Raw genomic sequence first — 61,019 nt, 5'->3', positions numbered from 1 at the left:
AAATATATATTTTAGACAGATATATATATATATTTTAGACAGATATATATGTATATTTTAGACAAAATTTCACTCTTGTTGCCCAGGCTGGAGTGTAATGGTACGATCTCGGCTCACTGCAGTCTCCACCTACCGGGTTCAAGCAATTCTCCTGCCTCAGCCTCCTAAGTAGCTGGGATTTCAGGCATACGCCACCACACCCGGCTAATGTGTTGTATTTAGTAGAGATGGGGTTTCATCGTGTTGGTCGGCTGATCTCGAACTCCTGACCTCAGATGATCCACTCACCTCAACCTCCCAAAGTACTGGGATTACAGGTGTGTGCCACTGCACCTAGCCAAGAAAATATTTTTTAAAACCTTTGCTCTGAAAGATAGGGTATAATAACTTAGAAGCATCCTAACTTAAAACCACTGCATTTAAAGTCAAATGTGGCCAGGAATGGTGGCTCACACCTATAAATCCAGCTCTTTGGGAGGCTGAGATGAGCAGATCACTTGAGTCCAGGAGCTCAAGAGCAGGCTGGGCAATATGGTAAAACCCCATCTCCATTAAAAATACAAAAATTAGCCAGGTGTGGTGATACATGCCTATAGTCCCAGCTACTCAGGAGGCTGAGGCAGGAGGATCGCTTGAGTCCAAAAGGCTGAGGCTGCAGTGCACCGAGATCAAGCCACTGCATTCCAGCCTGGGCAACAGAGTGAAACCCTGTCTCAAAAAAAAAAAAAAAATGTTAGGCAGAAAAATACTGTAGATGAAATGAGAGCAATATAAATTAGGAATTGGTGGTTTATCAAGTAAAATGCCAAACAAATGAAATTAAAGGGTGGTGTTTAATGAGTCATACATCTTAATCTTTATTTCTGAAAAAGAAGAAAGACAATCAAGGGACTCCACTTACAACTTAATTTGCCTACATCAAAATTGTTTGAATGAATTTAAGATTATGAAAGCATAAAATTGTCACCTCATCAAATTTATTTGTACTTTCCAGGATTGTACCCTTGTGCACATGTAAACCCACCACAATAAGCTCAGTTCAGTTTTCTAAGTATTGTCTCCATCAAGCATTGTGTTACATTTTTCAGGCTCACTCTGATTGGATGTTGCCACAGTACCAGTCCACTTAGGAGAAGGCCCTTGTCAAAGGCAGATACACAGATTAACTTGAAAACACTGAAACCTTTCATTCTAAGCATTGTACAGAAATTGAATTCAGCAGAAGAACTTTGAAACAATCTAATTTTTACCCAAAATATTTGTGATATTTAATAAAAATAACTAATAGAGCATTACAGCTCCAAAGGGCTCTATCATTAGCCATTAGCTCATTTGATCCTCCCATCAGTCCCACAGATGGACAGACACCATTATATTACAAACTGAAACTAGGAGAATCAGGAGGTTAATTTGACAGAAACTCAGATTTTCTGACCCCAAATCCCCCAAAGGGAACAAGCTTACCTCTGATTTAAAGTTCCACATACTTTGATTCAAGAACAGTATTATAATTTTGATATCTTACTAACTCTATGGGCAAAACTTCCCCTCTCTCAATGTATTTATTTGACTTGCTTTCTGTGGAGTGAAAGGTGGAAGGTAGAGGGAGACAAAAGAGAACATTTTGCTGGGAAGGTAGATAAATATGACAAGTGTGATCCTAAGTCCATGAAAATTTTCACCAGTCCTCCCATTATTTATTAGAAATGGAGTCAGGTGGGTATGTATGTACAAGAATAAGGCAAGCTGAAAGCATCAAAATGCTTTCAAAATTCAATATAAGGATTTGGAGGCCTTGTATGGTTTGGCTTCATGTCTCCAACCAAATTTCATGTTGAATTGTAATCCCCAATGTTGGGGGAAGAATCTGGTGGGAGGTGATTGGATCATGGGGGTGGATTTCCCCTTTTCTGTTCTCATAATAATGAGTTCTCACAAGATCTGGTTGTTTGAAAGTGTGTAGCACTTCCTCTTCACTCTCTCTCTCTATCCTGCCAGTCATGTGAAGATGTGCCTGCTTCCCCTTCACTTTCCACCATGATTGTAAGTTTTCTGAGGCCTCCCCAGAAGCAGAAGCCTGTACAGCCCACAGAACCATGAGCTAATTAAAACCTCTTTTCTTACAAATTACCCAGTCTCAGGTATGTATGTATAGCACTGTGAGAATGGACTAATACAGCGTCCAAATGCTATTGCAGAATTATGGCAATTAAGTCCTTAAAAGCCATCTTATTTCATTGACAGTGAGCAACAACGTATTTGAGCTGATTTATGTGACTAAGGAAAAAAAAATCATCTCAATTTATACTCAGAATGGATCTTTTGACTACAGTGGCTCATATTTTCTAATCAGTCACCAACCAGGCAAATTCAATGAATCAAGTTACTAATATGTAGTAATAGCCAATGGTGTGTGATATCATACACAACTAGTTTAAAAACAAAAGAACTTAGAAATTAAAAATTCTAATATTCAATTTAGAGCTTAGGAATAAATTTTATTAGTTTACTTTTTAAAATTATTTTGAAAATGTGACACATTACATGGTAATAGAAAAAATTCAAACAGTACAAAAACATAAACAGTAAAATCTTAGTCTCCCACCTCCCATCACTGGGCTCGCATTCCCAGAGGTAACTGCCTGTTAGGTGCTTCTTGTTCATTCTTCCAGAATGAGTCAATGTGGATATGCATAGATGTATATTTTCTTTTTATTTACATAAATATGATAGCATGCTGCACACATTATTCTACACCTTACATTTTGCCCTTAATATGTCTTGGAGGTTAGCCCATGTCTATACATATGAAACCAACTCACTCTTTTTAACCAGTTGCATAGTAGTGTTTGTATGGCTGCACTATCAATAAAAAAATATGCTCTATGCCCCGTCTCTACTAAAAAATACAAAAAACTAGCCAGGCAAGGTGGCAGGCACCTGTAGTCCCAGCTACTCAGGAGGCTGAGGCAGGAGAATGGCGTAAACCCAGGAGGCGGAGCTTGCAGTGAGCTGAGATCCGGCCACTGCACTCCAGCCTGGGCAACAGAGCGAGACTCCATCTCAAAAAAAAAAAAAAAAAAAAAAAAAAATGCTCTATGGATGGGCCATAGGTTATTCTTTAGACTTTTGCGGTAGTGAACTTGAAAAAAAATACTGTAGTGAATATTCTTCAACATGTGTCTTTATATACATATATGTGTATTTGTAAGGTAAATTCCTAAAATAAATATTTTACTCAAAGCATGTTGTTTATCTGACAATTTCTAACATTACTTAATTATTTCAACTAAAAGCTACTCCAAAAATATTTACATTGAGAAAGAAAGGAATGAGGAGTAAGTGTTGATTATCTTCTTTCACAAGGACAACATAGAAATGAAAGCCGTTTCCAAGAAATGTAATTGTTTGGTTTTGGGGTTTTTTCATGGGCAAGGTTGGAAGGTCACAAAGAAGAATGGGATAATTTCTATCATTTGAGGCCTAATCACTCATTAAGACCTCTGGGAGAAAGGCTATCAGAATAGTAATCCACAAAGCTTCTCTCTTCCTTAAGGCTTTATCTCTCTCGCCACCTCTAATGCATGCTGGCATGAAGTGGCTGAAATGATATATGCTATAATATATATAGAGAGAGATTTCTTTTCCAAATCACAAACAGTGGTCTGTGCAAAGAAAAACTTCCTCATCCAGATATGAGACTTCTTATTCCTCCAGGGTCTCCCTGGAGCCCTGAAAAAAGATAAGAAGAAATTAGACATATCTGACACTTCTCCATCTTAGGAAACAATTTTGCAGGCAGAACCAAACTTTCCCAGTAACATTCCACTGCCATTGTAAAACTCTCCCAGCTTAGCTGAGAATTCCCCAGATTTTAAGGTGTTCAAATAAAGGAAGGGTCTGGGTGAGAATAATGTTTGCATGAGATAAAATGTAAAACCCCATCTATTCTTTCTTTTCACATACACAAAAAAATTAAAATTACCTAGCATATTTTTCTAGCCAACTGCCAAAAACCTGAGATGGAGCTTTTTGTCTTGCTCTCAACTACTGATGCTGGCTTCCTTCGAGGCAATTCAGGACAGCATCTGCCTAACCTCATGTTTCACTGAAATACAGGTTCTGAAAAGCAGCCTGAAGATGACATTCTGGGAAGAAGAACGATGTTGCATGCAGCGGGGGAGGGATGGGAGGCAGGAGCGAGGGAGGTGGCTGAGCAGTGTTAATGCAAATGTATTCCCTGGGCTTATTCACTGGCAAACTCAGTGGACACCCAGCCATTTGAATCTGGGCCAGCAAGTTTGGCTCCTCTTCTGCTGGCAGAGCACGAGCCCAGCACAGCATCCTGCTGCTGTTGGCATGTAGACAGCTGTCTTTCTTCATCTCACCCTCCCCACCACCGCGGCACACTCAACAGGTGTTGCCAGGGACACAGTGTGTTTGGCAGCTGTCAACTTTCAATAATCATCTCTGTATCATATCCCTTTCTGTTCTCTCACCCCAGTTCTTCCCTTGCTCCCCATTCTCTTAAAAACCCCAGAACCATTTGGGCCTTTGCAAAGGGCAGAGTTAGGCAAAGATGCTGATCAAGGCTCAACATGATCTGGAGAGAGAAGCCCTGTCTGGGCCCTAGCCTAAGTGTGGCTGGGATTGCTACAAGATGCAGGCCTTTGGGGTTGATCCAATTATTCTTTTTTATTCCCCCTTTTGAGGTAAACTTGTACCATTGTTTGGTTTTGCTTTTTATTTTTTTTTTTTAGTTAAGCCAATATTCCTTGAAGTTTATTTTGCAGCCAAACACAATCTGTTTGTGATGCAGATTTTCACCTTGTGGAAATTGTATTAACCATCATCGTCATCATCATCCTCATCATCTGTATTTATGACATGCACCCAGGATATTTATATGTGTGTTCTACTCTTTTTTTCTTGCAGAGGGGTTAAATTTTTACTATTATTTTGTTTGACAAAGATAAATTGTATATGTTTATGGTGTACATGATGTTTCCAAATATGTCTACATTGTGGGATGGCTAAATGAAGCTAATTAATGTATGTATTACCTCTGAGGTAGACTGTGAACCCATTTTTTTCCTGACCTTAAATCCTTCAACTTTTCATTAGTAATTTTGAATTCCAGCTCCTCCCCTTATAATCCATGTGTTCTTAATCACATTCTTTAACTTTTCACCCCCCTTTTTGTGGAGGACAAGGTCTCGCTACATTAGGGAGGTCTCAAACGCCTAGGCTCAAGCCATCCTCCTACCTCTGCCTCCCTAAGTGCTGGGAGGCGTGAGCCACCACACCCGGCTCATTCTTTAACTTATCAAGCCTCAATTTTCTCATCTGAGAAATGAAGACAATATGTGCCATCTATAGCAATGAGATAAAGTAGACAAAATACTTAAGACTAAGTGTCCAGTATATGTTGATGATCCCCTTCCTCCCCCATGTCCTTTTTTTTTTTTTTAATTATACTTTAAGTTCTAGAGTACATGTGCACAACGTGCAGGTTTATTACACACGTATACATGTGCCATGTTGGTGTGCTGCACCCATTAACTCGTCATTTATATTAGGTATATCTCTTAATGCTATCCCTCCCCACTCCCCCCACCCCATGACAGGCCCCGGTGTGTGATGTTCCCCTTCCTGTGTCCAAGTGTTCTCATTGTTCAATTCCCATCTATGAGTGAGAACATGCGGTGTTTGGTTTTCTGTCCTTGCGATAGTTTGCATGTCCTCTTGAGCTTCATCCTTAAAAGCCCCAGGCTTTAACTACTGCCCTTGAGCTCTCAAAGACATGAGGCCCTGCTCACATTCAGCATGTGATGGACACTTGAAATGGTCCTTGTCTGGGGCTCCTTCCGGTTCTGATTCTTATCAAAGTCAGAGCCAAAAAATATGTCTGCCCCTGTAGGTCTGCAGGAGATGCCAAACAAATGTTTTCAAAAGGAAGGAATATACAGCTATTAATTACAGCCTTGTTTATAATTCTAAATATTGGAAACCCCTGAATGTTCATCAGTGGAGAAATGGATGAGGAAATATTCATTTGATGGCACCCTATGCAGCAGGTGAAGTTAGTCAGCTAGACCATTTACTTAGGCACATATATCCCTTACTATGTACAAGAAACTTCATAAATATTAACGCATTTCAACCTCTCAACAGCTCAGTGTGGTAGAGACCATTATTTTCATCACATTTGTTGATGAAGAAACTGAGACACAGAGAAGCCGAGCCCTTTGATGTGTGCAACATGGGTAGGTCTCACAAACATGTTGCCAGAATAATACATGTGTCACAGAGAATTAATGTAAATTTCAAAAATCCACAAGAAAATAAGTTATTCATGTATATCCATGTATAGTAAAATTATAAAAACAAGGACAGGAAGATTACACACCAAGTTCATGCTGTAGTGGCTTCAAATGAGGGGGAAGGAGGATGGGTCAAGCGAATGCATGGAGAAGAACTCGTTGCATCTGTAGAATCCCATTTATTTTACTTTATATTTTGTTTGGTTTTTGTTTGTTTGTTTGTTTGTTTGAGATGGAGTCTCACTCTGTCACCCAGACTGGAGTGCAGTGGCACAATCTCAGCTCACTGCAACCTCCACCTCCTAGGTTCAAGTGATTCTCCTGCCTCAGCCTCTTGAGTAGCTGGGAATACAGGCAGTCGCTACCATGCCTGGCTAATTTTTGTATTTTTAGTAGAGACAGAGTTTCATCATGTTGGCCAGGCTGGTCTCAAACTCCTGATCTCAACTGATTTGCCTGCCTCGGCCTCCCAAAGTGCTAGGATTACAGGCGTGAGCCACCATGCCTGGCTCCATTTATTTTATTTTTAAAAGAACATGTTAAAATGAGATAGTTCTGGGTAACACAATACACTGTTTTTAAGTATATTTTTCTCTATACCTCTCTTTTTTTAAATTGGAAAACAATACCCATACAGAAAAATATACACAATATATTTATAATATTTATAAAACAGTTATTAAACAAACAGCATGTAACCACCATCCAGGTCAAGAAAGAGAATGTGAGTGGGGGCCCTTCCCCAGTGGTAACCGCCTTCTGCACCATCCAGAAGCAAGCGTGCAAGTGCCGTCCTGAGTTCTGTGATGCTTATTTTCTCGTTTCTCCCTAGAATTCCATCTCTTATGTCTCCATTCTAAACAATATAGTCCAGTATAGTTAAAAAAATTTTTTAATATTTTATGTATACTTAAAAAATATTTTTTTGAGACGGTCTTTCTCTGTTGCCCAGGCTGGAGTGCAGTGACACTATCATACTCACTGCAAGCTTGAACTCCTGGCCTCAAGTGATCCTCCTACTTCAGCCTCCTGAGAAGCTGGGAATATGGGCACCTGCCCCCAGGCCCAGCTAATTTTTAAATTTTTTGTAGAGATGACATCTTGCTGTGTTGCCCAGGCTGGTCTTGAACTCCTAGGCTAAAGCAATTCACCCACTTTGACCTCTCAACGTGCTGGAATTACAAGCATGAGCCACCAAAGGTAACCCATATAATATGTATGTGTGTATTTTTTGTGTTCTTTGTTTGAGACATGGTCTCACTCTGTCACCAAGGCTGGAGTGCAGTGAGGTGACCATGGCTCACTGCAGCCTCAACTTTCCAAGCTCAACTGATCCTCCCATCTCAGCCTCCTGAGTATCTGGAACTACAAGTGCACACCACCATCCCCAACTAACTTTGCATTTTTTGCAGAAATGGGGTTTCACCATGTTCCCCAGGTTGTTCTTGAACTCATGGGCTCAAGCGATCCACCCTCCTCAGCCTCCCAAAGTTCTGGGATTACAGGCAGGAGCCACTGTGCCCAGCCCATATGGTGTGTATGTGTGTATTCTTTTGTGTCTTTCTTTTGCTCAACATTGTGAGATTTATCTGCATCGTTCCCTGCTCATTTTCATTGCCAAATAGATTTTCACATTTAGTTATCCTTGCCACTCTTCATTGACAGTTGAGTTTTCTGCTCTGTAATTTTCAAGCTTAAAAGAAAGGTAGATATTTCCTCTAGCAGATATCCGGGAACGAATATCTTCAGATGACTCCTCAGCTCAGCTTTCAGAAATGATGAAAACAGCCTTAATTGTTTCGCCATGAAAAGAATTTGTGTTTGGACTTACCATTGATGTATTCTGTTTCTTATTCACTTCCCTGAGTCAACAGCTTGCTTTTCTCTGTTACTTTATTTGCCTTTACACAGTGAAGCTGTAGTTCAGAAAGGGATTCTCAAGGCTCTCATCTGGTTCACGCCCTGCGTCTTACACATAAGGAAACACACGTTGTGTCTTGCGGCTCACTTTTAAATACATTTTAGTAGCTCTGAGACCTATAGATGGTAACTTGGCGATTGGAATAGGAGTTTTAAATGTTCTGTTGTCTCTGGCAGCTGGTTAATCGTATGTTTAAGAATAAAGTATTGCTAGCGTTTCTCTGCAGGGCAAATCCACTCCATATGAGACCCATACTGAGTGTCACAGAGATGTTGTCAAACATCTAAATGAATTTTTCCCCTCCTCATTATTAATCTCTGTATAGCATTGCATTTAAAAAACCACCCGAGGCCTCAGTAGTGAGGAGGGAAGAGCCCACAAAACAGCGTTATTCTCCCCAGCACATGCTAGTAATCAGGCCAAGCAGCAGAGACATTTCTGCATTGGAAGGACCTCAGCAATGCTGTAAAAGGCATCTTCCCACTCTCCAATGTTGCCATTAATATGTAAAAGCTTAAGCTTGCTAAAAGGATTACTGCACGTTCTATCTGATGGTAAAACTGGCATTGCAATGATTACATGTATCTTTTTGTCATTTTCTCGTAAAACATCTTACTCTTGAAGAGTATAATTGGCCTTTTATTAATGTTAAAGATTAAATTGGCATAAACGTAACACATTGCTTTAAATGAAAGCCATATTTGCAATCTTTAGGGTCTCAAATTCATGCTTTACAGCATGGCCATTATATATATATACACACATACACATTATATATATACATACATTATATATACACACACACACATATATATAACATACACATACACATATTACATGTATAAATTATATATAATATATAATACAGTCAGTCCTCTGTATCTGCAGGTTCCACATCTGCAGATTCAACCAACTGTGGTTCAAAAGTGTTCAGAAAAAGCAATAAAACATAACAATACAACAATGAAATAGTACAATTTTTAAAATACAGTATAACAATTATTTACATCACATTTATGTAGTATTAGGCATTGTAAGTAAGCTAGACATGACTTAAAGTATACAGGAAGATGTGAGTAGATTATGTACAAATGCTATGCCATTTTGTATAAGGGATGAACACTGTGGATTCTGGTATCCTTGGGTATCCAGGAACTGAGGGACAGCTGTATATATCACATGTTCTGCTAACAAGAACACTAAATTTCACAAGAGGGTCATTAAGTGTGCTAGTGGAAATGCCCTAACCTCCACCCTTACTTCTCATATATTCTAGCTATTGGAGATAAAGTACCATATACCATCCCATTGTTCAATACATATACCATTTCCCAGAAGACAGTGCCACAATCATGCAAAGTATCCCCAGTTCAACCCACACCTTAGCTGAACCTTCCAAAGATTCATCTACCACTTAATCACAGACTCTGTGATTAAAGAAACACTGGTAACACTTTATTCTGTATTTCTGGGTGATGAGGCACACCGTTATTCTTTGGTCATGAGTCTATTTTCATATCTCTTTTGCCAGAAAATGGGTCACTTGGCCTAAGGCCATTTATGGGAGAAATGATAAGGATGGATCAGATGATGGTGACAGTGGAGGCCCTGCAGGCAGGTGAGGCAGACCAACATTCAAAGTATGTACTCTTTACAGTAAGGCTGAATTCCACCCCTCCCAGGTAAAGAGGTCAAATGCAGGTAACCTACCACCAAGTGGCTGGCTGGTTTCTCTGAGGAATAGTGGCAGATGGAAGGCTCAGTGTCTGTCTCCATTGCTGGCAGTTTGGACTCAGCAGTGGCAGCAGCTAGATGAGCTTTAATGAGAGAGACCCATGTTACCGGGCCAGGTACAACTTCAATTCCTTCTACAATGGCCACTGAATTCATGGGGCCACTAAGCAAGCATGAAGATGGCTAGGGGAAAAGGCTAGCTGTCCTCTACTGGATGGGTAGACTCCTCACCTGTTTGTGAAGAGCCTCCTCCATGGTAGGTGCCCTCTGGATGACATTCACAAGGACTTGAAGGTATACACACTTTGTGCCACTTCCATAGGGTTTTCACATGCCTCTTACCCAGACTAACCTATTGCCAATCTTCCAGTCCTGTTCCTTCTGGACCACTCACTAGTCAACCAAACTATTTTCCATGGTCCATGAGCCTATGTACATACCCTGAATACATGTCAGGTTACTCCTCCCCTGACACAGAGTGCAATTAGGAGGCCATAACTACTACTCATCATCCCCTTCTTCTATCATCCATTTTGAATTCCCTTCACCTTTCTGTTGATCTAGGCACACTTCGCCCCTCACCAATTCTGCTGGCCTAAGCAGTTGTCTGGTGAGATGATCCTGACTCTCATCTTTAAGGCTATAACTACTGTATTTGTCTATTTATTATTAAAATTAGGCATAGAAGCATCCAGAGCCAGGGTCAGACAGGTGCCTCATGCCTATAATCCAGCACTTTGGGAAGTCAAGGGGGGTATATCACTTGAGCCCAGGAATTCAAGACCATCCTGGGCAACATCGGGATCCACTCCCCCTACACACCATCTCTACAAAAAATAAAAAAAATTAGCTGGGCATGGTGGTGCATGCCTGTGGTCTCAGCTACTTGGGAGGCTGAAGTGGGAGGATCGCCTGATCACGCTGAGATCATGCCATTGCACTCCAGCCTGGGTGATGGAGTAGATCCCACCTCAGAAAAAAAAAAAAAAAAAATCCAGAGCCACACCAGTGGTTATACTGAGCACCAACCATATTCTTCCCTTGCACGATTGTATGCAACAGTGCCACCTGCTCCTGCTATTTAGCTATCTCATAGCTTCCTGCAAGTTAGACCTCCCTTGGCACGACTCTGGCCTTACTGCTAATTTCAGTAAGTGCACCTCCCTTGCTTCTGATGTTTAAGCACTGCTAACCAAAACTGCATTGCTTGCAGACAGCCTGGTTCTGTAATAGCATGTCCACCATCATCCCTGACCCAAGCTGGGTAAGAGGATAGTCACCACTGAGTATCTCAAGGATTCTGATGCCCCTTACCTTCCAGTGGAAGGTAACATAAATATGTTAGTGGGAGTTTTTAAACTTATGTAGTGTATCCATTTCAGCATTCTCCCTTATTTATGTCCGTCAGTTCTTTCCTCCACTACCTACCATGGCACCTCTGGTACTTCTTCACTTAGTGTGGCCATCGAGCTTCCAAGAAGCTTCCAGGAGCTCTCATTAGCACCAGCTCTGGGGTTCTTGACAGGTTATTAAATCCTGAATCACAAAAAGATTGCTACCATTTCAATAAACTATCTATTTTTCAACTTTGTGTTCTATCCCCTTGATTTAGCACCCTCAGGAACCAATCCCAAGTATACTCTCCAAGCCATATCTTCCCTTCTGTATTTAGTCTCCTTCCTTAGCTGCCCTAGCACATTCCCAGTGTGCTGTGCTGAGATTTGATCTTTAATATTGGTATGGTTACAGAAAGGGAGGTTGGGGGTGGGGTAGGTGGGCAGGTAAGAGAGAGATAAGCTTGGTCTTTAAAGGTGCCTGCATGATCTAAGTTTTCATCATGCCCTTCAATAAAGGGGTTCCATTATCTTCTCACAAAAATGAGAGATCCCTTCTGTCAATCCAGTAGTTTCAGGGAATTTGGGAGTTCAAGGTTTTTATATACATACACCCAGATAGTCCCATCTCAAATCATGGGGCTCCACACTGATGTTGACTGGAAGTTTCACTGCTTTTATGATTAAGTCTTGAACCTGGTCCTCCTTTCTGTCTGGGCTTTGGCAGTAAGACATTAGGGTCCCCTTAAATGCTACCCAGCAGGCCCTCTGGCTTTCATATTTTCCTTTGAATTGGTCATTAATTGCTCAAGCCTGACATTTCCTCTTCAACTAATCAATAATACTCCACAGTAGCCACACAACTCCATTGTCCTCGTAGGATAATCTCTCTCACGCCTTCTAGGCAACAGAGATACTACACCTGACAGTGCATCCCCACCCACCGTCTCCCTTCCCACTTCACCACTGGCGAATTGTTTTTAAATTGCATTGTGACAGCATGCTGGGGGCTAACCATACTTCACCTGTTATCAATGATGGTGTTCTCATTGCCAGGTAGCTGGCGAATCATCCAGCCCCCAAATCTCATATTAGAATCTGGTTCTTAGGACACTTGTGGAACCAACTGTCTTCTATTGTGTCCCCTGGAAACACACTCTGTGATGAAAAGCTGCATACGGAAGATCTGTTGGGAGTGCTTTCAGGAGATGCACCTGAGGGAAATTAAGAGGGCAGAGTTGGTGAAGATGACACTAACTTACAATGTGGTTGTCACTGAGGCCTCAGTTAATTCAACAGAGAGCTCTAGAACCAATATGGCACTTCAGAGTTGCACAAAATTAAGGCAAGGGGGACAGACCTTTGCACATCCAGTTATCAGCCTCAGACCAATGCCTAGCAAACTGTATGAGGCATTTTCCCATGAAAGACACACCTGTGGGCTGTTAACCAATATTCTCGATAGCAAGGTGCATTGGCCCTGGACAACGGATCTGCGCAGAGTACCAGGGTATCCATTATACCCATTTCAGAGTTACCACTTGGTCTCTGCCATTCCCCAGTCCCATTAACCCTTTTTGGCAGTAAAGAATTCAATGTCATGGCAGTATTACCCAGTCTGAGCCTCAGCTTACACAATATAGCTACTACCAAGTATGTCAAAGATGTGACTGTTCCACTAACCAGTGCATTTATTTTTACCAAAATGAAAAGTGTTCTCTAGACTCTGCTAGGGTATATAGTCAGGTGATGGGCTGTGAGTTTACACATCATGAATCTATTCTAACATTCTCACACGCTTGAGCTTTCTGACCCCTTCTTGTACGCCAAGGGAGTTCTGATATCTTTACATGATTTCAGAAGCCATCTTCAAATTCAGGTGTTAAAGAACTATCCCAGCAAACTCTTAGACTAGCTCCATAAGTACTTGGCATAATATTAAGCCCAGATCCATGGGTGAGTATCACCATGTGAATGAATGTAGCCTTATATTTCACCTTATATTCACAAGCTCTCAAGGTTTTTTCTACTTGTGTTCCCCTCTCCCCCTTTCCTGTCACTATTTAGTAGGCAGATCTTATGATTCCTTTGCAGATCTTACAGGAACTAAGCTACTAGGGAGTTATCAAGACTAAGGAAAAAGCATAGTCACTGGAATTGGGAATAAGGTGGGGATTTGTTCACAAGAAAAAGGTAGAAGCAGAAGCTGAAGTGTAGCTAGATTTTGCTATTGAGAGAGGAAACATAAACTATGTTACCACCCTGGGACAACCTTCTTTCAATGTTTGCAAAGGCTGCCTTGTAGTGAATGTTCTCATCAGCCTTAGTTCTCCTAGTGTCTTCTTAGTAACAGTCCATTTAGTGTGAATCGAGCACAAAATCAGAGCTGGTCTAGCAACAACAGTGATTTCAGATGCTGGGCTAGAGGGCCTTAATTTTCCTTAACTCAGAACTGGATTGATTCCAGAGCCAAAGGACAGACTGAGTTAGAGGTGGGTAGCTCAGAGATGTAGAGGCATGACACAGAGTGGTTTAAAGCCTGGGACAGGAAATAAGGTAGAGCCCCAATTCAGTTCTCAGCTCTACTACTTAGCAGTTGAATATCCTTGGGGAAGTTACTGAGCTTCTCGAAGTTTCACTTAATTATACTCATTTGTGGACTGGGGATGATAACACTTACTTCAATGAGTTGCAGTAAGATCTAAATGAAATATTACCTATGGAGTACTTAGAATCACACTCAGTACAGAACTACAGCTCAATCAGTAGTAGTTGTAGCAGCAGTAGTAATTGTTCTTACTATTAGTGGTGAGGACAGAAGATGTTGGAAGCAGAGAATCAAGCTATTAATTTATACAGAGGGCAAAGAGAACTGTAATCTCTGACCTAACAACAGGGAAATTCACAGGCCAATTCCTAGAAAATCAGGGAAAGGTTCTAAATGCCCCAGAGACCTGATAGCCCCCTAGCAGAAGGCAGCACGGCGCAGGGGGATGAGCACACCACACCAAATCACAGATGTCAAGAATCCCAGAAAAGCAACTTCAACTTCAATTGTTGCCTATACATTTTAAGATATATGCGAAATTGGCAAGGGGTTGATGAAATAGGTAATTTAATACATGATTGGAGTATAAATGGATATAACCCATTGGAAAACAGCTGAGTCATCTATTAAGAGTCTTAAAATAAATCCACTTCTCATAATCTAGCCTAAGGAAATAATCCCAAATATGAAAAAAGTCTCTATATGTAAAATTTAATTTCCTCATATTTATAACATTATTTATAATAGAAAAAAATCCAAAGGAAACTAAATATTCAAAATGAGGAAATAGTTAAGTAAATAATAATCAAATTATATGCAATATCATACATGCCTTTAACGTTATGTGTATCAAGTGCTTATAATATTGAAATATGCTTCTCATGTTAAATTAAAATTGGTACATACATATCACAACTATGTAAAACAGAAACAAAAACTTTAGTCAGAAAAAATACTGAGAGGAAAATCCACATGTCCTGTAAATCTTCTTTCCAGTCCTACTAGATGCATGGCTAATTGAATTGATGTAGGTGAAGGACTTGATGCCTTAAAATAGGAGTGGAAAATGGAACTCTTCTCTTGCCCAGCACTAAAGGATAGATGGTAGCAGCATAGAGAACAGTCTGAGAAAGGTTTCTAAGGCCCTGGGGCTGGACTCCACTGGAAAGAGGATCAAGATTCATTGATAATGTCTGTCATGAGCAAATTAGAGGACAGTAACAGCGATTGCTTGGAATATTTGACATCCTTATATGACTCCTCTTTTAGATGATTACAGTGTAAGAAATCTGGGTACCTGCATGAAACTGTTATAGAGGAGATTCCCTTCCCTGAGAAGAAAGTAGAAGTACATGACCTCAGAAGTTCCTTCTAACCCTGAGAGTTGTCAAGTATTTCAGAGCCTCACAGGATTAGAAAGGAAGATGTTTTGCAGGGACTTGGAACCAAAACGAAGTTTCAGAGCCCCTCAAAAATCACAACACAGTCACTTACTTCACAGACGTCATCCACAAACAGAACAGCATGATTATTGATTTGTCACTCAGTCCATCATCCCTAAAGAAAAGTAGACAAAAGCCATTTCACACAACAGTTCTGAAGAAGTAATTTGTAGAGATTATGCCTGGAGTCTCCCTATCAAATTGCAGACATGTGTATATATGAGGTTTCCTGGCCTCCTGACTGGGTAGTAATCATCTTGTACACTTGACCCAACCTGAGAATTTCTGAAAGTAAAACACAGAGCCCTCCAGCATCATTCAAGTTCTTCACGTGTCAATGATATTCTCAGCTCTCTAGCCAGCATCAAGTTACTCACTTGAGTATAAATTTTTCCCTCCACGTTCAGTCAACGGCTAAGTTCTTCAAAGGAAATTGTCGAAAGCTGACATCATGTTTGGTTTGTAATGCAGTGGCAACACTAAACAGCCCAATATGCTCCTCTCACTGAGTCTTCATGTCATGGTGGAATCAACATGTGTTTGGGTTCCAAGCAAAAGCTGGCCTGTGGCAGCTTGCATGGGAAGTGAGGCTCACCCCAGCAGGTAAAACATAACAAACAAACGTGGCTTAAAATAATTAGTACCCATGCAGAGCAATCCCTGCAGAGTGTTTTCTTAGACTAGTTGCTTGAAGCCTTCTTTTAGATAAAGAAATAGGCTGATGGGCAGGAAGAGGAGGCTTGAGATACAAGGCAAAAACGGAAGCTGGAATTTTAAGACATAAAGCAGGGCTAAGAAAAGCAAAAGTTGGCCTCAAGGTCCCAGGCACCCTGAAAGGTCATAGGAAGTCAAAAGTTCCTCTGAATAATTAAAATGTTTTCACTCCATCTGAATGTCTTTTTGTAGTCCAACCACTTTCAATTTTCATTAAAGTTTTGTTTTATTTGCTAGTATTCTCCAACTGGGGAAACTTGCTGTGATCTTTCTTTTTTAAAGCGAGCATTTATTTTTGATACTAAGGATAAATAAAGTATTGGCAAAAGTTTCCCCAGGCCAGGAGCTCTTGGGGGATTTTAGCTTTTGTCCATTGAGCGTATTTGCCAGAAACATTTGGATGGGTGGGATGGGCATGGTGGCCAGAAGTATTTTTGGCTCACAAGAGATTTTAACCAAGAGCTGTCAGGCCCAAACATTCGAAATCCAAACAATGAAGTGCAAGCATATCTGGAGAATTGTCATAACCCACATATCTTAAATTTATGGAAAATACTTAATGGAAGAGCAATGATGCAAGTTTAATTTTTGGTTCACCAGAAGATCTCAAGCCTTATTTTTGCTTTCTTATTTATAAAATAGGTATCTTTGGATGAAGGAGTATTATTCTTTCATGCATCTCAATCTGGATCTATTTATGAGTATGTTAGAAATTGTTTTCTCTGCTTTCAAACATACTTATTACATAGAAACAGAATTAATCTAGGTCTCTCTTTTCATTTAATAGAGCTTGGGAGCCCTGATATCCATTCAATTAATTAATAGTGGAAGAAGAGTCCAAATAGACATTTCTAAAAGCTCTTCAGTATGATGAGCAGAGGAAGATAAGCATTTCATTAGTGCAATGACCACTTGCATCTAATTCTTTGATGTGCCCTAGATAAGCAACTCTAAATGTAATTACAAGGGCATACTTGGGAGGTAGTTTCCAGCTGTCATAAATAGAGATGGCTCTTATGAGTTTTTTATTCTAATAACTTAATTCAAATAGATTCCCACTAAATTGACTCCATCTTCACATAAGAAAACATTTAGAAGCCAATTAGCAACAATTATGTGCCAGATAAATTTTTTGAAGTACTCTATTGCCCAGAGGTTAAAATATTCAGAATTTCATGTTCCAAAATTTGCTCTTGTGAAATTCCTTCTATAATAACAGAAAATTTCATAAAACCTGGAAGAGTGGAGAACATTTAAGCCCACTCTCCATTTCAGTTCATTTGATGCTTTTCACTGTGTTGTCTCCCCCAACAAAACTTTTGAACACCTCCAATAAAGAGCACCATAATACACTGCCTAAAAGATCTGCTCTATTTTGGAGAGTTAGAAATTTTAGCAAATTTTTACACAGGCATCCCTCAGTATCTGCAGGGTATTGTTATTTTTCATTGATTTTACCCCAAATTTTTTTTTTTTTCTGAGACGGAGTCTCACTCCGTCACCCAGACTGGAGTGCAGTGGCATGATCTTGGCTCACTGCAACCTCCAGCTCCCAGGTTCAAGCAATTCTCCTGCCTCAGCCTTCCAAGTAGCTGGAGCTACAGGCATGTCCCACCACGTCTGGCTAATTTTTTTTTTTTTTTTTTTGGATTTTTAGTAGAGACAGGGTTTCACCGTGTTAGCCAGGATGGTCTCGATATCCTGACTTTGTGATCTGCCTATCTTGGCCTCCCAATGTGCTGGGATTACAGGCGTGAGCCACGGCACCCGGCCTCCCCCAATATTTTTGATCCATGGTTGGTTGAATTCCCAGATATGGAACCCATGGATACAAAGAGCCAACAGCATATTAGTTTCCTGGGGCTGCTATAACAAAGTGCCACAAGCTGTGTGGCTGACAATATCAGAAATGTATTGTCTCACAGTTCTGGAGGCTACACATCCAAAATCAAAGTGCTGGCAGGGCCATGCTTCCTCTGAGATCTGGGCTGAATCCTTCCTTGCCACTCTCTAGCTTCTGGTGGTGGCTGTCAATCCTCATTGCTCCTTGACTTTCTGCTGCATCGGTCCAGTCTCTGCCTCCATCATGTCATGGCTGCCTTCACATCGTCATCCCTCTGTGAGGAACCTGCAGACATGAAGGATCACCTGTATATATTAATTCCAAAACTTCTTCCCTGTAATTTCCACCAATTCATCTATGCACTATCTTCTGGAGTCATAGTAAATGAGCCTATTGAAATTCTCTTTTCCCAGAATAACCATCCAATATCTCCAACCTTTCCTCATAGTTTCTCTTTTCAGTAAGACCCCATATTCCCATCATTCTTTTTGGGGGGGTTCAAACCCCAGCTTCTCCACTCACTTAGCTGGCTAACCTGGCAAGATACCCAGGGTGATTTTAGGTAACAGACTGCTCACTAAGTTTTTCAAGTGGGACCTGTAATACCGACAATGTACAGGGTTGTCACGAGGATTAAATAAGATACCATAGATAGGATATGCTCAATGTTTATTTTCCCTTCCCATTTTCAAGTGAGGCACCCATAGTCAAACGAGATAAGATACAGTGTTCAGAGCACCATCCTTCTACTAACATAATAATATATCAATGTTTTAAAGGTTTGTGTTTTCTGTAGCTATGTCACACTGATGACTATCATGTTGTGTGTTATGAATGGAATTGTGTCCCCCTCCAAGGGTATACCCTTGTTGAAGCTCTAACACCCAATGTGACTGATTTTGAAATAGGACCTACAAGGATGATTAAGTTTAAAGGAGGTCATAAGGGTAGGACCCTAACTTAATAGGACTGGTGCCTTTATAAGGAGAGGAAGAGCGACCAAGTTTTCTCTCTCTACCTGTGCATAATGCACTCAGGAAGAAGGTGTGACCCTCCACAAGCCAGGAAGAGAGCCACTACCAGAAACCAAATTTTCTGGCCCCCTGATTATAGACTTCTAGCCTCCAGAACTGTGAGAAAATAAGTGTCTGCTGTTTAAGTCATCTAGTCTGTGGTATTCGGTTATGGCAGAGTCAGCAGGTTGATTCAGAGTATGGTACTGTGAAGTATGGGGACTGCTATAACAAAAACCTAAAAATATGGAAGTGGCTTTGGAACTGGGTTACAGGACTATACCAAAGAGTTTTGAGGTGGTGTTAGAAAAAGGTTAGATTGCCTTGAAGGGATTATCGGTTTAAATATATATATATATAATATATAATATATCCATATATATGGATACTAAAAATATATATATCCATATACATATGGATACTATATATATGGATACTAAAGGTGATATTACAGGCCTCTAATGAGGCCTCAGAAAGAAAAGAGGAGAGCTATAGGAAAATCCTCTATTATCTTAGAAAGTACAGCTAACCCCCGAATAACATAGGTTTTATTTGTTTGTGTCCACTTCTATGCAGATGTTCTTTTGCCTCTGCCACTCCTGAGACAGTAAGACCAATCCCTCCTCTTCCTCCTCCTCCACAGCCTATTCGGTGGGAAGATGATGAGGATGAAAATCTTTATGATGATCCACTTTCATGAATGAATAGTAAATATAGCTTCTCTTCCTTATGATTTTCTTAACATTTTCTTTTCTCTACATTACTTTATTGTAAGAATACAAGTATATAATACATTTAACTTACAAAATATGTGTCAATCAACTGTTTATGTTATTGGTGAGGCTTCTGGTCAACAGTAGGCTATTAGTAAAGTTTTGGGAGAGTGAAAAGTTATACAGAGTTTTGACTACATGGCGGGCGGGGGCGGGGGGGTCGGTGCCCCAACCCCTGCATTGTTCAAGGTTCATTCAACTTTACATATATCATTGTGAACAGGATGTTGGTAGAAATATGGATGTTAAAGGCCATTCTGGTGAGGTCTCAGTCCAAAATGAAAAATAGGTTATCAGAAACTGAGAAAAGGTGATTGTTGTTAGAAAGTGTTAAAGAACTTGGCTGAAATGTGTTCTGGAGTAGGGGTTCCCAGTCCCTGGGCTGCAGACTGGTACTAGTCTGTGGCCTGTTAGGAACCAGGCTGCACAGTGGGAGGTGTGTGGCAGGCAAGTAAGCATTGCTACCTGAGCTCTGCCTCTTGCCAGATCAGCAGTGGTATTAGATTCTCATAGGAGCACAGACCCTATTGTGACCTGTGCATGTGAGGGATTTAGTTGTACACTCCTTATGAGAATCTAATCAGTGCCTGATGATCTGAGGTGAAACAGTTTCATCCCAAACCCTCCCCAACCCCTCAGTCTGTGGAAAAAGAGTCTTCATGAACCTGGTTCCTGGTGCCAAAAACGTCAGGGCTGTTGTTCTAGGGTTTTGTGGGAGGTGGAACTTGTGGGTAATGAAACTGATATTTAACTAAGATGCCTAAGCAAAGTTTTGAAGTAGCAGCATGGTTTCCCCTTATCACTTATAGTAAAATATGAGAGGGGAGAGATACATTGAAGGAATTGTTAAGCAAAAAGAAACTAGACTTGGAGATTTGGAAAATGCTCAGCCTCCTCATATTGAAAAAAAAAAAAAAAAAAAAAACCCCAAAAACAGAGAACTTAGGAAGAGAAGATAACTTTTGAAGAGAACAATGCAAGTGAGGCTGAGCAACCCTTTGATAGGAAATTGGTTTGGATGTGAAGCACAGATTTAATCAGTCATCTCAACAAAAGTCAGAGATGTAGATGGGATGATAACAGCAGAAACACTGCAAGCTGAGACTAAAGCAGACAGAGAGAAAAAAAGGATGGAATGAAGGACGGCTGTTGAACTTCTGGGATCCTACAGGATGAGATAATAAAGTTATTTGAGTTTTGTTTTCTTTTGTTTGTTTTGAGACAGAGTTGTGCTCTGTCACCCAGGCTGGAGTGCAGTGGTGCAATCTCAGCTCATGGTAACCTCTGCCTCCCTCCCAGGTTCAAGCAATTCTCCTGCCTTTGCCTCCCAGGAATTACAAGAGTGTGCCACCACACCTGGCTAATTTTTGTATTTTTAATAGAGACAAGATTTTACCATGTTGGCTAGGCTGATCTCAAACTACTGACCTCAAGTGATCCACCTGCCTTGGTCTCCCAAAGTGCTGGGATTACAGGCATGAGCCTCTGCGCCTGGCCCATAAAGCTATTTAACTGCAAACATACTTTATCCTTCAAGAAAAGAGAGAAACGACCCCAAAAGTGATCCAGACATCATCAAGGCTGCCACTGTCACCACAGGCCCATGGGGCAAGAGTGCTTCCTCCACTGTCACCACAGGCCCATGGGGCAAGAGTGCTTCAGAGGGTGAGGCCTCTCCATTTCAGCAGGCCAGACAGCCCCCACAGAAAGCCTCAGGGGTGGGAGCAGACCACTGCCTGGGGCCACGGGGGTGATATCACTGTCCCAGTGCCTGGAAGGCAGAGTATCCAGCCAGAGGATTGTTCTCCAGCCTGAATATCTAATGAGATTTGCCTTCCTAAATTTTAGACTTGCTTGGAACTTGTCATCCTTTCCTTCTTTTCAATGTCTCCCTTTTAGAATGCAAATGGCTATCTTCTAACTATTCTACTATTGTATTAAAAAGCACACAACTTACTTGGTTTCACAGGTTTACATCTGGAGAGAAATATTGCCTCAGGATTGATCACACCTCAAGTCTCACCCATACCTGATTTAGATGATCTCTGGATAACACTTCGGACTTGAAATTGATGTCAGAATGGGTTAAGACTTTGGGGGCTGTTGGGATGAGGTGGCTGTATTTTGCATGTGAGCAGGACATGAATTTTGTGGGACTAGAAGTGGAATATTATGAACTAAATTATGTCCCTCCAAAATTCATAGGTTGAAGTCCTATCCCCCAACATGACTGTATTTTGGGATAGGTTCTACATGAAGGTAATTAAGATTAAATAAAGACATTAGGGTTGGGCCATAATCCAATAGGATTGCTATTCTTATAAAAAGCAGCTCTCTTTTTCTCTTTCTCTCTGCATGTGCACAAAGGAAAGGACATGTGAAGATGCAACAAGAAGCTGGCCATCTGTGGCCGGGTGCAGTGGCTCACGCCTGTAATCCCAGCACTTTGGGAGGCCAAGGCAGGTGGATCACGAGGTCAGGAGATTGAGACCATCCTGGTTAACACGGTGAAACCCCGTCTCTACTAAAAACACAAAAAATTAGCTGGGCGTGGTGGCAGGCGCCTGTAGTCCCAGCTAGTCAGGAGGCTGAGGCAGGAGAATGGCATAATGGCATGAACTCAGGAGGCGGAGCTTGCAGTGAGCCGAGATCACGCCTCTACACTCCAGCCTGGGCGACAGAGCGAGACTCCATCTCAAAAAAAAAAAAAAAAAAAAAAAAAAGGAAGTTGGCCATCTGCAAGCCAAGAGAATAGCCCTTGCCAGAAACCAAACTCTCCAACACCTTGATGATGGACTTCTAGAACTGTGAGAAAATAAATGTCTGTCATTTAAGTCACCCAGTCTGTGATTTTTTTTTATGACAAGCCAAGCAGACTAAATACATTGTGCCTATTGTCAAACAAAATCCCTATGGTTTACTTTATATGCTGCTATTAAGACATCTCTACCTAACATATTTAATGCAATGTGAGAAAGAGTTTAGAGGAGAGAACTTGCTCTTTGTGAATGCAAGTGCCCTACACTACCTTTTCAATGACTCATAAATAATTCTTTCAACCACCTGTAATAGAATCTTATTCAGTACCTATGTCAGCTCATCAGATTACAGTTGGTAGAATCATACACTTATTAAAAATGGAACCAAATTTGTTCATCTCCAGGCTTCTGGAACTTCTCCATTCTCCTACATTTTCCTCAATAATAATAATAATAATGGCACCCATCATTTGGCATGATGCTAAGTGTTCTGATGGATTAATCTCTCTGTGCCTCAGTTGTCTCACCTATAAAATGTGGATAAGAATAGACCCTATCTTATAAGGTTGTTGTAAAGATTAAGTAACTTGGCCAAGGCTGCACAGCTATTAGTGGCACAGTCCAGGTTCGAACTAGCTATTGAACCTTGAGTAAGTTATTTGTCCTCTTTGTGCCACATTTTTCTTATCAATAAAACAAAGACAATGATAGTACTTACCACAGAGGGCTATCACAAGGATTAAATAACATAATACATGTGAAATGCCTAGAACTCATACACTGTCGTACACATCACCAAATTCAGGCCGGCCTAGGATAGAACCGTTAGCTCCATGAGGGCAGGGAGCTGTTTCTGTCTTATTCACCGTTGTGTCTCTGCTCCTTGTGTAGTGTCTGACACACAACAGTCATTCCGTGGATATTTGTTGAATGAGCTAAAGGCAGGTACCACTCAGTTCAAAGCTGTGGAGAAAAAGGTCAAGAATAGGAAAAGGGAAGATGTTGGAGGAGTCTTTTATCTCCACCTACGATGCCTCTAGTTTTTCACATTTCTTGTTTTCATTATACAGCCCGAGGTTTTTCCTGAGAAATTCTCCCTCCCCTGGGAGGAGCAGTGTCCCAGTTGTGTACTTCTATGGTTTCCCAAACTTCCTTATCAACATCCATGTCATACCACACTTGCCTACTTTTGTCTTCCCTGTTGAACTGTAAATACCAGGAGGACAAGGACCCTACTCAGCCTACTCACCAAAGGATCTCCTGTGCTCTGTGCATGAAAGTTGAACAATAAATATTTACAAAAGAAAGAAATGAAGGAGGGATGGAGGAGCAGGAGGGGAAAGGAACCTAAAGAAGGAGAAGGGAAGGAGTTTCTGGGAATTTCGTCCAGCAGGTAGGACACTATGGTGGGAAAAGCAAGGAAGGAAACAACTTAGAAAACAGAGCAATTGACACAGAATTCATCTAGGCTGGGGGACTTGAACTTATTGCAAACAGCCACCTATTCTTTTATACTCACCTCAGTATTATGGGTCTCAGTTCATCACTGACAATATTTGATCTCAATTTTCAACCTGATGATGAGCAACTCACCTTATACTGGATACACCAAAAACACACATGTGGCATGATGACTAATGATACAACATAGAAGGCAAGCTCTGGCATCCAGGAGAAAAGTCCTATAGGAGTGCAGAGATGGGAAAGATGGCTGTATGGTGGTGGGGTCAGGAAGTCTCCACCAAGGAGGGTGGAAGAGAGAGCTCAAGAAGAGGTCATGATAAAGAGTGAGCAAAGATGAGAAGACTGGAACCTTTACTGTCAGCCTCATAGAGGAAGACACTTGAGGACACCTTGGTGATTATGAAAATGAAATGATATTAATAATGGCTAACATTGGGCACTTACTTTGAGCCAAGAACACTGCTAAGTGTTTATCAACATATTAACTTCTGTTAATATATATTATAACTTTATATACACACATACATATTTCTTGTGTATATAATCAATAATATGCACATTATAGGTATAGCATGTATAATATATGTCAGTTATATATATTATACACGATTATTATTATGACCATTTTACAAGAACAAACCATATCACTGAGGGGGGAGCTGGGAGAGGCCAGGAACAGAATCTCACCTGAGCTTTTAAAGAAAGCATGGCCCTGCTGCCCCCTTGACTTCAGACATCTAGCCTCCAGAATTGAGAAAGAATGTTTCTGTTAGAAAGAATAAGTTTCTATACCATCCAATTTGTGGTCATTTACACAGAAGCTCTAGGGAACATTAGGATTGGAGGGCTAGAGAATCCAGAGTGAGTTCCACCTATACTATGAGATCCATATGTTGGGACTTGGATTTCTAGTCTGACACCCCCCAGACACCACCCTGTGCCTCTCCCATTGCAGAACAGACCTCTGCAGTGTGTTCATAGGTAGGACACTGAGATCACCCACAAGTCTAGAGTAGTGACTCTGAGGCCTGTGGCTCAGCACTGGCCATGCCAGGGCCTGAAGAAAGGCCACAGCCCTAAACACACCAGAGGAGGGAGATGGAGCCTCATTTGAGCAACTTTCTATACGTTTAACAAAGATGTCCTTGAATTCATGATCCAACTGCTCAAAAAACTCTCAAGCAAATGCAGTACTATGAGATAATGTAGGATTTGCTGGAGTAAAAAGGAATTTTTAGCACTCATAGAATAACTTTCAGTTTAGATGAGAAAACTAAGGCAGCAATGTTTTAATGTGACCTATGGCCGTAGTCAGAGGCGGAGTCTGAAGTCAAATTCAGGACATTCTTCCACCATGCCATACCAATGTACGTTCTTAGAACATCTCTGTTTTTGGTTGTTCCAACATTTTTAAATTACCAAAGAGAATTGCTTATCTATGCATTTTAAATGAGTTATATAAAAGTCAAGTATTAGTCCTAATTTTAAAATAGCTGTGTTTTGGACAGATATTTAGAATTCCAAACCAGTTTGCATCCTGGTGACATTCAGCTAGATGGAAATAGAAGCAAACAAACAAAAGGAAGGCTTAGAGAACTGACCTCCCAGCTGCACGGAAAAATGGCTTTGAGGCTGTTCACCCCAGCTAGGAAGAGCTGCGGTGAAACAGCGTGTCTACACCATATACATACATATTCAGACGCTTTGTCAAAAAAGACCAGTGCTAGAGCATTTCAATTAACAAAGTGGGATGGTTTACCTGATAAAATGCTCCCTGTGTGAGTGTAATTGCATATTTATACCCCACAGAGATTTTTTAATTTCTGTTTGGTTTGTTTGCCTTGAAAGTGTTTGTCACTGGGAGTGTTCTTGATGTGCAATTTTAAAGCAGTGTTGGCCAACTGTGTGGCTTGTTTTCATTTTAGATTCATTACAATTTGAAGATGATGCTTTTCTCCCTGTATACACACAATACTGATACTTCCACAAGAAGACAATACATCAAGGGACAGGAAAAGCATTAAAGGAAATCTGTCAAGTACCTGTTTTTTGGTTCTCCCCTTGTTGCTTTCTCTTGTTTAACTCAACCGGAGGCTACTAATTGAATCTGAAATGCTTGAAAACATGTTTTCTTTCTTCGCAAGTATGCTTGTTTCTCATCTTCTGCACATAAAACTTTTCCTTCACTTCACCTCCCCATCATCAATACAGCAAATAAAGCTGGAGAAACAGAGGTCCTTTCTGTGGTTCTTCACCCTGTCCTTCCCTGATGAGTACAGAGACACGTGGATCTACATTGCTGATTAATTGGGGCTGCTTTCATTCCATCAGTAAGCCTCAGAGTCCCTGTCCAGCTTTGGGTATGCAGAGATAAGTTGTAGCCCCTGATCTCATGGAGCTTGTGTGCTAGCAGAGAAGCCACGCATGGAGAGAAGCACTTACAGTCCAGCAAGGCAAGTGCTGTAACCGAGGTGTACCTGAGGCATGGGGGGAGGCACGGTGGAGGTGGAAATCAATTCGGCCTAAGGCAGGCTTTACAGAGGAAGAGGTGGCTCTGGAGGTGGGTCTTAAAGAGATCACTCACACATTTGAGAACTCATCAGTTGCTCAGACCAGAGATAAAGCCCTGAGTAAGACCATAGTAAATGCTAAGATTTACTATATTAAACCTGTAGACTTACAGATCACCTACATAACATGCAGCAAAGTTTGATGGCCACTATTCTCCTTCCACCCTGGGTTACACAATTTGTGTTCATGTCAGATAATCAGATCTTAGCTGATCTTTCTCATTGTTCCGCCTCAGACTGCAACACACTCCAATGCATTCTTCACAGTTGCCAATAAGGTCGTGTTGAGCCATGATCAGAATCCTTCACCAGGACTGCCTGGAGAATAAACTCTCCAGATAGATTCTCCTCCTTCCTCTCTGCCCCATGCTCTGGGTATCAAATGACCTAGAATTCCCTATTTCAATTGTCTGTGCTTTGCACAGCCATTTCTACCTGAATGTCCTTCCCTCCATGAGATGTTTTCCAACTGTTTGCTCTTTAGCATGCCTGCCAATGCCATCCCCCAAAGCAGACTTTCTGGGTTCTTCCTTCCAGCCACCGTGATGTCTTGTATACAATCAAACTTGTCTTAGTTGGCTCAGGTTGCTATAGCAAATATGTCATAGACTATGTGGCTTAAACAACAAACAATTATTTTTTACAGTTCTGGAGGTTGGAAATCCCAAGATTAAGATGCCAGCAGATTCACTGTCACTCATAATCCATATATCTCCTTTACATTTTGCTCACTTTAGGGCTTCATTTTAGGAATGTGATTGAGTAGAAATTAAATATCCACATTTATTCTCTTTAGATGTTCTATTTTCCTAACACAATTGTAAAGCTTAGAAACTTACAGCCCTCCAGAAATGAAAGTCCACGTTCTGTGCATGTGCATTTCTTCCACATTTTCACTGGCTCTAGGTGTAGGATTTTCTCCCACTGACTCCAATTTAAGGAAATGTTCAGTGGTCCCTGGCTATTGTGAAAAAATTGACTTAAGGTCTCTCCTATTGGTACGCAGGCAATGACATCATTTTACCTGGTAGTGTATGAAGTTCAAATGCTTGGGAAGTTTGCCGTATAAATCAATAAATAACAATAGTAATTGCATATTTATCCACTAGGCCACCTGGAATATAGTCGTGTGATTTTACTCAGCATTCAGGGAAATGCAAGGTTTTCATTTTCTCTCTCTTTTTGGAAGGAAGCATACTGCTGAGACTATTAGAGAAAATGCAAATCTCCTCGCTGTTTGGGAAAGCTCCAAAAGAGTGAAAGTGAGCAGTTGTTACCAGCAGTGTTTGGATGAAAATGTAAACTCTTTGTCTTTAAAAGTGTTTATTTAACTGCGGAGAGTTTACACAGCTTGTGGAGAATTACAGTGAAAGAAATTACATTTCATTTCCACCATCGTCAGTTTTCTCCACCTGCCAATGGTCCCCACTTCAGTCTGCTGGGGCATTAGTAATGCTTAAAATGATTACAAAGAAATACCAACATTTCCTATTAAGATGAGGAAGAATGCAGTGGGCTCAAAATGAGGAATTTGCATCCCTCCTGGTCCCTACACACTGAGAATAATTTCTTCTAAAATAAGTTTTCCTATCAGATTTATGTTCTACTTTCTCCTCACCCTGTTGCTAATGAGTAGGAGAGAGAAAGTTGCTAAAACCACTGACCCCTTGACAAACAGAACTCTGCTCCATAAATATGTGCTGAGTAAACATTTTTAAAGTGAACGATTACATGCATTAGTGATCAATTAATGATTACTGATTAATGGATTTATTTAAGTTATTTTTGAGAGGGAAGATATTCCATTTGAGGCAGAGGTAAGGTAGGGAATGTTTAGATTTCCTGTCTCCTCCTACCTAAACTCTTTCCCTACTTTCTGCCAACCCTAAACATAGGTGCCACAAGTAGATGCCAATTAATAATGGGTGAGCTGATGATCACCAAAATGACCTTCCTGTTTTGAGTTTCTAGAATCTAAGTCATAATACTCACATTAACACTTTGTTCTTCTCCTATTAACATAGAAATTGTAAATCTCAGAAAAGCATATCCACTCCTTATCCTATTGAGATGATGATGTGGCCAAAAGGAAACATGCAATCATACCACATCATGTTTTCAAATTGCAATGAGTGAGGCCTCTGATGGTTCCTAAACCAGATGGTCAATTCATGTGGGGAAGCTTTAAAAAAAAAACAAAAAAAAAAAAACAAAAAAAAAAACCTCATAATTCTTGGGGCTATCCTCAAAAAAATCTGATAAAATGGATCTTCATGAAACCTAGAGACCTATATTTTTTAAAACTTCCCCAGATGATTCTTGCGATCAGCCATGCCTGGGAATTGTTTCTTCACACTGCAACAGTGTGGTCCCCAGCAAACATTCAAACATGTGTGATATTTGCATGACAAATACAAAATGAAAGATATGGACATGTTATAAAGAATATATTTGGTTTTCTGTGCAGCAGATGCTTGGCCAACTAAAATGCTGATGACGAGATTCTTGATTTCATTCACCTTACGTTGATTATTCTGCAATGGCCTGGAAAATCACTGAGTTGTTTTGAAATAAGCACCTTTACACTCTATCAAGGTCAAACCTTTTACTTGATGTACTTAACTAACCATGTAAAATATTACATCAGCAAGCCTACGAGGCACTTAGAGATATATTCACATTTGCATAATGTCCTCTGTAAGTTAGTCTTTGGTCCTTAAGGGTGTTTAGAATAACTGCATGCAAGAATATATTTAATCCAATCTCATTTTAGCTTTTGCTCTTTTAAGATTTCAAAATTAATAAATCCTCCTGATACTCCAAATTACCATGAGCTTTTATAAGCATAACTTTGTAACTTTAACCCATTTATGAACATACCCCACAGGCAAATGTACTAATGAATAAGAAATAACATTAGAAGTTTAAAAGATGGTCTCTTTATGAAGTAATGTAAGAAAATCCTGTTAGCTGGATCAAGTACAAAAGTGTGATTTCTTAAAAAATAGAAAATCCGTCACAAAATTACATGTAATTACAATAACCAAAGGATAGAAAGTAAGAATAGTTGAAGTACCATGCATTATTTAACTTAGTACATGTTATCACTTGCTTGCATATGGATGAAAGCAGGGGAAAAAAGGAACTGACATAAACTCTCGGCCTGCAGCTAAAGAAATTGTGGTATTTTGTACCTGACTTCCTTGTATGTGAATTCTTGGCCAAAACCATCAACACACCTGATGGGTAGAATATGCTTCAGGTTTCTTCAGTCATTACCTGTTGGCTGCTTCTCTTCTTTAACCCCCTTCTCACTGTCTACCTTATTCTAAGGTTACACTACAAAATAAAGTCAGTGTTCAGAGCTGAAGAAAATACTAAAATCAGCTTGGTCAACAAACTAGGCCACTCCTTCAATCTGGGCAACAAAATTATGAGCCATATCTTATTATCATAGGCACACGAACATGTGAATTTATATCTTCCAAATTATTTTGTGGTGTTTTTATTCCATTTGTTGGTACTAACTACCATATTGCAAAACAGCCTCTCTCACATATGCCTCTAGTTCACTGAGTAGGACACTGTCACAAACAAGGGATAAATTGCTTGCCCAATGTCACATGCTAGTGCCTGCCTGGGCAGAAAAGATAATTTAGATTCACTGAGATGCTAATCTTACATGGTTCACTAAGGAAATGTCTGAAAAAAGGATGAAGTACTGCCTTAAAGCATTTGAAAAGAAGATTGTGAAGAGCAGGAAATGATATTATGTGATAAGCTGCGAATGCAGAGAGAGTCTTGCACATGGGCCAGCAGAGTCTTCACGGCAGAATGTCTAGTGTGTTATCTGCAGTTGAGGGCATGAGGAGAGGGTGGGGAAGCAGTGATGGCTGGGATGTTTCCAGATGGGAAAAGTGGAGCTGACTCTGCAAGCCATTCCTGGAATGGGTGCTCTCTGATGTTGCTGGCAATCTTCCTGGAAAGCGCCACAGCATCAAAAGTTTCTATTCTTCCTGTGTTAAGTAGAACTGAAATGTTAGCAAAATCCTATGTTCAAAAATTAGATACAGACTTATGTTTATGATGAAAAATTAGGAATAACTTAAATAACCAACAAATGGAAATCAGTAAATGATGTTATATTTATGTGATAAAATATTTAATGTCATGGGCAAGTGCTTTTTCTATAATATTATATTTAAAAATATAAGTGTATCAAGTAAAATAATCTCCAATGAAACACATTAAATTGTTAGCAATGATTTTATCTCTAAAGGGTAGGGTTAGGATAGGGTTTAGTTTTTTTGTCATTTTTTATGTTTTTCAAATTCTTTATAACAAGTATGTATTACTTTATAATCAGAAACATAACTTTTTTTTTTTTTTTTTTTTTTAATTGAGACAGGATCTCACTCTTGCCTGGGCTGGAGTGCAGTAATGCAATCACGGCTCACTATAGCCTCAACCTCCTGGGCTCAAGTGATCCTCCCATCTCAGCATCCCAAGTAGTTAGTACCACAGGTGTGCACCATCATGCCTTGCTAATTTTTATACTTTTTGTAGAAATGGGGTTTTGCCCTGTTGCCAAGACTGGTTTCAAACTCCTGGCCTCACGTGATCCTCCTGACTCAGACTCCTGAAGTGTTGGGGTTACAGGCATGAGCCACCATCCTCTGGCCACATTTCTAAATTACCATACAAGATTCTTTCACACAGTTGGTGGAAGGATGAATTAGTATCATCACTTAGTGTGCAAAGATATATGTAAGGATGTTTATTTTAGCATTAATTGTAAAAATGACAAATTGGAGAAAACAAATGTCTACCAGCAAGGAAATGAATAATCACTATAAATATTATAATTGTTATTATTATTAAATAAGTAACATTTATTGGTTCTTATTAAGTGCTAGACATAGTTCTAAGTATTTAAAGTGTCTTAATCTTTTTCATCTCCACCACAATTTTTTGAAATATATACTACTATTATCCTCATTTACAGATGAGATATTACAGACATAATATTCCTTACGTCTAGCTTTTAAAGCTTGAGATTCTGATGCACTGGCATGGATGCCCATGATAAAGCAAATCACAAAAGACAATATTTCAGATAATTATTTTTGTTTTTAAAAAACATGTATACAAAAATGTAAGCATTTGTGCATTTAAACAGGTCTGAATAAACAAATCAGATTCTTGATAGGGCCTTCTGGGAAATAAGTGTAGAAGTGATGAAGGAAGTTTTACATGTTAGTTCATATAGTTCTCAATGTTTTATATTGATTCTTGTAATTAATATATTATGTTTTTAAAAGAACAATGGCTGGGCAATGCCTGTAATCCCAGAACTTTGGGAGGCTGAGGTGGCAGATCACCTGAGGTCAGGAGTTCGAGACAATCTTGGCCAACACGACAAAAACCTATCTCTACTAAAAATACGAAAATTAGTCAGACGTGGTGGCAGCCGCCTGTGATTCCAGCTACTCAGGAGGCTGAGGCAGAAGAATCACTTGAACCCGGGAGGCTGGAGGTTGCAGTGAGCCAAGATTGGGCTGCTGCACTCCAGCCTGGACAACAGAGTGACATTCCATTTCAAAAAAAAAGAAAAAGGAAAAGAAAATTACACTATCTTTAGACAATTTACACTGAGGAAAACAAAATGCAAACCAGCTAGAAGAATTCACAAACCACCAAACAGAACTTGAGCATGCAAACTACAGGATGGTTGATATTATCTTAGCCAAGACTACATGGATAAAAATAGTAGGGGCACATTTGAGCAAAGTTACTCAGAGAATAATGAGAACTACAAGTTTGGGGTCACAAATGAAATGGCTTAAGCAAAGAGTGTATATTAGGAAACCAGCAAAATGAACTTGGTAAGGTAATATAGTCTGTTAATGGAGACCCCTGAATAGCAGGTTCGCAATGTGGGGCTTGATCCAGTAAGAGGTAGTAACTACTGTAAGTTCTAAGGCAAAGAAATAACATGTAGGACACAGAATATTTTCAGATTCATCTTACAGGTGATTCAGATGGATCAGCAAGAGACAAATCCGTAGGTAGTTAGGGCTAGATCAAAATCAAGGCATAAAATAAGAAAGATCCAGGACTAAGGTAGAGACTTGAGGAAAGGAGAGGAAGAGCCATCTCAAAACAGCTCCACCCTTAACCCAGGCAAGAAGGCCCCCGCCTGGGATCCAAAGTTTTAGAAGCATCCACATATTACAAAAATTCAAACAATTAAATTTAGTCAATTTAGTAATGAGCACATGGACATGTCTTTCTGGGTTGAATGTTCTCTAAAAATCCACTCTGTAGGCCTCAGGGAAACGCTTTTCCAACCTTTTTGTCCTATTCCCTTAAGGTGAATGAAATGCAGTGATGTTCAGGCATCAACCATGAAGGTTTGCGGTTTGCGCTTCTGCCAACATTAGAAACATACTGCTTTGCAGTACAAGAGGGCCTGAGCAGCAGAAGTGCTTGCGATCAAGAAAATGCAGTCACTTCCTCGCCACATAGAAGACACAGATTTTTGCATAACAAAATATTTTGCTCAGCAGCGTTGAGAGTCCATTTTTGTGCTTCTCTTTGTGTTTCCATCCATGGTTTCAGAGTCCTCATGATTAGTGAGAGCTGAGGAATATTTTGTATTAAATAATTTATATTACTCTCACATTTGAGGATCTAGATATAATATCTATGTAATACACTAAAGATTTTGTGCCCAGTTTCATTCTTACAAAACTATTCAATAAACTTGTTAGAAATGTAAATAAAAATTGAATTAACCTGTCAGTTTTATATAAATAATTTTGCTTTAAAATATTTATATTATTTGTATTTTAGCTTTTAACTTTAATAGTTAAATTTAAATATTTTAGAAAAACCTTTTGTGAAAACACATTGATAAATAATTTTTATTTTTGGTAAAAATATCTTAATTTGTCAATGTCTACGTTAAGTTATACTTTTTCTGAAAATACATTCAAATGTATTCTTGAATACAACTTCATTTTATTTTTAATCTTTCAGGTAGTTACTATTAATACAAGTTGCATGAAAATCTTGATTATAACAAAATAATTGGTGATTTGACTGAAAAGAAGCCAAGAAAAATTAATTGTATTAAATTCACACATAATGACTTATGAAATATGTATATCTTTATTTTATCACTCATCTAAACAGTGCCAGCCCATCAACAGAACACCCAGACATGTATAATTACAATTAAATTCTATTGCCTTTGACATTTGGCCAACTTTCAGTCATATGTAAATTATAGCTTTACCCAAACCATGTTATCATGAAGGTATTTTTCAAGGGAAAAAGGAATGTAATTTAGTCAATGGTTTGTAAGCTTGATTTTTTATAACTTTCAAATGCTTAGATATGGAGTATACACGCCACTATTATATTCTTGCCCTAGGTCTCTAAGATGACACAGGCAGTCCTGGATTAAAGAGACATTAAAAAGAAATGTCTAATAAAGGACATGGGAGCAAAGGAAATGGAGGCATTAAGGATAAAAAGATGACTAATCTGGTGTCCCCACTGACAGAAGGAGGGAAGTTGGAGAGCGCAGCTTGAATCCACCTGTCCTTTCGTAAAGCCTGGTGAGTATGAGTGGTTGTAATCAGTGATAAACCTCAGGCGTCAGCTGAGGAACCACAAACTCAGAATCAATAGTATCAGTCAGGAGTAGGAGGGTCAGCTGACCCACATCTGACCCAGCCCTGTGACTAGTCCCTGAGCGTGGACTAGTCCCTGAGCGTGGTGGCTGGAATGGACAGCACTCTGCTGGATGGAATCAGATTTCAGTACTTCTACTATGGACAATCCCAGAGTGGATTTTAAACTGAGATTCAGAAACAGGTTATTATTTCAGAACACCTAATCACATCATAAGGTTGCCAGAAGCAAATTTTATTAAATAAAATCTCTAGATCTTTTCTGTTACTGTTCTTTAAAAATCACTTCCTTCTCTCTCAGCTGGCCTACACATCTGGGCATTGCCTCACACTGTGGTGCTCTGCTGACCTCGTCTTCATGTTCCTTAGGCTTTGTGTCAAGGTTACCTTTATCTTTTAGGTCATCTAATACTTTAAAGGACCAACCACTCTCTCTGCTTGGCCTCAGGCTACTTTTTCCTCCTAGTCACATTCACCACCCAGGTAGGCACTGCCAGTGGCAGCGGGGCCAGCACACTGACCCTTCTCATGGCCTAGTATGACTGTTCTAACTCATCTCAGTCTCCTCTGGTTCTGCCCTACATGGAGCAGGTCTGAATATGACCCTCTCAGATTTGAGTGAAAAAAAGATTAGGATTTCAGCAAAGAGCCATGAGGAAGGCTAACCCCCACCCTAACAGATGATTTCAGCTTTTCCTTCCTTTCAAATTCCTTCCCCTCCACCTCAGCCACTACTACCACCTAAGGCATTAGGAATCTTCCGGGGTCAAAGCAGTGCTTTCCGTAACTGACACATACACAGTCTTTAAATAAGACTTTCAGGCTGGGCGTGGTGGCTCACGCCTGTAATCCCAGCACTTTGGGAGGCTGAGGCGGGTGAATCACCTGAGATCAGGAGTTAGAGAGCAGCCTGGCCAACACGGTGAAATCCCATCTCTACTACAAATACAAATATTAGTTGGGTGTGGTGGTGCACACCTGTAATCCCAGCTACTTGGGAGGCTGAAGTAGAAGAATCGCTTGAACCCAAGAGGTGGAGGTTGCAGTGAGCCAAGATCATGCCACTGCACTCCAGCCTGGGAGACAGAGTGAGAATCCATCTCAAAAAAAAAAAAAAAAAAGACTTTCAAAAGGTCTTTAAATACATTTGAATGTTTTGTAGACTGTCTTACTCATTTTATGAGGTTAAGATGTAGTGACACTCACCCCTACCCACATTCAATTTATGCTATTTTAAAAATTCAGTTCAAGTCCATTAATCATGCATAGGATAAGACTTACTAATGTATTCCCAGTATCCATTCACCACCAACCCCCTACCCATCCACACACACATATCACCCCCTTACCAGCTAAGAGAATGTTGTCCATTTCTCCTCATTCTGTCATCCTCTAAGCACATTTTGGCATTTGCCAAACCAGTTTGGGCTCTTTGTGAGACAGAATTTGAGGAATGAGTAGACAGAAAAAAGACCTGAGAAAGAGAAAAACGGGAAAAAAATCTTGCTAGCTGAGCCACTTCCCTTGCTCTCCTTTGCTGTTAAAAATTGAGGTGATATGTAAAGCTGAAAAGGAATTAAAAAAAAAAGGCCTGAGCTATTTATTTTCTTACTTTTCCAAATGGATAGAGAGAATTCCAAAATGGTGGCCTTTTCCTACACGAAAAATTTACTATAGAAAGGCTTCCAATATTCTATTTCTTGGCCTGGTGGTAGATCCACAAATGTTCTTTGTGATGGATCACTGAGCTAAATATTTTTTATTTTTGCATTTTTCTGATATAAGAAAAAAGTTAAAAGTTATTAAAAGCATGACTTTCTGCTGTGTTGTTCACTAATAACTGAAACTCAAAATGTTGGGAAAAGTGTAAAACGATCTTTTATTCTCTTTGATAGTCTCAGAGTTGGGGAACAGCTCCTAAATTTGGAAACATCTAGATTTGCACATTCACTATTACTGTCTCACCCATTAAGAAAAGACTGATTCATTTAAAAGCTACTTTTTACACATTTAGAATTTAGGGAAATCCTGGAAATAATTTACCAAACACTACCCTGCTCCTCACTTTACTACTGAAATGTATTTACATTTTAAACATAATACTATCCAGATATTTGCTCATAATTTTGCCATGCTTATTGTTCCAAAGAATGTGGATTTCCATCCATCAGAGAGTTTGAAATCAGGTTCCAAAACAAGAAGCCTAACTCTGAACAAGAACCCATCATTTATCATGAGGATATAATCCACCTCAAGAAGTTGCCACAGTTTAAGTATGCCAGATTTAGGGATAAAATCCCTTTGGGTCTGTGGAGAGGGTGGAAATTTTAATCAACTATTTTCTAGCTCATAGAATCCCATATGGTGTTGGGTCATTGTGAACATGGGAATGCTTTGACATTGCACACCGCTTTTGTTTCTTCCCCTAAAGTAAAGCCACAACATCCTCTGTTTGAGGAGCTGCATTGGGTGGAAGTTACTCCCAAGAGCCTGTTGATATCTGCTGGCAAAGCTACCCAAGCAAGTCACGCGTGAGTAGTCTTCTTGCTAATGTTTTGGCATGTCATGATTATGCACTGCTAAGTCTTTGTCAGGAATAAACCTGTTGCCAATATTTGTTGTTCATGCCTGTTGTTATTAATTTTCTTTCTTCCCCATCCTTATAGCAATCACGCTCTATTGCAAAGGGGAAGGAGAAAAAATAAGGAAGATGAAGATTGCTGTCCTTCCCAATTGCTTGCAAGAGCACAGGGAGATGAAGTCTGGGAGAAGGAGAGGAGGGTGTATCAAACAACCTCCAGAAAGGAAGGTCATTGGCATGAATTCCTAAGTCTAAAGCAGTTGTACTCTACCTTGGCTGCACATTGGAATCACCAGGGGAAGTTTTAAAAGGCTGATGCCTGGGCCCCTCCCCCATGTTTAAATGTGTCTGGAGATGGGCTAGAGCATCAGGACTTTACTTAACTTCCTGAGGTGATGCTGATGTGGAATCAAGATTGAGAACCACTGCTCTTAACTCAGTGAGCAATCCCTGCCAGGATCTACTCTTCAATGGTTCCTTGTCTTCCATTCTGACTCATGAAATTATCCCCTTTCAGATGTTGTAGGATCACGTGATATTAGAGCCATCCAAGATCTGCAAGACCAGTTCATCTTGCCCTCGCTTTTGAAGTAGCTATGATGTGCCTGGATCTGGGTCACTCTTCTGCCTCTTACTTAAATGAGCTATGACAAGTGCCGATGTCTCTCCCAGCCTCTTTTATCTAAGATACTGGACATTTGAGAAATTCAGTGGCCATTATAAAGGCATCAGATTCAGTTTCAGGCATATGGCAAGGCATAGTTTGTTAGTAAATGATCCCTGTTTCTGTTTTTATAGATGGCAGTATACCCCAAAGGGGTAATTGTCCGGAGCTCTTTCTATCATCACTGATGCTGTCAGCAGTTTCTTGCTCAAATGCTGATTTTTTGTTTTTTGGTGGTGGTGTTGTTGTTGTTGATGACAGAGTCTCCCTCTGTCATCCAGGCTGGAATTCAGTAGTGTGATCTCAGCTCACTGCTGCCTCTGCCTCCCTGGTTCAAGCAATTTTTGTGCCTCAGCCTCTCAAGTAGTTGGGATTACAGGCATGCACCACCACACCCATTCAAATTTTGTGTTTTTAGTAGAGACAGGATTTCACCATGTTGGCTAGGCTGGTCTCGAACTCCTGGCCTCAAGTGATCCACCCGCCTTGGCCTCACAAAGTGCTGGGATTACAGGTGTGAGCCACCGCACCTGGCCCATTTCTGTTTTTTAATAGGACCAAGTGAAAACACATCATTTGAACTCTATCCATTGGTCATCTCTCATCCCCTTCTCCCATCACCAAACACACACACATACCCACAAACTTGGTTCAAGAAGATTTATAAAACAGGGGCAAACAGAAATGTTAATACTGCCTTGGGATTTCTAGGGCTGGGACTGCTCACTGACTCCAGCTCTGAAAATATTTCCATTTTGGAGTCCCAGACAATCTATCCACACCTTCTCTGTTATCTCCTCCATCGATAAAATGGAAAAATTCCACCAGAGATTAATTCTTGCCTGCATGGCACTTTAAAGATTAAAATGCACTACATTAAAAAAGCAAAGCATAAACCATAGGGAGGAGTAGACAAAATCACCAAGGGAAGAGGTAATAACAAGTGAATCAACCAGAAGGTAAGCCTTTACTAAAAATGAGTTACACAATTGCTATAAACTTAGATTTCCTGTCTTGATCCCTTGAGTATCTGTAGTTTGCCTGATTGAGACTTAACTGAAATCAAAATTCCAGGCAAAGCTGTTGTGCTTATATAAAAGGAAAAGCCCGGTTTTTTAAATTAAAAAATCCAAAATAAGTTAGTTCTTAGGTGAATATTGGGGTTCTCTCTCTCTCTTTCTTTCTGTGTGTGTGCGTGTGTGTGTATGTGTCTTTCTCTCATTTGTTGGGCCTCACATCCAAACATGTCACAGTTGATGGTGTCTTAAGTCATGGATGGATACAGCTAAATATCTACCTGTGAAAAGCTTTTTCTCTACTGTCAAAAATTCTAAAACACTATCAGGTACAAATATAGACTCTTGTCTATATTGGAATCCCTGCATCTTTCCTGGAAGTTCTGCCCATCACAGGATCCAGAAGCTTTCCATGTATCTTTAAGCTGGAATGGACACATGCCACCAGGTAACACCAAACTGTGGCCAGGATCAGGACGGAGGTAGATGGCACAGACCACTGCAACTCCCAGTTGGTTGGCTAGTTGGGCAACTTCATTCTAGCTATTTCGTTAATCTTGCAATATAACATCAGATTTTAAGCCAGTGAATTTTCTGGATTATGCTTTTCTTATTATGGAGAGAGTTTTACTCTACTTCTTCTTCTCAATTCTATACAGTATTCTTTTTAAATTTGTATGTTTTAACCTTCAACCAAATTGCAAGTCCACAGAGAGGAAGAATCATGCATTCTATGGCTCCTGTATACCTCAAGCCCAAAGCATCTAGTGTGGTATGGATAAAGGAGAGACACTCAACAGCTGCTGGTTTCATTGCTTGTTGAAGCTTTAGTGCACTATGCAGTATCTCCACACAGATTTCTTTAACCGCCTGGAAATGAACCTGTCTGCCACAGATACTCCTCTCTGAAATATACCCCTGTATACACAGGAGGCTCTTGCAGTTAGCTCTATTATTGGCCAGACTTTCAGAATACAAGTAGTACGTTCCTTTATCAGAGAAGTAAACAAAAGTACAAAATATCTTTGTGATTCAATTGCTTAGTTATAAATACAGGCATCAACTTTTTCTGATTATCTGGTTTTCCACATAGCTACTTATGAAACCTCTATTTATTTTTCCTGTCGATGCTAAGGTACTAGGGAAATAGAACATCCCCCACACCACAACCCCCCAACACACACACTAGCAGTGTGTCCTTCTCAGGGGGAGCCACCGGCATAAAAGTCTGGAATGTGCTTGGCTTTGCACCCATCACAGCAAGGCATTAGAAATATTGGATTTAGTGTTGTGCGTCCACAGATATAAAATTAGGCCGACAGAAGTCTGGATCTGGGCCTCACTCCATACTGCTAACTTGTAGAGCACCAGTAGCCAAAAGGGTTTGGAACGGTTGTCTCTCTACAGATGCTGCCATTCATTTCTGTGGGAACAAGACCACTTACATCTAATTACAGTTTCTGCTTAAATTAACAGGACAGATATGACAGCAAAAACTTCTTCAGACTAACTGGTGGGGAGACCTTTAGCTGACACAGCTTATGAAGTAGTTGGCTTGCAGCAAAGCAATGTCAATTTTTAAAAGTAATTTAGAATTCATATGATTCCACCCAGCAATTTGTGGCAGCAAAATACTTGGGGTGGGGAGGTGGGGCAGTAGGTGGGCAGGCAGGCACACACAACCTTTTAGAAAGAAGAATAGACTATCTTACAGAGTAGATGATTTGAGAAAGATTGGGTTATTTTGTACATTACCATTACACACTAATAAGTGGTGGAGCTGCCATTTGAACCCTGAGAGCCAAATGGCAGAGCTCTTGCTTTTAACTTTGCCTCCAGGGATACCTCAACCTCTAATGCATGTTGAAAATGCCACTAACAAACAATTAAAGGAGATTTTGTGCTTAATACTGGTTTGATGACAGTTTTATCAGCGTTCATTCTGGCCAGTCCACTTTATTCTATGGAATCCGAGGTGAACTGGATCCCTCAGGAACCTACAAATCCCTAGAATGGGTCACTGCATAACCCTCAGGATAGTCTCTATGAAAGCCTGCCTCCAGTCAGGAAATGGTGCAAGGGCAACTTTGCAAAGCGATATTCCAAAAGACATGAAATTCAGGATTCACAGAATTTGCCTCTGAACTGCTCTCTTATCAGTATTACACCTTGCTCCATCTTCCTTCTTTCAGTTTGCTAAACCTCTCTTATCCATCTACCTAACTTGTCCATTTGATAGCCCTTACTAGACTCCAGTTCTTGCATTCATGACCTGGGCTCTGATTACTATCTCTTTACTTTGATCAAACAACCAAGCAAATGACCACTTCGGCAGGGGGCAGTCTTAGCATAACAGATACCCACATACTGCCCTGTGGACAGCTCTCACCTGGAACACCTGGACAGCTCTCAACTCTGGAATCAGACATATGCTGGATTTGGGATATCTGTTTCACTTGGTGCCTAGAGAAGGACAAGGAGGAACCCAGTCTTGTTATTTGTGAATGCAGCTAACAAAAATAAAGATTGCAGCAGTCATTATAGAGTTTCCAGCATACTAGACAGGTATATTTTAGAAGCATAGATAACTGTATACAATGGAGATATACATATAAACATGCACATATATGATACATTTTTTATGAGAAACCCCATTTAAAAGTTGTATTTTTAAATGAATCACTTAAAATTCTCTTAATCACTCATTCTAATTCCTAATTCAAGAGCAGGAAGTCTCTCTTTTTAAAGCATAGTTCTGGAGACTGAATCACAGAAGTCAGAGTTGTGAAGTGATAGCTTCTTGTCTACAGCTGACTGACCTTCATATTTTTCCTCCAAAGCAGAATAATATAACAAATTTACCCGAAAAAATTCTTCGATTAGAAGTCAGCAAACCATGGCCCTTGGGCCAAAATCTAGCCCACTGTTTTTCTTTGTAAATGTTTTATTGGAACATAGCCATGCTCCTTTATTTATATATTGTCTACAGCTACTTTTGCACCACAGTGACTGAGTTGAGCAGTTGTGACAGAGACCTTATGGCCCACAAAGCCCAATATATTTACTATCTGGCCTTTTATAGAAAAAATTTGCTGACCTGTGCCCTAGAAGAAAAATACAGGACACAGCTTGCAACATGGATTTTTATTATCAAAAAGAAGCTTCTTAGTAGGTCTACTCTAAGCCTTACAAAAACACTACACTTGATGTATAGAACTCAGGATACACTGTTCTAAACAGTTGATTTTTTATTCCTATACTTTAAAGTCAAATCATTGAAAACTCAACCTTGAACTCAGATACTAAGATATTTTTACCAGTTTACTTTCTGCAGAGTGTACTCAAGTTATAAGATCAAATAATTCATTCTTTATTCCCATAGTCTCAGACTAGAAAGATTAATACTTGCCTGGTTGATTTAAATAATAAAGAATAAGTGAAGAAAAGCAATTAACAGGTTAATATAAAATCTTGCCTAGGCGCAGTAGCTTGTAATCCAAGTACTCTGAGAGGGCAAGGTGGGAGGATCATTTGAGCCCAGGAATTCAAGATCAGCCTAAGCAACATGGTGAGGCCCAGTCTCTATGAAAAATAAAAAAAATTAGCCAGGCATGGTGGTACACACCTGTAGTCCAAGCTACTCAGGAGGCTGAGGTGGGAAGATTGCTTGAGCCTGGGAGGTCAATGCTGCAATGAGCCCTGGCCGTGCCACTGCATTCCAGCCTGGGTGACAGAGTGAGACTTCAACTTAAAAAATAAATAAATAAATCTCCATTTCTTTGAAGGTGAAGATAAAAGAATTGGGGAAATAAATAGTGATAAAATTGATTCTTCCTTAGAGGAAAAAAAAATACTGCTTTGGACTACTTCAAATACTTGCTCATTTAAATAGCATTTGGCTATGTGATAATGAGACAGGTTAATGTTTTCCAATCCATTCCAATCTCTCCTAGACACAAAATAATTTCAAAACATTCTCAGTAAACAAAATGAAACACAGCTTTACCTATGAACTTAAAGAGGGTAACAAGGGGGACTTCTTGAGGTTGAAGCATACTGGGGTTGAAGAAGCAGAGCTTGGGAATTACAAAAGCATGTGCTGGACTCATGGCTATGAATAAAACCATCTCTGAAACTTTGGGCACATACATAAAAATCTGTCACCTTTTGAGTCCAATTCACATTTGTTATTTTAACAAAGTGTTTCTGTTTTTATTAATGCTAGACCATTGTTTGGACTACTTTGTGTGGGGGAGGAGAAAAAAATGGTCAGCATCTCAGATATATGCTACCTGACATTCATTGCTTCAAAGTACAGGTGGAAAAGGATTTGGGCTAATCGCAAGCAGTTACTCTCATCTCATCTCCACTGCTGTCTTGCTGTGTTATCTTGGACAAGCCATTTGCTTATTCTGTGCCTCAGGTTCCTCATCTGAAAAAAAGGAGATCATGAAAATGGCCACAACCTACCATCATGTAAAGCTGCAACAAGAAAATGAGATAGAGAATAAATTAAAGGTTTAATTAAAATTAGAATTTTTCTTTCAGGAGTATGTTACTTGTATTTGCAACTCAATTTAAACATAACTGAAGCATTTTCTTACCTCTAGTTGTGCTAGCAGTCTAAATAGAGAAAACCCTCATTAGTTCGAATATACCAAGATGGGCAATGAGGTCCTGTCTTCCTCCAGCTCTCATGCTCAGATGGGCCTGGGCAAAGTTCTTATCTTCCCTAGGAAAAGTGTGAGGCCTCAGGGAAAACTCTGGGAAGCAGGGACATAGAGAGTGGGATCCCACCTTCCAGGAGCCTCCCAGGCGAATCTCAACACTGGCCAAGGAAAGGAGAGGCAATTATCTGGGAGAATTTTGGAACTGCTGTCATTGTCCTGTCAGTCCTACACAGTCACCAGACCTAGAATTATTCCTATTGATAACATAAGTCAGAGTGAAAAAATCACCACGGGTGGTGCCAACCAAAGTTGGTAAAGGGATGGATTTGGATGGTTCATTTTTAGTACTCAGTAGCTAGTCGAATAAGCTTGCTCTGGCCATTTTCTTGTAACCCTGTGACCCATATTTTAGCCAATTTATTTTTTTCAGCCCCTACTTGTCACATTATGATGGGTAATAATGACAAAAGAAAGGCTTAAACTGGGGTGAAAGCCAGAGATCACTGTCTCTCTCTCTTAAGTATTTGTTGACGAAGAAATGAAAGAATCTAGTATTTTCACTTTACCATTAAAGCTTTGATACAGGGCTTGTTACCAAACAGCAGAGTCTTGAATTCATTATTAAATGAAGAGGGAAATCTTACTTAGTCTTGGACTTATCTCATAGAATCTTAGAGTTGAATAACATTCAGAAACTGCCTTTGAATTTGTAGGTCTTGAATTTCTCTGTCTTATCAATTAGAACCTGAGAAATAATCTTTTAGGACTCAAGAATAATAATAAAGTAAGAAAAGTGTTTTTCCTATGCCTCCCTGATGTGACTAGTCAGATGTTAATATCAGAGGGGTGATCATATGCAAAACAAGAAAATATACATTATTAGCTATTGCTAAAAAGTGCCATTTTACACAGATCTCTAGCACATTCTGAAAGCAGAAACTGACACAAAGCCCTACTTAGAGAATATGACCAGCAGTCCTTCAGATAGCCACTCCAGTGGGTACAGTGATAGAAATGGAAATTTTAGCCTTTAGCACACTGGTACTATCCTCCTTGAGGCCACCAATATGCGTTATGATCAAAGGAAAGGCAATTTAAATTTGTTGGGCCGAATTTTTTTCCCAGCCTATGGGCAAACCTGTTTTATTTGCTTGACCCTCTCTACTCCTAAAACTATTTATGGTCAGATATTACGAAACGTGTGAAGAGCCACAGAACAAAATTACATTTCTTTTAACCAAGGGTAGGGGAAATAAGTTAATTTCATGCTATTTCTTGAGGTCAGATAACAAAATGCACATTTACCCAGGAAGAGAAATGATAGGCTTTTCTTCCCAAAATTGTGAGTCCTGAAAGTAAAAGCAGCTGAACCCAGGAAGTTGATGAAACGACACTTTGAGAGAACAGCTCCTCAGATGGAGAATCCTATGGCAGCCATTAAGTTTGTGCCATTAAGAGGGAAGTAGACAACTGAGATGAGTACCAAGTACTTTTGGGACATGGAGGAATTAATCCATGAACTTCAGAGCTGGAAGAGAGACCTGAGGGATCGTGGAGTCAAACCCCTTTTTACAATTGTGGGAACAAAGGTCCGGAGAGCTGCCTTGCCCACTATACACAGCAAGCTGGTAGGAAGGCAGGACTAGAACACATGGCTCTGCACACAGGTCAGTCTTCTTTCTACCAAGTTACATTGTCTCTAGTTCAGGAAGGTTAAAGTGACTTCAAAAATAAAGGAAATACTTTCCACTTATATAACATTCTGATCAGAAATTAAACTCAATTAGGCAGGCTGTCCTGGCCTCTGTTCTTTACATGTCTAAACCTTGGAACTGAATCAAAATTATGACTCTATTGGTGGGAATGTAAACTGCTAAAGCCATCATGGAAAACTGTATAGATATATTCCTCAAAAAAATTAAAAATAAAATAATCATGTGATCCAGCATTTACCCAAAAGATTTTAAATCAGTATGTGGAAGAGATGCTTGCATCCCATGTTCAGTGTAGCACTACTCACAATAGCCACGTTATGGAATCAACCTAAGTGTCTGTCAACAGATAAATGGATAAAGAAAATGTAGCATATACAGACAATGCAATGCTATTCAGCCTTAAAAAACAGAAATGTTATCATTTGCAACAAAACAGATGAAATTGGAGAACATTGTGCTAAATGAAAAGAGCCAGGCACAGAAAGCTAAATGCCACATGTTCTCACTTACACATGGAGTCTAAAACAATCAAACTCATAGAAGCAGAGAGCAGAATGGTGGTTACCAGGGGTGATGGGATGGGGGAAATGTGGAGCTAATGGTCAAAGGGCACAAAGCCTCAGTTAGATATGATGAATAAGTTATTTTCTTTTGAGAGCTATTGCACAGTGCAGTGAATTTCAAAATTGCTCAGAGTAAATTTCAAATGTTCTCATAACAAAAATAGTAAGTATTTGAAGTGCTGGATATGTTACTTAGTTTCACTTAATGATTCCACATTGTATTCATAAATCACGACATTACTTTGTACCGCATATATACAACTATAAATTAGATCCATTTATAATAAAAATAAATTAACTAACTTAAAAAAACATTTTCATTTTTGAAACAGAGTCTCGCTCTGTCCCTCCCAGTTCAAGCGGTTCTCCTGTCTCAGCCTCCCAAGTAGTTGGGATTACAGGTGCGTGCCACCATGCCCAGCTAATTTTTGTATTTTTAGCAGAGACAGGGTTTCACCATGTTGGCCAGACTGGTCTCAAACTCCTGACCTCTGGTGATCCACCTGCCTCAGTCTCTCAAAGTGCTGGGATTACGGGCCTGAGCCACCATGCCTGGCCTAAAATAACAATTTATGACTCTAATCAAACCCATGCTTTGTCACAGCCAACTATCCAGGTAAACAGGACCCACAACTTCTTACTTCTCTGGCATCCCAATCATCCTCCCACTCCTCAATGGATTCATTTGTGAACTACAGAATTCCAGACAATGCCTCACTTTTTCCTCCTAATCCTGTCTTCCTCTCCCACTACTACCAACCAGGCTGAAAGTTTTGCCCCGGGATTTAATAGATTAAAATAATTGAGGCATACTCTAAGAAAAGACACAGTTTGCAAATTCAAGTAGTTTACAACTTTTTATCAATATAGTAGACAGCAACCAATACATTTCAAATAAAGCTCAATTCCCCAAGGGGATGACTACAACGAAGGTACCTGAGAGAATACCCTGAAGATCATCATCTCTACTTCTAAAGAACCAAGAGAAAACACAGGTGGCCACAGCTTCCAGATCAGTGGTTCTCAAACTTTAATAAGCATCAGCATCACCTGGATGGTTTGCTGACCACAGATAGCTGAGCCTCACCCTCAGTGTTTGTAATTCAAGAGATCTGGGGGTGGGGCCAGTGATTTATTTGCATTTCTAACACATTATCTTGATGTTGGTGCTGATGTTGATGCTGATACTGCTGGCCTGGGCATCATACTTTGAGAATCACTGCTGTTTCGGATCAACACTAGGAAAGCCTTCGAATGGGAAAATATAAACTCCTGTTTCCTCCTGAATCGTATTTACTTGTCAGATTCCATCATATAATATTGATGAACAACCACAAATCCTAACAATAAAGCTCTTGTTTGAAGTTTGCTTCATATTGAAGCCTTGGTAGACTCTCACATCCCCAGGGAGTTATATATCAAGAATGGGGTCCTTTAAGGGCTGAGAGACGGGTAGACTACAGCTAAGATGTTGATTCTAAGAGGAAACTCTGGTCTGACATCCTCAAAATCTACACAGCTCACTGTCTGATTATCACAAGCTAGAGTGAATTAATCTAGAGCCCTACCTAAAGTCAGATCAACAAAACCCAGTAGCCCATACAAATCTGATGCCAGATTCTGGGGCAGAGCATCCAATGGATGATGTTCCCAGAGGCTGGTGCCAATGACCCTTGAGCTGTGACCTCAGGCAGGCTAGACGATGATCTCAGTAATTCTGTTCTGAAATGATGCGCAGACCAGGAGCTGATGCTGTAAAAATATCCCCAAACAATCCAGGCTTTTTTCATGTGCTTCTGAAGAACTTTTAACAGTTCTTCCCTGTGGGATGGGCCAATGAAGGGGGAGAAAAATCCCTTGCACAGCATGCTGATTGACAGAGTAATTTTCACATGTATTCTCATTCAATTCTTACGATTCTGTGAGTGTTAATGTTAGTATCATTCCCATTTTACGGATGAGGAAATAGAAATCCAATAAAGTTTGCCCAAGGTCAAAGATCCGAGATTCAAACCCAGGCCGCACAAGCTCGATGCATGATGCCACACTGCCTCTCAGAGGCCGAGGAACAGATGTACAACAGCAGCCCTGAGAAATGGTTCGGAACAAAAGTCAGGAGAGCAACCAACAAAACTCATTAAAATTCTTCATGCCAAGCAAAGTAACAAGACAACAGGGTCAGGGGAAAGCTGTTTGGCCAGCAAACGATGGAGAAGTAAACAAAAACAAGATATAACTGGAATGTTCTTTAAAAAAAAAAAAAAAAGACAGATTTTACAGTCATTTCACAATAATAGATTGAGACTTATTTCTCTGAGAGCACACTTAAAGGTTCTTACATAAACTATCCTGAGAGATCCTTAAGTAGAATGCTCACCACCACTCTCCCAGAGATATATTTTAATTCTCCATTTTGCTAAAATTTTTATTTTAGAGTTATCCAGGAAGAACAAGTGCTACAGGAACTAAAACTGCTTTAGTTGAAGGTGGTCAGTTTCCAGTGCTGGAAACTCAAAGAATAATTAAAAGAATACTTATTTGAAACAGATTTAAATATGTATTCATGGCTGGGAGTGGTGGGTCACTCCTGTAATCCCAGCACTTTGGGAGGCCGAAGGAGGCAGATCACCTGAGGTCAGGAGTTTGAGACCAGCCTGGTCAACCTGGAAACCTCATCTCTACCAAAAATACAAAAATTAGCTGGGCATGGTGGCGAGTGCCTGTAATCCCAGCTATTCGGGAGGCTGAGGCAGGACAATCACTTGAACCCAGGAGGTGGATGTCGCAGTGAGCCGAGATCACACCACTGCACTCCAGCCTGGGCAACAGAACGAGACTCCCTCTCAAAAAGGAAAAAAAAAAATGTATTCATGAAGATGCACTTTTCTCATAAGCTCATTCTCCTCCTTGCTTCTTATCACTATTATGTCCTGAGTCGAGGCAGCCCTAGGCAAAACTGACAAATAAACGTTTATTTTCAGCACTACCTCTCTTCCTAATCTCCACTTTCCCCATCCCTTATAAAAATCCCAGGTACTTCTTCCTACCTCCTTTTGGCTAAAGACTCAGTTTTCTTTCCTTCCCAGTCAAAATCTGCCCTCCAGGAAGAATATGATGTTTTTCACACTCTAGACCAATGGGTCCCAACTTTGGCTTCATATTAAAAATCTCCTAAAAACAACAACAACAAATTGTTAAATTTGTTTTGTTAAACTAGTTAAATCAGAATCTCTGACAGTGAAGCTCTAGCATTGGTATTTAAAAACTAACAAACAAAAACAACTCCTCTCTTCCAAGTGATTCTAACATGCAGCCAGGGTTGGAAATCACTATACATACATTGATGAGAAGGCTTATTATATTACTCTTTCCCAAAATATTTGTATTTTATATCATAACAAAGTCTTAGTAGTGGGACATTTAGGCAGGCTACATGATCAATGAAGAAAAGAGGAAGAGTTAGAGAAAGAGAAGACTCCTTTGTTGAAATTACTCCCTGCAGGCCGGGTGTGGTGGCTCACGCTTGTAATTCCAGCACTTTGGGAGGCCAAGGCGGGCAGATCATGAGGTCAGGAGATCGAGACCATGCTGGCTAACATGGTGAAACCCCGTCTCTACTAAACAAAATACAAAAATTAACCGGGCGTGGTGGCGGGCGTCTGTAGTCCCAGCTACTCGGGAAGCTGAGGCAGGAGAATGGTGTGAACCCAGGAGGCGGAACTTGCAGTGAGCCGAGATTGCACCACTGTACTCCAGCCTGGGTGACAGAGCAAGACTCTATCTCAAAAAAAAAAAAAAAAAAAAAAGAAAGAAAAAAAGAAATTACTCCCTGCAGAGGTGGATGTCATCTTAATTAGTGAGCTTCATGAGTTCAGCAATGAGGTCATTCAGACACCTGCATTTGGTTTAGAATCACTCTGTCTCATGGTTTCCCTCTCAGACACACCATCCTTTGACTGGTATTCATGTTCATGGCAAACAGAACGTTGTTTCTTTTTTCTCTCCATGATGGCAGGCTGTTTTCCTTCTTAGGTCTGACCAAATCTCTGTCTATAACTTTTAGCATTCAGCTAAGGGAGTAAAGTGCCCTGATTTATTTAACATAGTAAATGCTTTGGAAATGGTTCCCAGGTCATTCTCTAGAAGAGATGATCTGAGATGGCTGTCCTTTTCTTGACAAGCCTCAGAGGATAGCAATTTGTTAGGATCACTGAGAAAGCAAGTTGTGGTTCTCAGTTTTGCAGGCTCTGAACCAGAGTTTTACTATTGCACCAGAGGGTGATCAGGCCCTCTTGAGCTGGCTCATACTAATATACCACATAAGTCATAACCCTGCTGTACTCCCTTTTACTGAGATCTCTGACTGCCAAACAGACTACTCCTCTTGGTCAGCCTAACAAAGTCAGGCGCTTACAAAGTCAGGAGCTCTCTTTGTGAGAATAAGGATGGAGCAAAGGTACATTAAAAAAAGTGCCTCCACAAAATCTTCCAGAGGTCCCATCTAGAACTTCTAGGAAACCAGAGACTCCAACATTTTAGCCGTACTCACTGTACTCCCTTCTTCTTGCCTTTGAAACAGAGGCCTCCTTACTGAGAGTTAGGCTTCGAGAGTGGCAGAAAGAGCAATCCAAGAGGATACCTTCGTTGAAAGGAAATTGCCAAAAAGAGTCAGTTATTCCAGGTCTGATGCAGTCTCTTCAACCAGACCAGTGGTTCTTAAACTCTTCTGCACATTAGAATCACCTAGGAGCTTTCAAGAATCCTGATACCTGGACCACGCCCCCAATGAATTGGATCAGAATCGCCAGAGGTGGGAGCCCGTGGCATGAGTATCTCAGGGATGCTAAAAATACTACAGAAATGTGTTGCCAATGAACTCAGATTATGGTTTTTGCGGAGTTTTAAAACTACCACAGGTGATTCCAAAAAAAAGCCAAATTTGTGAAACCACTCAACTATGTCTGTGCAAATGATTTGCATAGCCCCAGTCAGATTCCCCTCTCCCCTAGACAAGGCTGGAAATAAATCCTTACTGTCTTTTTCTATCTGCCATCCTACTTAGGGGGTTTCAAGGTAAGGAAGGTTTGTATTTATATTTATATGCCAGACACAGAAGAGGCCTCTATGTACTTTGTCTCCTTAGTTCTGGACACAGTCTTCTCATCCGGATTCATAGGACTGAGTTACTTTAAAGTACATGTGTCAACCACAACCCTCCAGTTCTCCTTAATCAGAAACTCTGAGATTGGGTGCTGGGAATCTGAAGATTTTTTAAATACCCCAAATGAGCTGATTCAAAACTAGGGCTGAGAATCTCTGAGCCAAGTAGATCACCTGGTTTTTGAGACATTTTTTGGCACTTGTCATAATATCATTTTTTTATTCAAGGCCAGATTATAGGGTGGTTCAATCAGACAAATGCCTGTGGGATTTAGAAATGCTAAAAAAACAAACAAACAAAAAAATCATGGAAATATGTTGCCAGTGAACTCAGTCCTTTATGCATCCTAACACAAAGGACAAAATATAACATGGTCCCATTTCTACTAAAGTAGATCACCTTTCAGAAGAGATTAAAATGGAGAAAGGAAAAGAAAGGAAAACAGGCCAGGCATGGTGGCTCACACCTGTAATCCCAGCACTTTGGGAGGCCAAGGTGGGTGGATCACGAGGTTAGGAGATCGAGACCATCCTGGCTAACGTGGTGAAACCCCGTCTCTACTAAAAATACCAAAAAATTAGCCGGGCGTGGTGGCGGGCACCTGTAGTCTCAGCTACTCGGTAGGCTGAGGCAGGAGAATGGCGTGAACCCGGGAGGCAGAGCTTGCAGTGAGCTGAGATCGTGCCACTGCACTCCAGCTTGGGCAACAGAGTGAGACTCCTTCTCAAAAAAGAAAAAAAAAAAAAAAAAAGCAAGACAAAACATCCTTGCCAGTATTGATCACTCCTCACTAAATAAATGTTGAACCATGATTTTCAACATACTGGGTGCTTACATATCTCAATCCAGCCCTAATACCATGTCTGATTTTCAGTGATGCTATTTGGATTGGTTGTTCTGAGGGAGACTATACGATAAAATAACAAAGCCAATAGCACTGCCATTTATTGAGCACTTGCTATGCACCTGGTGGTAGGTGCTTACTGTAACTTCTTACTTACCATAGCTTCTTTCATAGAGGGGAAGCATTCATCACTCATTCATTCAAGTATTGACTGCCTCCTGTAGAAAAAGGCAGTAGAATATTTAATATTGCCAAGTACATAGGCTTTGGAATAAGACAGCATGGGTTTGAGTGCCTGCCCTGTGAGCTATTGGTTGTTACCTCTTCTGTAAAATATGGATAGCAATAAGATGACCATAAATGAGTAATTCATTAAAGCACTGAATGCAATGTCTGGTAACTATTCAGTAAAAGTAATAGCATCAGAGATGGTCATTGCTTCTATGTGTACTATGTGCTAGACACATGCTGGGTGGTGGGTACCCTTATCTCATCAGCAAATTCAACCATCCGTTTGTTTATTCATCTATTTTAGTAAGTCATTCAGTCAACAAACCATTTTTTAATGCTGTGCTAGACTGTGAGAGCTCACAGGTAAGGAGAAGACAGACAGTAAACAAATCATGGAAACCAGAGGTGATGAGAGCTGTGTGGAGGGGTGTGTGTGTGTTTGTGTGTGTAGTGCCCTGGCAATGGAGAGGAAGGGTCCAGGACCTTGGGGAGGGGGCAGTAGCCAAAAGCTTCATGGAGACACTTGAGCAGTTTCTGGAACGAAGAGCTGCAGTGTGAGACCTGAGGGTGGGAAGTAGGTAGGAGAAGAGCATTCTAGGCAAAGGAAAAACCAACAGTGTAGGTTTCTAGGATGATAGCCATCACTGGCTGGAGAGAAAGGGCCTTGACTTTTCTCTGGATTTGGCAGTCTAAGGGGTTGGGATTTGATTTTTGAGCTGTAGATTTAGATCCAACTACTATACTCCTCTATATCCAATCTTCATTAATAAATTACCTATGTTGTCATTATGAATTAATTAAGCAAAGCTGAGGCAAGCAGTGTTTTCACTGTGGCAATCACCCAGTCATTTACTGGCACGAAACTATGAATACAAAGGCAAAAACAAAATTTGGTTTGAAGAACATTTTGCAATGAACATATCAATAACATTTTCTTACTATCACTTGGATTTATTAGCTTTTAAATATCAAATGCATGATACTACAGCAAAATGGGCTTTTGAAATGTTAACAGAAAGAGGTATTATCAACATGCACTTACTAGGTTAGAGTATATTCTAAACACAAAGGATCCCATCACTGGGGTTTTAATAGAAAGCTCTGCTGACGCAGCTTACAAAACACAGACCAAACCTGTAGCAGGTTGTGTCACTCACGTCAACTCCAAAGGAACCCATTTTGAATGCTTCTACACACTCCTAGCAGCCAGGATGTCTCCTGGGAAGTACATTTTAGCCCTGAAATCTAAATCCTTGCAACAAAATATAAGAAAAACAAATAGAAGACGATGCACAATAGTGACTGTTGGGAATGAAGGTAATGTTTATTTTCTTTTTATACTTTTCTGTATTTTCCAAATTTTTCTGTAATGAATGCATTTAACTTCTTAAACATTTTCCAAAAACTACATAATTTAAAACATCATGAGAATATAGGAAAGACACTATATCACTTGGGCTTCACATGTAGTCTATTTCGCTTTGTCGAATGGAACTGTGACAAAGACATTGACCGCAGGGCTTAAGTGCCTCAAAAAAAAAAAAAAAATCACTCCTGTTAATTGCTGTAAAATTTGTGTTAACTTTCATTCCTGTATATTTTCCTTTCTTAATGATATCTTGTTTTGGAGTTTATGATTTAACTAATTTTATTTTAATGTGTGATCAAATTATTGTCACAGCTGATAAAACAATTGTAATATAATGGCTTAACATTGATCTATTCCTTAGAAAAGTTTTGCTAGAAACCTAATAGGAGCAAGAGACTTGGAGGTAATTCATTAAAATTTCTCCAAAGAACTTATAACAAACAAACCACATGAAGTCAATAATGACAACATTTTAATCATGTATAAATACCAATAGCTAATATCATAGTTTGATAATCAAATCAGGATTAATATAATCTTATAGACTGCTTCTTTAGAAATTAAATTACACAGAAAAAAGTCATCTCCTAGTCATACTCTTACACAGCAAGAAATATTTTAATTGTAAATGTGCCTTTTAGAACCTTTAAATTTCAAAAAGATGAGGAGGAGGACAGATCCTGTGTACTTACTAATCTGTAAATAGAGTACCAGGCCAAGAATCAATTCTGAAATGCGGCATCAATTGCACAGGCTTCCACTTAGTTTTAGTTGAATAAAAGCCCTACTAGATACGCAAATAACATCAAACTTGCCGGATTAAAGAGCTGCCCCTCATACTCTAAATCATGATTGTCAATCATCACCCAGGATTAAGGGATATATTTTTAAAACCTAAAAGCAAGCGCTTCCTTTTAACTTCTGCCTACTGCGCATTTTGGATTATTGCCCAGAAATAGTATTACTTGAAACAAGACTGCCTCCCTCCTACCATCTATGAGAAGTGCATTGTTACCATCTGCTGTTGTCTATTTGGAATAAAACTCAGCAAGGCATGCAGTTTAATGTTCAGAGCCCTTCAGCAGACTATGCTTGTGTTTAGAGCGCAGCTTCACATTTAAATGGAGCCAATTTTCGGTTTAGTCAGTGTTTTCTCAACATTGCTATCCTCCCCACCAGAAAGAAGCAAATTAGTCTAAGAACTAAGACGACCACAACATATTTACATTGTAAAGTGGAAACTTCCCTTAAACCCTGCAGTGACCAGTGAAGCTTTACTTGTAAACTCTCCAGGTTTATTCAGGTGAATAATTTCCCCATTTTGTATTTTCTCATTAGCATTACCCTCTCCAGGCATCCATATTACTTTCGCTATTAGAAAATATTCTTTTAAAAAGCATGTGTTCTTAGCAAATAAAACTCAAAAGATGTAATCATCAAAGGGCCTTGAAATAGTTGAGGCCCTTGTAGGCCAATAGTTAACTGCAAATAGTATCTCTAAAGTATCCACAACAAACCGGTAACAGGTTTCTTCATCTAGAGGTAGAAGGAGACTGAAAGTTTGGAGGGGGAAAGACATTTTACTTGTCTATTATTTTCTTGTGCTTTTTATTAACATGTAAATGTATTAATATTTTTAAATGTATTAAACATTTTTTAGTCATAACCAATAAGAATATTTAAAATTGTGAAAAAGAAGAAAATATATACTGGTTCTTTAAATTAAAAAAAAAATCACATTCCAGGACCAATCTTATCAAGAAATAACATTTTAATAAGATTATTAAAACAAAGTATTAATTTCTGAAAAGTTCGGCATTCTATTAAAATACTAACAAAACACTGAATTACAACCCAACAGTTTGCTTCATTGAATTCATTCATCTGCTCCTGGCAAAGACATTCCAAATTTGAACTTAATTAATATTCCTTCTCCTGGTTTCCATAGTTTCTTTTTAAACATGAGTACCAGCAGAAACTGGTGGCAACTTTACCCATATTCTCAATAATAACCCCCTCTGGCTGTCAATATGTAGGAAAAGGAAAATTTTTTCCATACCCAGAAGAGCCGCCATTTTCATGTCTTTTGTTTGAAAATATGCTGGTAACATTTCTTTCTCTGTTATTTCACATATGCAGTTTGACATACTTAATTCTTTCCCTGCCTGTGATTCACTCAATGCTTAGCTGAACAATAAATACTTAAGAATAGTGTTGCAATTCCTAGATCTGAACAACACCCTCCCATTCTACCTCTCCATACCCTCAAATCTGCAGTGGTCTACAAAACTGGGGCCTGATAATTAAATGTCCTGGTTGGAATCAATATTATGGCTTGAAAGTTTGTTGGGTATGGAACACTTCTTTGTTTCTATTCTAACATCCGAATGAAGATTTTGACCACAGTAAACAAAGGAATTAGTAAGAATATCTGTATGAGTAAATGACAGGTGGATTCACTAAAGTGATTGGTTTAGGCACCACTAAAATACTGTATTCCATACATTTTCTCTAATGGTAGGTATTTTCTCCTAGCCCAGAGTGGATAGTCAGTCTCAGACCTAATCTTGGGCTTCCTCTCTGTGCCTCTCCTCCTCTCGTTCTCCCTGCATGTCCTAGCCTGGTTGATTGCTTTTGTGAATCACTATGCTGGAGGGCTGTAGCAGTATACTAAGCATTTCTGTATCCACTTCATTTTAGTCTAGAATGTCCACGTCTTTCTGCCATGATGCTGTTGCTCTTATTTTTCATCCAGCTTTCCCATCTCTATGCCTTGGCACATTTCACACTGCGATGCAAAATATTTCTGCCAAGTAAATGTGTCTGTTGTGGGTTACAAGGTTCACAGCCTTGATCTGGCATGAGCTCCATTTCCTCTGGTTTGCACAAATCAGGTCTGGACCATACATCACATCAGCTCTTGTGGCCCCTGCTTGTGCTGCTCTTAGCATTCACTCCTCATTGGCCATCAGTGTCAAAAGCACATATGTAGACCCCACCCAAGAGGCCACAAGGTCAGTGACCTCTGGTTACTTCTCTTTGGTCTTGTTGACAACCACGGCTATAAGAAGAAGTAACCACACAGGGCAGTCTGTTCTCATGGCCAATACTGACCTTGTCTTATCCATTGCTACTCTATGAAACTCACTGATTCCTTTTCCTCTGAAAGGTTTTCAGTGAAAAAAATAAACTTGCAAGCAAAGGTCAGTTAGAAAGACAATATGCCGGGAAACAATAGACTACTTTGTTTCTCATTGTATATTTCTCTTAAACTTTCTTTCTTCCCCTAGATTATATGTCAAAGGACAAAATGCTTGTTTTTAACATGAAAAAGACGGGGCTTGCATTGAAACAACTGTTTCCCAAAATCCTAAGAATAAACCCAAATGGAATTTTTTGTTTACTTATTAATTTAATTTTTTTTTTTTTTTTTTGAGACAGAGTCTCACTCACTCTGTCACCCAGGCTGGAGTGCAGCAGTGTGACCCCCGCTTGCTGCAACCTCCACCTCCTCAGTTCAAGCCATTCTCCTGCCTCAGCCGCCTGAGCAGCTGGGACTACAAGTGTGTGCACTACAGTGCTGGCTAATTTTTGTATTTTTAGTAGAGACAGGGTTTCACCATGTTGGCCAGGCTGGTTTTGAACTCCTGACCTCAGGTGATCCACCTACTTCAGCCTCCCAAAATGCTGGAATTACAGGTGTGAGCCACCGTACCCAGCCCCAAAGAGAATTTAAATTCAAATAAATGTAAAATGCGCTTACCTTAAATTTTAAAAAATCTAAACAATATCACTAAAGAACATAAAACCAGATGAAAAGTTATACTATGTTCTATGATAGAAATAACTTAATATTATAAAAATACCAATCTCCTCCAAATGAATATACTAATGTAGTTTCAATTAGAATCTCAACCAACATGGCAGACATGCATACTGTGCATATCTCCTCTGCTTGCTTACATGCTCCATTATCCCATCAGACTTCATTTAGCAGAACACAATTTCAAAGATAAAATTATCAAGAATTTCAAGACAATGACAGCAGGGCATTAAACCAAGTATAGACTCTTCTGGAGGCTAGAGAGCCCTGGGCAACTGCACAGGTCACACAAATATAAGGCTTACCCTGCCATTCTGGTCACCATATTTAAAACTGAAACTCTTTCTCACCAACTCCTTGTTTTCGCTGATCTATTTTCCCCTCCCAAAACACTTATCACTTTCTAATGTATTGTAGAATTGGTTTATTAATTATGTTGATTGTCTGCTTTCACCTGCTGGGATGTAAGCTCAGCAATGTCTGGAGCCTCATTCACTGATGTACCTCACATGCCTAGGATAGTGCACAGTAGGTGCTCAATAAATATTTACTGACTTGAACAAATGATAAGATAAACCCTTGAATGCTAATCGGGTATCTATGCTAGGATAATAAGACCCTGTGAGGCAGACTCTTGTGGTAATACTTAACTGGAAATGTGTGCATTGACTTCTGAACTTTTTGCACCCTTCCATGGAGAGCAAAGGAGACATTGGGGGCTCTACACACACACAGACACACACACACACACACACGTTTCGTTGCTCATTTGCTGGTGTGTCAGATAACTGAGTAAAAGCAACCTTATACTAGGGCCAAGTTGTCGTTATTGCTCATCTTTAAACCTGTACCAAGCTTGAGGGTCTGGCAAACTAATAAAGCAAACTTCAGATCAGGCTCTGGGGCTGGCCTAGTCCAACATTTAGGCAACATTATTACCTACTAGCCCAATAATTCTTACCCACTAGCTCAGAAAGGAGCTTACTGTCTAAGTAAGGAAAGACTTACTCCCTAAACTCTACATGTTTGTGCAGATGTTTCTAACCTCTGCTCATGCTATGAAGGGTCACATTGGTATTAAACATGCTGTATATTTAAGCATGAAAAGCATGGATTTTCCGCCGGGCGCGGTGGCTCAAGCCTGTAATCCCAGCACTTTGGGAGGCCGAGACGGGCGGATCACGAGGTCAGGTGATCGAGACCATCCTGGCTAACACAGTGAAACCCCGTCTCTACTAAAAATACAAAAACCTAGCCGGGCGAGGTGGTGGGCGCCTGTAGTCCCAGCTACTCGGGAGGCTGAGGCAGGAGAATGGCGTAAAACCTGGGAGGCAGAGCTTGCAGTGAGCTAAGGTCCGGCCACTGCACTCCAGCCTGGGTGACAGAGCAAGACTCTGTCTCCAAAAAAAAAAAAAAAAAAGAAAAGCATGGATTTTCCAAGAGTAAGGAAGCGTTTTGGAAGCTATGTCAATTAAAATTTGTGACATGACTATTAACAGGGTTCAGCTCTGAGGGGCAGGATTATTGGAATTTTTCACTCTTAAAATTTTAAGTGATCTGTTTTTTAGGAGACTGCTGGATAGTTTGGGCTTCTGATAGTAGATACATCTATTATACTCCGAGAAGTTCAGTTTGTTTGAGGAAATTTATCCAGAATAGGCTCTTTTGTTATACAAAGTAAATTTATTAATTCATTAGTTGATCTTGAAGGAACATGTCACAGAAAATCCAAATCCCGAATTTACAATCTGAACAACTGATTTTGCAAATGCAGCAAAGTGTTCAATAGAACAGGTGCCAATGTTTGCCCATGTTCAATCCTCTACCTGGTTGGATTCGCATTGGGTTTTACCTTCCTCTACCTGGGTGGATTCACATTGGGTTTCTCCATGCTTCAACTCATGATAATAATGTTTGCATCTACCTCATAGAATTTTTGTGTAGATCTAATATGAAATCATTAAAATAGTATCTGGCACAGAGTAAATGCTCCATGAGTGTTAGCTATCCTTACTAGGAGTTCCGTTTAGTACCTGGATATGGAGTTGGCTGTGCTGACTCAGCCAGGGCTCTTGAAGCTCTGGAGATGTGCTTTCCTATGTGTAGATTTAGATAGTGTTCCTATGTGGTGATATTAAAATGCACTAACTTGAGATATGAGAAACCCACTCTACTGTGACTGACCTTCTGGTCCCATGTCAATCATTTTAAGGCAGAAAAATGAATGGGTCTTGAAATCATGACTGACGGGATGGGGCAGAAAGAGCTTTTCTGAGTCTGGATTTGGAGCATAAAAGTTCTCAGAGAGTTTTATTGGTTGGCATTAAGTTGATTTCAACATCTGGAGCCTGACAGAAACTTCAGAGGGTCCCTGATATTAAATTTGGGGCTGTTGAACCTAAGAAAAATCATTGCCATTGGCAAAGTAAATCACTTTGGAGGTATACTGTGGTTATCCCCCAAGCATGCAGTAAAATTTTATTAACCACTAAAACCTTAGGTTTAGGGGGAATTCAAGGTGTTGGATTGGCGTTGTTACAGTTTTAATATTTGTTTAAAAGTTGACCTTTCATAGACCAAGGCAATAAAGCAGGAATACACTACACTATCTATTTCTGGTTATACTATACTGCATATTTCTATAATGTTTGGAGTACTTACAGCAAGTATAATGAAAGGATAACAGGAAAAAATATATTATTAATATAAAAATATTATATATACATGTTTTAATCCATCTACAGGAATTACAATAGTTCTTACGCTTTGAGGTCAAATTATGTTAATTATTAACAAGCAGTACAAGCTAGAAGTTGTAGTATACCCAGAAAGTTCTAGAAAATGTGCTTTTAGGTTCTATAGTATTTTTTACAGCACCATTAATGGCTATGAATAAAAAGTTGAAGTAGTTATGTTTCAGTTACTTTTTAAAAATAACCCTTTTATTAGAATGTAACTTAAATAAGTGAACAAATTGTAAATGTATTATCAATGAATTATTACCAAGTGAACACACTCATGTAACTCTGCTCAGATCAAGAAATAAAACATCCTAGAAGCTACCATCTTGCCCTCCTCAGATACCATCCTTCTCTTCAAAGCAAAGAGTGGAATTGCTGGGTATGCATATGCAGTAGAAACAAACATAGTTATCCAAATAGCAATATATCTATCTATTCTCACCAGAAACATATATATATATATATATATGAGTTCCACTTGCTTCACATTTACAAACACATGGAATTGTTAGGACTTCTTATTTTTTGTCATTCTGGGGATGTGTAATGGCATCTCATTGTAGTTTTAATTTGTAATTCTCTGGTGACCAGTGAGATTGAGGACCTTTTCATATGTCCATTGGGCATTGGATATTCTCTTTTGTGGATCAAGTCTCAAATGTTTTGCCCATTTTTCTGTTGGATTGTATTTTTCTTAATGACTTAAATACATTTTTCATATATTCTGGGATATGAATCTTTTGGCAACTATATTTTATATTGCAAATATCTGTTTTGCCTTTCAATTCTTAAACTCCTATCAACAAAACTTTTCAAGAATCTTTATACCTCTAAATCTAGTTCCCCAACCTCTTGGCCCCAAAGATTCAGAGGCTCTTTTGCTCCCACTTCTTCACTCTTAATTCCAAAGTCTATTCATTTTCTGCCTTAGGATAACTGGGAGCGGGAATATTTTTTTTCCTTCCAGATGAAAGCTTCTATCCCACCCACTCAGAGGGGGATCTGATTCCCACAGTCCAAATGGTAAAATTCTACCACAGTAGAAGGGATTTTTCAAAGCCAAGATGAGTCTACAAATTGATCTAAGCATAAGTTCCTAATTTTAGTTTTGTTGGTTTTGTTACCTATAAAGATATCTTTGTTTACACCATAATGAAGATATTTGCCTATGTCATCTTTTATTCACCTAGAATTTATTTTTGTGTATGCTATTAAGAGGGGTCAAGATCTAGAGTGAGAGACAGTAGACCATTTTTTAAAAACTGCCTCTCCCCCACTACTGTGCAGTGCCAATTATGTCATAAATCAAGTATCTGTGCATTTGTCAGTCTATTTCTGGACTTCCTATTTTGCTCTATAGTTTTATTTTTCCTTGGCCAACATCAAATTGTTTTAATTATTGTAACTTTAAAATAATTGTTGATATCCAGTGGCTATTATTGGACCTTTGCATTTTCACATGAATTTTAGAATCAGCTTGTCAATTCCCACAACAAACCTGCT

The 61,019-nt window shown here is 39.8% G+C and overlaps 1 long non-coding RNA gene across 1 annotated transcript; it reads right to left on the bottom strand.

The window, feature by feature from the left end:
• Positions 1–3,618: 3,618 nt before the first annotated feature.
• Positions 3,619–16,568, bottom strand: LOC111554396. The gene is made up of 5 exons (XR_002735239.2): positions 15,355–16,568; positions 12,338–12,526; positions 9,955–10,061; positions 8,155–8,291; positions 3,619–3,732 (listed from the first exon to the last, which is right to left on the bottom strand). It is a non-coding gene; the product is annotated as an uncharacterized LOC111554396 (long non-coding RNA).
• Positions 16,569–61,019: the final 44,451 nt, after the last annotated feature.

Source organism: Piliocolobus tephrosceles, chromosome 6 (genome assembly GCF_002776525.5).
Source record: "Piliocolobus tephrosceles isolate RC106 chromosome 6, ASM277652v3, whole genome shotgun sequence".
NCBI classification, from domain to species: domain Eukaryota; kingdom Metazoa; phylum Chordata; class Mammalia; order Primates; family Cercopithecidae; genus Piliocolobus; species Piliocolobus tephrosceles.
This window is presented reverse-complemented; position numbering and strand designations above follow the sequence as displayed.